Raw genomic sequence first — 72,089 nt, 5'->3', positions numbered from 1 at the left:
CCCTCCCTCTCCATTCCAGGTAGTCACATCCTTCAATAGGTTCCAGTATTTTGCCATTTCTGTTGAAAGGGGGGCTCTGTGACTGGTGAAAGATATTGGCCAACTGTATAGGCCAATGTCCAGTGAAGCATACCTCCTTTGAAGCCAGTTCCCACAGGAAGATCTATGACAATACTTCTTAGGAGGTGTTAAAAATGATGACTCCAAGGCTTATTCAGCCAGGTGGTCATACTGTCATAAACCTCTACAGGAAACCTTCTAAGAGGGGGTGTTGACTAACAGATGGTAAATAAGTTGTAGGAATTGAGACCCCTATCAGAAGTTCACAATAATGTTAAAAAATATTGTAGGCCCAAAATATCTATCACAAAAGTTACATTTACAATGTGTCAATTTCCAACCCATAGATTCTTACAATGAAGTCTTTCATGTGTGTCTAGCTGTAACATACAATGTCTGGGACCAATTTATAAAAACATTGAGATGTTTCCCATAGCAACTGCATTGCAATCAGGTTGGCTGTTTCTTCCCAAGGTAGGTTGTAGAATGAGGCAAAAAACCTGACTAGTTGGTATGGTCACGTCATTACACTGTTTCTTCTAAATCAGACTGTACTCTGTCATTTTTGTATACTGTTTGTTTCCACAGTCATCCTTCTAAATAAAGCTGTCATAGAAAACTGCCTGCCAGTGGCTTCAACTTGGTTCATAAAAGGTGACTAATAAAATGTTCTGAAGCAAAACGATGTGGTTACTATGATGTAAGAAGGCTATAAAGTAGAGCATTATGGGTTAGCTGGCAGCATTATTATAGCTGTTTCATAGTTTCTGTACTTTTTGTAGACTGCCTGGTAGTTCAAGCATTGCTAGATACCTGGTAAGACACTACTCATATTAGCCTGCTTTAACAACTTTGCCTTTCACACCTTTTCACCCCCTATGGACTAGACTAGAGCAGTTTTATATTTTCTGTTATGGACCTGTTTCTTCAATAAAGTTTGGTTCACATTACGGCAGTTTTGCGGGACACGGCACTGCAGCTTATTCATTTGAATGGGCTGCCATGCCTTACAAAACACAGGGAAAAAAGCTTTCCAGAAATCACAACCCGCACTGGGAACCGCAGTTCCCACTGTGGGTACAATTTCCAGTGAGGGCAGTGTGCCATTAAGATTAATGACACCTGCACGCAGGTTTTGTGTGCAGGTGGTTGCCAGTTTTTTTCTTTTCATAATACTAATTGATTTTTTTTTCCACAATCCTTAGACAATAAAATGCAACAAAACTAAACAAAACACACTTTTCATTTCTTCCTTTTTTGGAGCAGTGTTAGTTTAAAAATAATGTTACTGCACTTAAAAAGTGTGCATTTTATTCTGTAATTGTTTCTGTTTAAAATGACACTAAAATTAGGATTCTGGTGCAAAGCATTACAAACTTATTTCCAAGTGAAATAAAGTGTTTTTCTTTTTAATTCTGTGCTTTTTTAACCACTTGCTGACCCACCTCAGGCGGGTTCTGTGGGGCAGCAGCTACATCAACCTTGACGTACTGGCATGTTGCTGGCTGTTTTCTGATTTGGGGCACATGTGGGCCCCTGTCCGACTACTCTCCTGTGATTTGACACAGTGAGAGTTCACCAACAGATCCTGGCCAATGATTCATGCTGATTGGCTGTGTCAAATCACAGCCTAGAGCACTGTGTTGGTAAACAACACAGAGCTTTATACAGTGAGAGTGTTCACTTTGTTTGTTTTCCCTGCTAATCAGGGGAAATAAATAGATTGATCTGTAGTACAAAAGCAGCACACAGTAAACACATTACCACTTGCTTGACACACAGTTAACCCCCTTGATTTCCCTTAGATGTTAACCCCTTCCCAGCCAGTGTCATTAGTACAGTGTCAGTGTATAATTTTTGCACTAATCACTGTAGTAGTGTCAGTGGTGATGTTAGTGTCAGTTTATCAGTGCCCACAAAGTGTCAATTAGTGTCCGATTTCTCGCCACACTATCACAGTCCCACTATAAGTCGCTGACAGTGCAAAGTAGCGCAGTGCCATATAGCAAAAAATTGCCTGGTTATGAATTGGGTAGAATTTTAAGTGATTAAATGAAAAATGTGTAAATATATTTTAGCTGTATACAAATATTATCAAACAAAACACAAAAAGTGTATATATTGATACTTAATAAAAATAGAAACAAAAAAATATTTGGAAGGACAATAATAGTTGAAGAGAGGTTAATAAGGGGTTAAACAGAGGAACATTTTATTTAAAAAAAAAAAGAGTTTTTGTTTTTATTTTTTTACTAGTCAGGTTGCTTAAACTGCCATCATTTGCAGATTTACGTTCATCCCTTTAATCTGCAGATGAATGAACAGAATGATACAAAACAAACAGTGTTACTTTGTATCTTTGTAAATTCTCATGTGAGCAGTGTTATTTATAAACACTAGTGAGGGGCTGAACACCCCCATGTTCGGTTCACGGTTGAATGTTGGAACCTAATGAATGTTCGACCGTGAACTTCAAACTCAAAGCAATTCTATGGGACTTGAACTTGTAAATTCAAAAGTGCCCATTTTGAAGGCTTATATGCAAGTTATTGGCCATAAAAGGGGTATGGGGACTCGGGTACTGCTCTGAGGGAATAAATCAGAAGTCATTATTTAACTCTTAGTGAACTGACCCCATTGACTGGAGATAATGACAAGTGATTTAGACAAATTTCGTTTCAGTCAATCTTTTATCTACATTTTTATTTTCTATGTCACCTGGGGGAACAAAAGAGATGCTAATTGGTTGCTATGGGAAAAAGCACCAGTAGACAGAACGTGTTTTGGACACATTTTATAAAATCCACTTCACCATAATATTTATACAGTCATGGCCAAAAATATTGGCACCCCTGCATTTCTGTCAGATTATGCACAACTTCACCTAGAAAACTGTTACAATTACAAGTGTTTAGGTATTCTTGTGTTTATTTCTTTTGTTTGTATTGGCATGACACAAAAAAGTGGAGAAACAAAAAGCCAAATCTGACACATTCCACGCAAAACCCCAAAAATGGACTGGACAAAATTATTGGCACCCTCAATTTAATGTTTGGTAGCACACCCCTTGGGGAAAATAACTGAAATGAATTGTTTCCTGTAACCATTAATGAGTATTTACACCTCTCTACTCGAATTTTGGACTACTTTTCTTTCACCAACTGCTCCAGATCTCTCAGATTGGAAAGGTTCCTTTTCCCAACTGCTGTTTTGAGATCTCTCTACAGGTGCTCTATGAGATTGAGATCTGGACTCATTGCTGGCCAGTTTAGTACTCTCCATTTCTGGGTGCTTTTTGATGTGTGCTTTGGGTCATTTTCCTGCTGTAAGACCCGTGACCTCTGACGGAGATACAATCCTCCTGACACTGGGCTTAAATTGCACCCCAAAATTCTTTGGTGGTCTTCAGATTTCATAATGCCATGCACAGGATCAAGACATCCAGCAGCAAAGCAACCCCAAAACATCAGTGAACCTCCACCATCTTTGACTGTAGGGACTGTATTATTTTCTTTAACCACCTCCCACTTGCCATATAGGGAAATGACGGATGGGCAGGAGCTCTATTGTCCAATCACAGCTGATCACATGCAAACAGAAAATGCCAGTTATCGGCAGTCGTCTCCTCACGCAGACAGCACATGAGGAGAAGAGAGCTGGTAAGCGACATACCTCAGAGGGGGCACCTACACTGATAATCAGAGTTTTAAGTATAGACAAACTCATTTCTCATTAGAGGGGAGTAATATCAGATGTGAAAGATCCCATCTGGAAACAAGATGGATTTATAACATAAAGACTTACTAACACTACGGATTAAATGTGGACTGGGATGTCAATTGTTTTATCAACAATAGTTATATGCTAAATTCACCTTTTCAGGCAGAATTTCACTTGTCATAATAGATAGAAGCCCTTTCTAATGTCTTTTCTGCCCAAGCCTTAGCAATGTGCTTATCTATCATTTACTTAGTCTATGGCAACTTTGAATCTTAACCTCTTAGTTCAAAACTTAAAAAAAAAAAAAACCCTTAAACCCTGACTGCCTGGCATCATGTGGCAATCCAGGAAAACTAAGTATCCCATCATGCACTGCCTTACCATATCACAGAACAGGGCTTGTTTACTTCTGTGGACCACACCACCCTTATTGCTATACCGCCTCTTTTTTATTTCCACCCACTTTCATAATTCTTCCTTTATATTCAACTCTTTTTTATTGATTTCAATTTAACAAGGTAGACAAGAACACGGACATCCATAGGTTCACAGTAGTGCATGAACATACAAAAAACCGTATCAATGATACAATCACAATATCCGGTTAAGGCAGTATAAACCATAGGGGGAAGGAGGGAGGGGGAAGACAAGGTGGAGAAGGATGGAGGGAGGAAGAATTGGGGAAGAGAGGGGTGGGGGAGGAGGGAGAAAAACTATTATAACTTATGGATTTAGAATTTTTGAAAATACCAGTCAAAGTAGCTAGGATAGTTGTATAGATGTATATTTGTCAGTTGTACTCCAAAAAAAGGTAAATGCCATCAAATTTCAACTGTATACTTAGCGTGAAGTGCCCATATATGCCAGGCTTTGTAAATTTTGTTGTGTGATAAGTTAGACCAGGAGAATCTTCTCTCCATATTACTTTGGAGATTTAGGTTGGCGACCACTCTTGGTAGAGATGGGGATTCAGAGGTTTTCCATAAACTAGTTATATTATTCTTTGCTGTGTACAATAGGTGTATAATAATAATTTGAAGTTCTGGAGAGGACCTATGTGTAAGAACACCAAGTCTGGGGTAGGGGGTATTACCATACCAGCAATTTATGCTATTAATTTGAATATACTGTTCATACTTCTTCCTTTAAGCTTACCATAAAATATGCAATCTGATTGTACAATCAGGCAGACCCTTGGTCATCTTACTACCATCTGCGATACAGCTATGGGCTTATTCTCTGGTTGGTATTCCAATCCTGGAGTCCATAACGTTGTTTCCCTGCTACCTTTTGGATGCGTAAGATGCGTTGTGTAAGATTTTGTCTTGTTTACCTATTTTTCTGTATTGTTTTCAGTTTTTCTCTATTTCTGTTAATTTCCCCCTTTTTTGTGTGTGTGTGCATACTGTATGGTCAGTTAGCCCCTTTCTGTTGTGGAATAGGTGGACTGTTATTTCTTGATGTTGTAGAAAATATGCATTTGGAGTATTTTGTTTATATCACCCTATTTGTAGCTATGAGGGGCGTTCAAGTTAAACAAGGACTTTAGAGTTTATATAGTAAAAGAACAAATTTCAAGAATTGGAAAATGCATTTATTTTTCGATAAACTCCCCTGCTACCTTTATACGCTTATCTCAGTGTTTAACTAATGCCTGGAAAGCTTTGGCATAGAAAGATTTGTCAGTATGCCTGAACCATCCTAGGACAGCCTGCTTCACTTCATCATCATTGTGTTCACCATTCCCACAAAAAGATTCATCTCTTTTATGACAGGTTATGCATCGTTTATCCAGGACCAAGCAATCCATGTACTGGATGCTCACAAGAATGACTGCTGTGGGCTGGGGACCACCACAGCCTGGATTGTCACTAACGGATGTATGGCCACTTTGAAACGTTTACAATATTAAATGTCTTACTGCGGCTGAGCGTCTTATCACTGTACTGTGCTTGAAGTATTCTATAGATATCGATTTTATGCCTTCGTTCACAAGAAACTCATCAACATATGCTGTATCATATAGCAACAGTCCATAATAATGCTAACAACTTTCCAAATAACAAATAACATGTCAGCCAGTCACATTACTGTGTCTTGAAAACAGTGGAAGAGCAATGTGTTACTCACAACCAAACTCAAGTTCATGGCTAAGGTTCCCATAAATTAAGGACAAAGTTATCCATAGCCTTCCCCCTAAAGGAGAGCGTACATCAAGAACCCCTAAGCTGTACTCTTTTCCCAGTGGTGCCAAACAGTCTTTCCCTCTTCCCATACTCCTCCCACCTTTTAGAAAGGGGAACTTCATGTCATAACTCCTCTCATAAGAAGGAACTAACATTAAATGGTAACTGAACTTGCTTACATCCCTCCCCCCTTTTAGATGGCACGCCTACCACATTGATCACTCAAATATAAACACTATTACATTGCAAATTAGCAGCACTTCTCTCTAACCAATAGGGGGAGAATAAGAACATCTAAGCACACAGACAGGAACAGACCTAATCCAGTTTTCAAGGGATTTGAGATGCTGTTGCACATATTTACAGTAATTAAGCATGGATTCTAGGCAGGATTGAATTAGGAACATCATGGGTCTGGTTCTGATGATTTGCTGGACCTTTTTATGAAAATAAATAAAATGAAAATGCAAACAATTTTATGTACGCTTGCAACTACAGAAACTGTTAAGTAGATGTATTATGAGTCTCTGTAGGACTGCAAGATGCATTGCCTACTCAGCGAGATGACTTCTCCATTGACGTGGGATAGGTGAAAGCATGGTGGCATTCTGAAGGAGTCAGAATAGTGGTGTATCTGTCCAGGTGATTTTAAGCCTTGAAGCGCTTGTGCAGTTGAGAAGAATTTTGTCGGAACTCTACGTGAATTCAGTACAGCTTTACCCTGCACAAAGAGTAATCACCGGGAAAGAAACACATAGGCCAGCTCGCATAATATTGCTTTGCAGTGATGATGGGTAACTCCCAAGGTAAGGGGAAGTACCCAGACCCTCCTAAGCCACTGCATAAAATATTAAGAGAAAGAAAGTCGTTAAAAAAATTAACTAAGGAATATGGATCAGCTCTAGAAAAATCCCAACCACCAGCTAATGAGACATGTAAAGAATATGTTGCCCGAGTATCACCTTGGGATTATTATTATGATGTCCCATGGGTGGACAGCCTGGCGATGTGGAGTTTGACAATGATGATTTTCACATGGATATGATAAAGGGGCTATGTTTAGAGAACAAAGCTACCTTTCCCTATTTTGGTCCAGATCCTGAGTGGGATATGAAATACAGTTGTGACCAAAATTATTCAACCCCCAATGCTGTAAAGGGGTTTAGGGACTATAGTGTACATTTGGAATTGTATTCAGAATCAAATCCTACAAGGACGTTGTAACTACCCAAATGCAACTAAAATGACATCAATTGTTTATGTAATACAGTAGTAAATGGTTCTTATGTGGTTTCTTCATTGCCACAATTATTCAACCCCTTAAAGACTACCACTCTGAAGAACAGAGGTTCATACAGGTGCTTTCCATCAGGTATTGAAAACACCTGTGGATGTCACCGAGCAGCAATCAAGCATAATAAGCACCAATTAGGCAGCTTTAAAATGACTGTGATACTCAGCTCCTTCTAGACATTTACTGGTGTGGTTACAAACATGGTGAAGGCAAGAGAATGGTCCAGGAAGACAAGAGAAGAGGTGATTTCTCTTCACAGGAAGGGCAATGGCTATAAGAAGATTGCAAAGATGTTAAACATACCAAGAGACACCTTAGGAAGCATCATTCGCAAATTCAAGGCAAAGGGCACTGTTGAAACGCTACCTGGTCGTGGCAGAAAGAAGATGCTGACTTCGACTGCTGTGCGCTACCTGAAGCGTAGAGTGGAGAGAAGTCCCCGTGTGACTGCTGAGGAACTGAGAAAAGATTTGTCAGATGTGGGTACAGAAGTTTCAGCCCAGACAATAAGACGCACACTGCGTAATGAAGGCCTCCGTGCCAGAACTCCCAGGCGTACCCCCTTGCTGTCTCCAAAGAATAAGAAGAGTCGACTGCAGTATGCCAAAAGCCATGTGGACAAACCACAAAAGTTGTGGGATAGTGTTCTGTGGACTGATGAAACAAAATTAGAACTGTTTGGGCCCATGGATCAACGCTATGTTTGGAGGAGGAAGAACAAGGCCTATGATGAAAAGAACACCTTGCCTACTGTGAAGCATGGTGGAGGGTCAATCATGCTTTGGGGCTGTTTTGCTTCTGCAGGTACAGGGAAGCTTCAGCGTGTGCAAGGTACCATGAATTCTCTTCAGTACCAGGAGATATTGGATGGAAACGTGATGCAGTCCGTCACACACCTGAGGCTTGGGAGACGTTGGACCTTTCAACAGGACAATGATCCCAAGCATACCTCCAAGTCCACTAGAGCATGGTTGCAGAGGAAAGGCTGGAACATTTTGGAGTGGCCATCGCAGTCACCAGACTTAAATCCGATTGAGAACCTCTGGTGGGACTTAAAGAAAGCAGTTGCAGTGCGCAAGCCTAAGAATGTGACTGAACTGGAGGCCTTTGCCCATGAAGAATGGGCGAAGATACCCGTAGATCGCTGCAAGACACTTGTGTCAAGCTATGCTTCACGTTTAAAAGCTGTTATAACTGTAAAAGGATGCTGTACTAAGTACTAAGATTGAATGTCACTTGGGGGTTGAATAAAACTGATAATGCTGTGAGCACAGAAAAGACATTTGTGGTTATTTCATTATAACTGTTATGTTATATTTGTCTGACCTACAAGTGCCTCTTTAATGTAAATGTAAGCAAGATGACTGAATGATCAAAAGCAATGTCAAACTGGCCAAAACACTCAATTTCAGTGGGGGTTGAATAATTTTGGTCACAACTGTATATGAGAAGGGGAGCATTGAATTGGTTGAAGTATGCCCCAGGATATAAGTGTCCGATACCAATCCCTGCCCCAGTAGCTAAACAGAGTAATAACCCGTTTTGTGACACTTTTTTGACTCCTGCCACTGCACTTCCTGAGTATATTCAACTGCATCCTCAGCTCCCTAAGGATGAGGATTATTTGTTGTCATGTAATCGGAGGAAACATGCATTACACTCTACCCCAGCCCAAGAGCCTCCTCAGTCTCCCACCGATGAAGGAGGCTGTTTGGCAGTGATCGGTGGTGTTGGGGAGGATTCTTCGGAAAAAGCTTCAGGTTCAAGTTTATCAATGCGAGAGATAAATAAAGAGTGGAAAGAAACAAAAGTTACACTGGAAAAGACATTAGACCAGATGCAGCAAACGGTGGCTGCTCTGCTGCCCAGGACCAAGAAGGAAAAAGGTAAAAAAGGCAAGGTAGTAATCAAGGCAATGAAATCAGGCAGACAGGCATCAATGGTAAAAGAGCAGACAGTACAGGAGAGGAACGCAGCAAGTGAGGAGTCCGAAGATTTACCAGGAGATGGAAAGGGGAGCTGGCAGGAGCAGGATAATTCAGAAAAATTCGGTAGGTAACATTTGAGATCCAGAAAAGACACATGAGATGACGAGGGAGCCACCCAAGCTTACCCCTACATCATTGTGGGAAATGATGTGGTGATAAAACTGTTGGAAATGACTGATGTTAATGGCATTATAAAGGGTTATCCTGATATTGTGAATCCTATTTTCCCAATTATTCGCCAATGTGTGCACCACCAACGAGTGAATAAACGGAGGCTTACCAGAAATAGAGACCCCTTAATTATAAAGAGTCTCAACCAGCATTGCGGTATAGGGTGTCATCCAATTCTCCATGCTATGCCCGGATCAAGGATCTCCTAAGCCTCACAAACCAATATGTGAACTCCAATACGATGTTAAATAATATCATGAAAAATATGCCTCTCATAGTGCAATAAGTTTGACTATCCTTTTTTTGTGCAAATAAAAATCCTACTTACAAACTGTAGGGTACTGACAAGCATTAAACAAACACTTCTGTCAGGGATCGCGGCTCCAGGTTCAGCGACCGCGGCCCCTCTCCCGGCGCATGCGCACTGGCGGCAGATCACGTCGGGACACAGGCACTAGGTCCCGGCGAGCCGCGGCTGACAGGACACCGCGCATGCGCAGTAGGAGCCACGGGCGCGCCTCAGGCATCCAATGACAGCCGGGGGCGCGTCCTGGCCGGCCAATGACAGTGCAGGGCGCACTATTTAAAGATGCCCTGCACTGTCACAGATTGCCGCAAGGTCTATCTGTGATCCTGAGTTCCTGTACCTGTTTAAGTGACCCTGATTGACCCTGACTACGCTGCCTTCTCCTGTGATTTGACCTGGATTGCCCTGACTACGCTCCCTGCTCCTGTGATTTGACCCGGGTTTCCCTGACTACTCTACCTTCTCCTACTCTGACCCCCGGCTTGTCTGACCATTCTGCGGACTGACTTACCCTGCTGACCCTGCGTGTGACCTGACTACTCTTCGCCTGCCGATTCGGTACCCCGCTTACCCCCACGGGACCACGGCCCGTGACCACCCTGCTAGGGCCGCCATCCTCTTCACATCTGGCTCTCCCGGTACCTGCATACGTCCCCGGAGGCTTCCTCTGCCACTGGTGGGCCTGCTCGGAGGTCGTGACCTGGCCCGGGTCTGTTACAAGTCCATCCCCACCATCAGGGGCCCTGGTGAAAGCACAGACCGGGCTTAGACTCCACGCTCTGGGTAGGTCTGTCAGTTGGCAGCCTGAGGCACCACCTGGCGGATCCTAACAACTTCCAAGATGTCCAACAGCATGATGACATCAGAGGAAGGCTCCGCTTGATGCGTTTTATCATCAATAGACCTCTTCCAGGGCTTGGGAGATCCTTGATCTAGTTGAGACCCATTATAATTAAGGGGTCTCTGTTTCTGGTAAACCTCCTTTTTGTTCACTTGGTGGTGGTTCATACTGCACGAACTGTAAAAAAAAAACAATTACTGTGGGGTCCCTCCTAACCTTCCTACCAGACCTAAAGGGTCTGGTAAGGATTGGGGGGGCCCATGCTGTTTTTTTTTTTTAAATGTCAGTCCTGCTGCAGCAGGTTCTATGCATTGTACAGATGTGCAAGTTTGCAGGTAGTTTAAGGGGACCCCCCAGGCATGATATTTAAAGGTATTTTTCTTTTCTTTTTTTTTACTTTAAGCAATGAAAAATGACTCCCATTTTAAAAACGTCAATCTTTGACATTTTATTTTTCATTGGTTCATGTCCCTCAGGGCAGTACCCAAGTCCCCATACTCCTTTTATAGCCAATAACTTTCATTTAAGCCTTCAAAATGGGCACTTTTGAAATTACAAGTTCTCGTCCATTAAACTTGCATTGAGTTCAAAGTTTGCAGTCGAACATTCATTATTTTCGAATGTTTGACCGCGAACTGAACACGGGGGTGTTTGGCCCATCATTACTCATCTCGTCACCATTTTGCTGTCATTTAAGACTGGTGAGCATTCCCTATTTAACTGCTTCCCTTTCACCCTATAGCAGAAGTACTGCTACAGGGTGGCATGGCTGCGCAAAATCATGTATATATACGTGATTTGCATCTCCGGGTAGTGGATGTATGCGTGTGCCGCCCTACCCACGCTGCCAATGGCGGCTAGAGATGTCAATCACTGGGTCCTGGTCGGAGATTCACCGCCGCCACCAGGCGATTGCCGAGTAACACTGACAGGGTAGAGACCAGTGTCAGCAATAACATTTTGCTGTGTATTTCTCTACACAGCAGAGAAATACACAGCAGTATGTTTCTCTAATAAAACACACACAGCATATCATGTAAAACAGCTCGGGCAGACTTCTCTGGATGACTGTGCACAGCAATCCAGAGCAGTGTGATTACTGTGAAACACACACACACCACCCCCTAATAAAACACTCCCTGCACACAGTTAACCCTTTGATCACCCCAGATGTTAACCCCTTCCTGCCCAGTGTCATTAGTACAGTGTCAGTGCTTTTTATTAGCACTGATCACTGTATTAGTGTCATTGGGATGTCAGTGGCAGTTAGTTCCCACCCACTGTCAGAATGCCCGCCACAGTCCCTCTATAAGTCGCTGATTGCCGCCATTACTGGTATAAAAAAAATTTAAATTCCAGTGTATATACTGCCATTTGAAGACGCCATAACTTTGACGTAAACCAATTAATTTACATATATTGGGATTAATGTATTTATGTATTTATTTATTTATTTTATCATTTTTCTGAATGGATTGTGTCTTATTTCAAGCTGACTAACTACTTAATGGAACTCTTTGTGGTCATAAAAAATGTGCTGTTTTGATATGTGTAGGGGTACATAAAATGTATCTAAACCCCAAAATAAACATTTAATTTGGTGCAGCTTACTAAACATTGGCTGTGGTAGCTGCATTTGTTCTCATTTTCACCTAGCTATTCTGCCAGAAACTAATTTCTTATACTAGGTTGACAATGCTCAATCACATTACTGTGTCTATGGAGGAGAAACATTGCAATCCTAGAATGCTCCCTTCTGATTTAGACTATAGGCTGACATGTCAGTGCCGGCATAGACTAAAGGGTAAAGAGGAGTCACGCTTCTCTGTCTGGCAATCCAATGGATGTGTCTGGGTTTGGCAGTTGCCAGGAGAACAGTATGTGCTTAACTACATTGTGTCAAGTGTAAAGTTTGGTGGAGGGGGATTATGGTGTGGGGTTGTTTTTCAGTGGTTGGGCTTGGCCCCTTAGCTCCAGTGAAGGGAACTCTTAAGGCGTCAGCATACCAAGATATTTTGGACAATTTCATGCCCCCAATTTTGTGGGAACAGTTTGTACCAGTGCAAAAAGCAAGGTCCATAAAGACATGAATTAGTGAGTTTTGGGTGGAGGAACTTGGCTGGCCTGAACAGAAGTCTGACCTCAACCCGATAGAACACCTTTGGGATGAATTAGTGTTGACTGCGAGCCAGGCCTTCTCGCCCTACATCAGTGCATGACCTCACAAATGTGCTTCTGAGGGATCGGTCAAATATTCCCATAGACACACTTCTAAACCTTGTGGACAGCCTTCCAAGAAGCGGTGAAACTGTTATAGCTGCAAAGAATGGGCCAACTCAATATTGAACCCTACGGACTAAGACTGGGATATCACTAAAGTTCATGTGCGTGTAAAGACAGGCAGACCAATACTTTTGGCAATATAGTGTGTGTGTATGTGTATATATATTTATTATTATTATTTTTTTTTTGTTATATTTTTTTTTTGCTGTGTTTTTTGTTAGTGATAAGTTGGTAAAGGTAATGATTACCATTAGGTCTTATTTTGGCTATGCATCCAGGTAATAATTGATGCCAGAGACTGTCCACTTACATTTACTTGTGAGTGCACACATTGGGAAATCAAAATCTGCTGTCTCCACCATGTGATCACATTGGGACCCACGTGTAGGCCTTTGTGGAGAATCCTTGATATCAAAGTCACCACTATGACACCAACAATAACATGAAAGGGGGGCACAGGTTTGCCTACCAAATGGGAATTTAATGATTTGTTGTTTTTTTTTTAATTTCCATGCATGGTCATTTCCATGCAACAACCTGCCCTCTGTATGATTCTACCCATAAAACACATAGAAGCTTCCAAATCAGCCTCAATGTAGTTGGTTAAACCATGCAATCAATCTTACCTTGATCGGCCAAGGTCAGAACAAGAAGAGTTAGAAACGCAATAGAATAGAACATGATTGTCCCGTGGTTTAATTCCAGCATCAAAAAACAGCACATATAGCACGTCAGTGTGGAGCGGGGGGGGGGGGGGTGGGAGGGCACTGTATGTGCTAATAATTAGAGGATTATTTCCTTGCCTCTGAAATGTCACTCTTCAGGGCAATAATTATAATTTACGGGAGGATTTATGGTCTATACTACAATGAATGTTTGTCTCAAAAATATATATTTGAATGTCTGCTTTTTGACCTTTATTGTGAGCAGGTGACAGTAATATAATCGATCATAGTTATTTTACATTATAAACAACAATAGTAATATAATCGAACATAGTTATTTGACAGTATAAACAACAATAGAAACCTAATAGAAAAAAAATCTGACCAAGAGCTTGGGTTTAGCAGAAGGAGGCATTTTATATCTTAAACTTTTATTCTAATATTTCCTGTTAACAAAGTTGTTCATACGGCTCTGTTTATTTTGTGCATCGCGAGTTACAGTTGTGCTCAAACGTTTGCATACACCGGCAGAAATAATACAATTTTGGCATTGATATTGCAAATATGACTGATGTATAATTGCAAGTGTTTAGTTACTGTCATGATAGCATCAATTATCTAATCATAATCCATTAGTTCTTCCACATTGACAATGATTGTCTATTGATGTCACCTAGAGGAATACATTTTTCCAAGTTTACTATTGCCCATTTTATTCTGAAACAATACAAATATGTGGCAATAAGTTTTTTTCATGGCAAAAACAGTCTAAATTCTGAAAGTCTGAAATCTCCAGGAGACTGCCATGGTAGATTATTTGCAAATAGTATGGTTGAAAGTGTCTAGTCTCTGCTCCTGCAGACAGAGACTTTGCCAAGACCCATCCAATAGCTATTTAGTGTACTTTTATTCTTGTTTCTGCAGCCTATGACAAAGTGCCAATATAATGCATTATATTTACGGCTCATGTAGATGGGCAGTGATTTCCTGTGTTTGAAACATGGGTCCAATGCCAGTCAATCAATTCCCATTAACTTCATGAGCGTAGAGTAGATGAAATACAGAGGTTATGTAAGGCCTGCTTTGAGTAGCGTTTCTTTTGGATGCAGCAAGTTCTAATGAGGTGAACAGAGAAGACAGATTCAGCCTTTTCTTGTCAAAGCTGCATTTTCTTTGCAGTTATGCGTTAACCTCTTTCAATGCATCATTATTTAAAGTTAAGCTCCAGGCATTTATTTTATTATACAGATGTAAGAGTAATTTTACCTACCAAAAGATTAAAATTTCTGTCCATCTAATCCTGATTTACACAGCCCAGTCTGGCAGGCTAGGAGACCAAATATGTCTCTGCTTTAGTTCAGTAATACTTATAGTACATGTCTTCTCCCCACCCCAGACAGAGGAAACAGACTGATGCGCTAATTCCACTGTCACTCTGCTCACTCCTCCTATCAGCATGTTCCTTGCACTGCAGCACAGCTGCATGCCAGAGACTGTCCACTTACACTTACTTGTGAGTGCACACACTGGGAAATCAAAATGTTTGCTCTCTCCACCATGTGATCACATTGTGACCCACATGTAGGTCTTTGTGCAGCATCCTTGAGATCAAAGTCACCACTATGCCACCAACAATAAAATGAAAGGGTGGGAGGGGCACAGGTTTGCCTACCAAATGGGAATTTGATTATTTGTTGTTGTTTTTTTCATTTCCATGCATGGTCATTTCCATGCAACAACCTGCTCTCTGTATGGTTCTCTACCCATAAAACACATATTAACTTCCAAATCAGCCTCAAGGCAGTTGGCTAAACCATGCAAACAATCTTACCTTGATCAGTCAAGGTCATGACCAGAAGAGTAAGAAAAACAATAGAATAGAACCTGATTGTCCCGTGGTTTAATTCCAGCCTCGGAAAACAGCTATTTATTGGATTTCTTTTCCATATAGCACTTCAGTGTGAGAGGCACTGTAAGTGCTAACAATTAGAGGATTACTTCCTTGGCTCTGAAATGTCACTCTTCAGTGAAATAATTATAATTTACGGGAGGATTTTTGATGTATACTGCAATGAATGTTTGCCTCAAAAATATATATTTGAATGTCTGCTTTTTGACCTTTAATGTGAGCAGGTGACAGTGATACAATTGATCATAGTTCTTTGACATTATCAAAAACAATAGAAACCTAATAGAAAAAAAATCCGACCAAGAGCATGGGTTTAGCAGAAGAAGACATTTTATATCTTAAACTTTTATTCTCATATTTCTTGTTAACAAAGTTGTTCATACGGCTCTGTTTATTTTGTGCATCGCGAGTTACAGTTGTGCTCAAACGTTTGCATACACTGACAGTAATCATGAAATGTTGTCATTGAGATTGAAAATATGATTGATATATAACTTCAAGGGTTTAGTTACTGTCATAATTGCATAAACAATCTAACCTTAATCCGTTGTTTCTTACACATTGACCATTATTGTCCATTGATGTCACCTAGATGAATTGTATTAGAGATACTGTAAATAAAATTACATGATGGCAGCACAAACAAGTACATATTTTTTAAGTTTTGTATTGCCCATTTTATTCTAAAACAATACAAATATGTGATTATTTTTCCATGGCCAAAACAGACTAAATTCTGAAAGCCTGAAATCTCCAGGAGACTCTGCATGGTAGATTAATTGAAAATAGTATGGATGAAAGTTATTATTATTTCAGGTACTTCTATAGCGCCATCAATGTATGCAGCACTTTACATATACAGTATATTGTACATTCACATCAGTCCCTAACCCTTAAGGGGTGTACAATCTAAGGTCCCTAACATTCATACATACACATGCTAGGACCAATTTAGACAGGATCCAATTAACCTACTAACATGTCCTTGGAGTGTGGGAGGAAACCCATATACTGTAGGTACAGGGAGAACATGCAAACTCCAGGCAGGTGGTGCCATAGCTGGGATTTGAACCAACCACCCTAGTAATGTAAAGTGGAAGAGCTGACCATTTAGCCACTGTGCTGCTCCTGCAGACAGGGATTTTGATAAGATCCATCCACTAACCATGTAGTGTACTTTTATTCTCGTTTCTGCAGCCTATGACAAAGTGCTAATATGATGCATTACCTTTAGGACTCATTTAGATGGCCAGTGATTTCCTGTGTTCGAAACATGGGTCTAATGCCAGTCAGCTAATTCCTACTGACTTCAATAGAGTATAGAGTAATAGGGGAAAATACAGAGGCTTTGTATGGCCTGGTTTGAGTTGCGTTTCTTTTGGATGCAGCAAGTTCTATTGAGGTGCATTTGAACTGCATGCAGAGCAGGACAAATGCAGCCTCTTCTTGTCAAATGCTGCATTTTCCACGCAGTTATTTGTTAACTTCTTAAAATGCGTCATCATAAAAAAATACATTGGATGATTTTTAAAAGAACATATAACTGATTTAATGCTGTTTTTATATCTGCCTGCAGGTCAACTTTAATAGATTTGGGTATACGTTATATTTAAAAAAAAAGCCAAAAAAACCCCCAAATAATGTACTGCAAATGGTGAAAAACTAATCTTCATAAACAAAAAACTTACCAGAAGTCACAAAGACTTCATAAACATCTATAAAATGTCCTTATACATGTAGCACCCTCCTAGATAGGTAAATTTAGTTTGCACACTGTAGACAGTGTGGTAGTAATTGCTGTTAGGTAACAGCATAACTTGCACTTTCTAATCAGTTCTGCTTTGTTCTGCTAGTTAGGTTTGTTCAGTGTGATCACCTGCAACCAGTCTGATAGCTCCCTCTGCATCCAGAACATTTGGGAGGCTTCTGATAATAGATGTGAAGCTATGCAGGTGCCAGCATGAACAGTGATACAGCCCTGGGCTATCCCAGAAAGAGAGGCTCTGAAGTCATGCTGGGTAACTGTATATATTTTGTGAGCACACTGGGCTCTTGGTTTTTCCTGTATAGGTTTGTTCCAGCCTGGAGAGCACATGCTGCCTTCCCAGGCAATGCTGCTGGATCTACTGCCATAGGTCTCAGGTTGACAACTTGAGGACCTGAATGCAGAGACTGGGATTCTGCTAAAATTGCCTTAGGGGCCATCTACTGAAGATCTGATCTGGTATCACAGAGGAAGGAAACGTGCTGGCCTTGTGAGTACAGACAACCCTAATGGATCTTAGAGACTGTGTACTACTTAACCCCCTTCTGATACTAGGGAGTCAGCTGCAGGTCTAGCTAAAGGGGACACTGGCTGGTGTTCTGAAGAGCTTTTTCACTTAATCTAATACCTAAAAGGACTCTTCTCTAGTTGCTGCTACTACTGCTTCTACTGTTGCCTTAAAGCTGAAGTCTACTGTTTGTTTCAAGTATTCCGAAAGAATACCTAAAGCCCTGAACTGTATATAGTTTCTGTTTTTGGAGTATCCCACCTAATTCCCTCATCCCTATCCAAATTCTTCAAAACGGGATGACTAATTGAGCAAGCACAACACATAGCAAGGAGCACATGTGGAAAGAGGGAGATGGGTCGGTGACACATGGTGTACCATTTTGAATGCAGCCACCCTGTTACTTGGTTTAGAGAAGGCTGGAGAAAAAGCAGAGCCATATGTGTTGAACTGATTATGTGGAAATCAGCTGCTGTAAATCCACTAAAAAACACACCACTTCAATACCCAGTTCTTTTGTTGTTGATTGATCCCAGTTTTATATGGAGAATGGTAAGACCATACTTGTTATGCAACTATCATTTAGGAGGACACTCTATATTCAGAGTCATTGGATCCTTCTTCCTCAGTTCAAGAAACAGAGCTCAATGCCTTAGCAGAAGCTTTTGAGCTATCAAAACAGTATACATTTATATAGTTAGTAGAGATTCTTATGGGGCTGCGCATGATTTTGGTTTCATTTGGAGGGCTAGATGTTTTTTTTTACTTCAGCAAGTAAATCAATCAAGCATGATCATCTTTTCTGACTGTTTTACACTAGTTTGCATTTGGCTAGGGTCAGTGTCACTACTAGTAGCATGAGGCGATACCTGGACCCTACAGAGGTTGCACAGGCAGTCCAACTCCTCCAGGATGACACATCAATACGTGCCATTGCCAGAAAGTTTGCTGTGCTTCCCAGCACAGTCTCAAGAGCATGATGTAGATTCCAGAAGACAGGCAGTTACTATAGGAGAGCTGGACAGGGAAGTAGAAGGTCCATAACCCATCAGCAGGACCAGTGTCTGCTCCTTTGTGCAAGGAGGAACAAGATGATCACTGCCAGATCCCTACAAAGTGACCTCCAGCAGGCTACTGGTGTGAATGTCTCTGACAAAACAATCAGAAACAAACTTCATGAGGGTGGCCTGAGGGCCCAATGTCCTCTAGTGGGCCCTGTTCTCACTGCCCAGCACCATAGAGCCCGATTGGCATTTGCCATTTAACACCAGAATTGGCACGTCTGCCACTGGTGCCCTGTGCTTTTCACAGATGAGAGCAGGTTCACCCTGAGCACATGCGACAGACGTGAAAGGGTCTGGAGAAACCATGGAGAAAATTTCACTGCCTGTAACATCGTTCAGCATGACAGTTTTGGTGTTGGGTCAGTGAGCGTCTGGGAAGGCATATCCATGGAGGGATGCAAAGACCTCTACAGGCTAGACAATGACACCCTGACTGCCATTAGGTATCGGGATGAAATTCTTGGACCCACTGTCAGACCCTACACTGATGTAGTGGATCCTGGTTTCCTCCTGGTGCACGACAATGCCCGGCCTCATGTGGCGAGAGTATCCAAGCAGTTCCTGGAGGATGAAGGAATTGATCTGATTGAATGGTCCACAAGCTCGCCTGACCTAAATCCAATAGAACACCTCTGGGATATCATGTTTTGGTCCATCCGACACCGCCAGGTTGCACCTCAGACTGTCCAGGAGCTTAATGATGCCAAATTAAGGAAATTCCTTGGGGACCCCCAGGTCACCAGAACTAGTGTCCCCATTAGAAGATTTCCTCTCTATTACTTTTCTGGGGAAAACCCAAAATTTGGGGTTTTGTTTTACTCTCAGTGATAATGGTAAACAGGACAAACAGTTGAATCCACCTACCAGAGGCAGAGACTGCAATAAAAACCTAATAGGTGTTCTAATCAATCTCCACTCTGTCCAAAACTAAAAAAAAAAGTTTTGTCTTTAGTTATACTTTAACTGGTTTTCTAGTAATTATTTTTCTACACTCCTGTTTTTCACTCCATAGGGTTATACCCCTCCAGTCTGTCTAGTCCAGTGATAGAATGCTCACTTAGGGCAAGGTCTTCTTAATCCACTACAGATTTTTGATTCCATTCACATGGTACTTCCACATATTGCCCTCACTCTATTGCCAAGACATTCAAAGACTATTACAGTAAGCTATATAACTGTCTGTCCCTGAATGTCCCTCCTCCCTTCTTCTCGGGAGAGTTCAAATGGTTTATTTCTACTCTCAGATTACCTAAACTTTCCCCTTTGACCTCTCCACTCTAAATGCCTGCAATACTCTTGTAGGTCATCAAACAACTCGCACTCCCCAAAAATCCCCAAAATTTTTATATTTTGGTATCAAACCCCTGAGGTGCTGCATGCTTTTAAACAGGAGGTGTGGGAGTTGTACTGGAGATGTTGGCTGGTTCCATATTTTTGGGAGCTCTGCCCTGTTATGCTCCTTTTGGCATTCCGTAATTGAAAGTCTCAAACAGCTATTGGGAATTTTCCTCTCTGTAGACCCTCTCCATTCCCTGGCATTTCAAAACCTTCTAAAAGATTAGCTGCACATACACTATATTACCTAACGTTTTGGGACCCCTGCCTTTACACGCACATGAACTTTAATGGCATCCCAGTGTTAGTCCATAGAGTTCAATATTGAGTTGGCCCACCCTTTTCCAGCTCTAACAGTTTCAACTCTTCTGGGAAGGCTGTCTACAAAGTTTATGAGTGTGTCTATGGGAAGGTTTGACCATTCTTCCAGAACTGCATTTGTGAGGTCAGGCACTGATGTCGGACCAGAAGGCCTGGCTCGCAGTCTCCGCTCTAATTATTTCCAAAGTTGTTCTATTGGGTTGAAGTCAGGACTCTGTGCAGGCCAGTCAAGTTTCTTAACCGCAAATTCGCTCATCCATGTCTTTATGGACCTTGCTTTGTGCACTGGTGCGCAGTCATGTTGGAGCAGGAAGGGGCCATCCCCAAACTGTTCCCACAAAGTTAGGAGCAGGACATTGTCCTAGATGTCTTGGTAAGATGACTCCTTAAGAGTTCCCTTCACTGGAACTAAGGGGCCAAGCACAACCCCTGAAAACCAACCCCACACCATAATCCTCCCTCCACCAAACTTTACACTTGGCACAATGCAGTAGGGCAAGTACTGTTCTCCTGGCAACCGCCAAACCCAAACACATCCATCGGATTGCCAGACAGAGAAGCATGATTTGTCACTCCAGAAAGCATGTCTCCACTGCTCTAGAGTCCAGTGGCAGTGAGCTTTAGACCACTGCATCCGATGCTTTGCATTGCACTTGGTAATGTAAGGCTTGGATGCTGCTGCTCAGACATGGAAACCCATTCCATGTAACTCTCTATGCACTGTTGTTGTGCTAATCTGAATGCCACACAAAGTTTGGAGGTCTTTATCTATTGACTCTGTAGACAGTTGGCAACTTCTGCACACTAAGCGCTTCGGCGTGCACTGACTCCGCTCTGTCATTTTACATGGCCTACCACTTCGTGGCTGAGTTGCTGTTGTTCCCAGATGCTTCCACTTTGTTATAACACCACTAACAGTTGACCGTGGAACATTTAGTAGCAAGGAAATTTCACAGATGGACTTATTGCACGTGTGGCAACCTATCATAGTACCACACTTGAATCCACTGAGCTCCTGAAAGGGACCCATTCTTTCACAAATTTTTGTAGAAGCAGTCAGCATGCCTAGGAGCTTGATTTTATACACCTGTGGCCATGGAGGTTATTGGAACACTGAATCCAATGATTTGGAGGGGTGTCCCAATACTTTTGGCAATATAGTGTATATTGACTGCTGGTAGGAGGTTCATTTCCCTTAAATGGAGTTCCTCCACACCCCCATCCGGAACCCAACCTTTGAATGCCAATGAAGAAATTAGGAGCATGGAGCACTTCACGACCCTTCAAGGGCCTAATTTACACTCTTGTAATCATATATGGGACCCATAAAGCCTTAGTACATTACCTCTGTCTGACTTTCCTCATTATATCCATAGCCAGCACTCCTGGAAGGTATATATTCATTATCATCCTGGTATGGATATTTCTTAACTGATCAAATTCTATATACAGTGGGGATCGAAAGTTTGGGCACCCCAGATAAAAATTTGTATTAATGTGCATAAAGAAGCCAAGGAAAGATGGAAAAATCTCCAAAAGGCATCAAATTACAGATTAGACATTCTTATAATATGTCAACAAAAGTTAGATTTTATTTCCATCATTTACACTTTCAATATAACAGAAAACAAAAAAATGGCGTCTGCAAAAGTTTGGGCACCCTGCAGAGTTAATATCTTGTACTGCCCCCTTTGGCAAGTATCACAGCTTGTAAACGCTTTTTGTAGCCAGCCAAGAGTCTTTCAATTCTTGTTTGAGGTATCTTTGCCCATTCTTACTTACAAAAGTCTTCCAGTTCTTTGAGATTTCTGGGCTGTCTGTCACGCACTGCTCTTTTAAGGTCTATCCATAGATTTTCAATTATGTTGAGGTCAGGAGATTGTGAAGGCCATGGCAAAACCTTCAGTTTACGCCTCTTGATGTAATCCCCCGTGGATTTCGAGGTGTGTTTAGGATTGTTATCCATTTGTAGAAGCCATCCTCTCTTTAACTTCAGCTTTTTCACAGATGGCATCAAGTTACCATCCAAAATTTGCTGAAATTTTATTGAACCCATTTTTCCTTCTACTCGTGAGATGTTCCCTGTGCCACTGGCTGCAACAACCCAAAGCACGATTGATCCAACCCCATGCTTAACAGTTGGACAGAGGTTCTTTTCATTAAATTCTGTGCCCCTTCTTCTCCAAACGTACCTTTGCTCATTCCGGCCAAAAAGTTCAATTTTAATCTCATCGGTCCACAGAACTTGTTTCCAAAATGCATCAGGCTTGTCTATATGTTCATTTGCAAAGTTCAAATGATGATTGTTGTGGTGAGGACGTAGAAGAGGTTTTCTTCTGATGACTCTTCCATGAAGACCATATTTGTACAAGTATCTCTTTATAGTGGAATAGTGTACCACAACTCCAGTGTCTGCCAGATCTTTCTGGAGGGATCGTGCAGTCAAACGTGCATTTTGAATTGTTTTTCTCACAATCTTGTGAGCTGTTCTGTCTGATATTTTTCTTGGTCTTCCAGATCTTGCTTTAACTTCCACTGTTCCTGATGACTGCCATTTCTTAATTACATTCCGAACAGAGGCTATTGACATCTGAAAACGCTTTGCTATCTTCTTATAGCCTTCTCCAGCTTTGTGACCGTCAACTATTTTCAGTTTCAGTTTTCTAGACAACTGCTTAGAAGAACCCATGGTGCTGATTGTTGGGGCAAGGTCAGATGAGTCTGGGCATTTAAAACCTTTGAGATTGACATCACCTGGTCTTCCCAGACGATGATTGAGAACAATCCATGACACTGGCAGGTCTCAGCTTTGCAAAGGGGGCAGTGCATGCTATAAATTCTGCAGGGTGCCTGAACTTTTGCAGACGCCATTTTTTTGTTTTCTGTTATTTTGAAAGTGTAAATGATGGAAATAAAATCTAACTTTTGTTGACATGTTATAAGAATGTCTAATCTGTAATTTGATGCCTTTTGGAGATTTTTCCATCTTTCCTTGGCTTCTTTATGCACATTAATACAAATTTTTAGCTGGGGTGCCCAAACTTTCGATCCCCACTGTAGTTCTCTATTTATCTATGAGTGTGATAACCCAGGCTAGTTTCTGATTGGTTAGTCATATGCACTCTAATTTCCTATTGTTTTAATATCCTTTGTCTCGTGCGCTGTTGATTCCTAATACACTGTTTACTTCTGCGTTTCTGTATTTCCCCTGGGTACAAACTTATACTTCCCTACTTATCCTTCTACCATGGAGGAGCCTTTACAGAATTTTTATTCTAATTGTATGCTGTATTAGCTACAATGTCCTTGTTTTCTAGTCGCTCATACTTGTAGACAAATGTGCAAGCTGTTTTTTACTAACTGCATGCAATATATAAAGGCTTTTTGTCTGTAACAGTTGGACATTTGATTTTGCTCAGTATATGCATTGTCATTAATGTATTTTATTTTTAAAACGTTAATAAAAATACAATTAAGAAAAACAGTTCCCTGTCCATTGTCATGTACTGAATATTTTAAATCAGCTCAGCTACACTCTACACAAGTAACGCTGTCCATATGCTATTCAATCTGACTGCCCAATCTGTGCACAGAAATAAATACTATATAGTTGGGTATGAACAGAACTTGTCACAATCGTATGGACTAGTATATTGAGCAACCTAGGCCATACACTACACAATCTGGGAACACAGATATTGATACCACATAGTTGTGTCTAGTCAGAAAATTGCACAATTGTATTGACAAGGGTGTTGAACAACCATGGCCATACACTACCCAATCTGATTTTTCCGATTTAGGCACACAGACTTTGACACATTCAGCCTGCTTGCACCTCCTGCACTCTGCTCTCAGCTTTTGACTGACAACAGCGGGAGCCGCTGCTTTCAGCCAAGAGAAAGAGAGACCCAGGAAAGGGTTGAAGAGCTGCTGCACACGTGCACAGCGCTGACTGAAATTGAGCTCAAGTGAGTATTTAGGAGGGGGCAGGGATGGACCTGCTGTTAAAAGGTTTTTTACATTAATGCTGAGAATGTTTTAAGGTAAAATTCCTTTTACTTTTACAACCACTTTAGGCAATAAAGTTGTACCAGATTTTGCACTCTCAGTTTTAGTAAATGGCCCCCATAGTTGTGTCTGGTCTGAAATCTCAATGATTGCATTGAGCATTGTATTGAGAGGATGTTTTCATGCAAGTTGCACTTTCACTGTTGGAACTTATTATTAGTTATTATTATTTATTATTAGTATTAACTAAGGCATGCTTGGAGAGACTCGAAAACGTATGTGCAGGAGCTACCAAGCTGAGGCAAAAATAACAGCTTACTTCTAAGCCAAGGTGAGCATCACATTTGGCTTCCAATTGTAGCCCAAACCCCCAAACAGAACAACCCAAATTGTGTGGTGTCGCCATCTAAGAATAATGTGTGGTGGTAATGACATAAGCCCCACCTTTCCGGTAATTTTTAAACATGGCATCAGTGATGCTAAGTGCAGGGCAGCACAGTGGCTAAGTGGTTAGCACTTCCACCTGGCAGTACTAGGGTCATTGGTTTGAATCCCAGTCACAGCACCACCTGCCTGGAGTTTGCATGTTCTCTCTGTATCTGTATGGGTTTCCTCCAGGTACTCCGGCTTCCTCCCACACTCCAAAGACATGGTGGTAGGCAAATTGGATCCTGTCTAAATTGGCCCTAGTATGTGTATAAATGTAAGTTAGGGACCTTAGACAGTACACCCCTTGAGGGCTAGGGACTGATGTGAATGTACAATATATATGCAAAGCACAGCATAAATTGATGGTGCTATATAAGTACCTGTAATAAATAAATATTTGAAAATAAAAGTAAACCTATGAGGTATCCAGAAAAAGAACATGTTGAAGACAATGTTTGTGCTAAAAAAAACTTCAAGAGGGTTACTCTTGAAGAAGCTAATTAAAACAAAACTGCTGATAGAGTGAAAGTGTTACTAAACCCACAACAGTAAAATCAGTCTGTATATGCAGTATAGCATGCTTGTTATACTCACTGTGGAACCTAAAGGATAATTCTCTGCATTCTGTAAGAAGGCTCTTTGATCCTCCCCTTCTTCTGTCCCTATTCCTTCTCCTGATAGTACAGAGCTCTAGGAGTCAATCTGAATATGCTCAGTTTAGTGTGTATGGCTAGAGAGGATTTTTTTTTCTTTGGGAGCATGCATGTGATCAGCACTTTTCAGACAAAGGGCCAGGAGTCATGCAGCCTCAAAGAACAGTAAGAGAAGAATGAAAACTCCTCTTACAAGCTTTAACCAGCGCTCTGCTAGACACTGATAGAAGTCACAAGACTGCTCTAACTGCTAACAAGAAAAGGTATTTAGCAGTTTATAGTTACTAAAATAATTGAATTTCCATGTTGTGTGTACTGTGGGAGACCAGATATAGTGAATGCAGGGTCCTGGGTTTAGTAACACTTTAATTTTCTCAATCCTTTCAAACACCAATCCCATGAATCTGTAGTTCAGTCACATGACATTTCTGTGCATTAATGCACATTGGTTGGATATTTATTAAGATTTCTGAGCAGATTTGCACACCATTTGATATTTATTATGAAAGCTGAGCGTAACATCTGCAACTGTGCATACTGCTGGAGCAACTTTATTGATTTGCACTTGTGTTAAAATTAAACCAATTTCAGCAAGTGTACACTTTTTTAGTGACTCGACCTCTGCATGTTTAAAACTGCATCAAAAATATCAATTACATTCTAGTTCATAGTACATAGTAGAAAGTAAAGACAACTCATTGGCTGCTATTGGCAAGCAGTTATATTTTATTCTATATTTCGTAAATCAATGAAAATTAAGCAATACATTTCATTTGTTTAAGAAGAGGTTTGTATTATGTAACTTGGCATTTACTTTCTTTATCATTCAATCTTTTCAGCTTCAGCATTTGTTTTTGTTGTCAACTGTGAGAAGAAATCTTTGCAGTGTGTGATGGGTCTTTATTCAGGGATTCAATCATTTTATTCTCAGTAATCCCCTTGTACTTTTATGCGCATCCTTCAATACCACCAGAGCCTTTTTACTGATTTCCATGTAACGCTACTTGAACTTCAGTTTATCCATTGATGATAAAAAGTTGTTATTTTGAGGTGCACACACGGAGCGCATTTTTTTATCAAAAGAAGCAATCATCTCACTATTTTCATTAGATGGGGGCATAAAGGGGCTGGAACTGCCTGGAAGACATAAAAAAATTAGACAATCAGAAATTAGGTGAACAAAATAGTGTCCAAATTTGGTACAGTATTTTTGCTGCACAAGAAGGCAATTACCCTGAGACTCCTGTGCAATCCTACATCTCCCAGAGCATCTTGTGTCACCCAGTGACTCTGATGCACCCTGTGCATCCTATGACAGCAGTACTCCTCACAGCATCACCTCCTGTGTCCTTAAAGCCTTAGACACACTCCTGTATCTCTTTACTGGCTGGGGTAATAAATGCAACTTTTTCAATTCTTTACCTAGTATTTAATTAATGTATTTATTTATTTATTTATTTTATCATTGATTTTACTCAATGGATAGTTTCTTACTTCAAGCTAACTACTTAATGGAACTCTTTGTGATCAGACAAAATATGCTATTTCAATATGTCTAGAAGTACATAAAATGCATCTAAACCCCTAAACAAACATTTAATTTGATGCAGCTTACCAGACATTGGCTGTGGTAGCTACATTAGCTTTCATTTTTCACCTAGCTATTATGCCAGTAACTCATTTCCTATACTAGGTTGACAATGCTCAATCACTTTACTGTGTCTATGGAGGAGAAGCATTGCAATCCTAGAATGTTCCCTTCTGATTTAGACTATAGGCTGACATGTCAGTGCCTGCATGTTCAGCCTGTGTCCATAGACTACAGAGTAAAGAGGAGCCGATACCATATTATTAGTAAGGACATGGGTGCATTAACAGAAAGCTGCCAGGAACAGAAGTTTCCAGGAGAAGACTTAGGCTCCATTCACATTAGTGTGTCTCCAAAGTTGCACAATTTCACGTGTGACTTTGGAGAGCTTTGATGAAACTTGTGGTGGAACTTTGATCCGACTTTACATTCACTGGACAACAGTCACATTAAAAGTCGTACCAAAGTAGTGCAGTCATACAGATTTGAATGGTACTCATTGGGAAATATGGGGTGTTACTTGTCATGCGACTTTGGACCATACAGTTGCATGGCAAGTCGCACAAGTATGAATTGACACTTAGGGTTAAAATGTAGGGGGTTAGGTTTAAAGTGAACTTCAGACAAACAGTTAAATACACAATTTAAATCGATTAATATGAGAGTGGTTTTAGCTGCCAAAGGATTTTGTATTTCTTTCAATCGGTTCTCATGCACACTGCTGCTCCTATATGTGAGTTTAGGAGCTTCTGACATATTTTTGCCAAAGCCCCTGAACTCAACTCAATAAAAGCCTATGGGATTGATTTACTAAAGCTAGAGAGTGCAAAATCTGGTGCAGCTCTGCATAGAAACCAATCAGCTTCCAGGTTTTATTGTCAAAGCTTAACTAAACAAGAGGAAATTAGAAGGTAATTGGCTACTATGCACAAATTGTGCACTCTCCAGTTTTAGTAACTCAACCCCTATGCCTCTATGCACACATAGGCTTTTATCAGAGTTTAATAGCAGCAGAGTTTAGGGGCAGTGAAAGATTCCTCTCCTTAATGCAGAAGCTTGATGTGCAGGAGAGGAACGTTTAGCCAAAAAATGCCAAACGTGAAAAAATGTGTGTAAATGTGCCTATGCGCTAGTCACGTTTAGTGCTTGGCCGTTTATTAATTTCAATATCAAGTACTATGATCAATGAACTGATTAAACATCCAAGCACTAAAAGTGGCTAAATATGGTGCTGCGTTTAGCATTTTTCTGCTGCCAGTAGATTTCTAATGCAGTTCCATTGAACATGGAGCCTCACACAGCTCTGCCTGGAGACCAGCTTTACGGTTACATTTATCAATTAAGTTGAATGTAAAGGTTACTTTTAGAGGTTAGCTTAAGGATAAAGTTTAGGGATTAGATGGGTTGTTGTGTCACTCAATCTTTGTCACAGCACCTCAACACTCCCCACCAGCCCCAGAGTCACTTGTATCACTCCACCCTGGTGTCCCAATATTTAGCCCTGGGTGTACACATGAGTGTGTGTATATATTAGTTACATGTTTGGTTTATGTATGTATTTGTATGTGTGTATGTGTATTGTTAAACCTGAAGTTATCTTTCTTTATTCCATATTTAAAAATATAACAGAAAATAGGTCCATAAAACTGCGCACAGTGGGAGAAGTCACAAACGCTTGATGGTGTCCAAAATTTTTCTCAGTTTATTCAACAAACAACAAAGCTCTTTCACATAGATAAGAGATAAAGGTTTAGTCACGTTACTACTAGCTAAAACAATAGAACTCTATTCCGTGTTAGTTACATGCTCAAGGTTAGTTATTGCTATGTGCCCAGAAAGCTAAAAAACATTCTGTGTGTTCCCATGAGAAAACAGCTGCGTGAAGGGGACACTACAAATAACCAAGCAAGATGGAGTCCTTATCTCTTGCTGGCAGGTCTGTACGTTGTACTGTCCTGACAGTGGGGGGGTTTTACACAAGTATGTGTATATCTGACAAGCCAACTCCTGCCTGTCAGATGGAAGCCATATACCCCAACTGTCCCTGATTTCGAGGGACTGTCTCTGATTTGAAAAAAAAAGTCCCTCTGTCCCTCCTTTCTCCTCATTTGTCCCTCATTTTGGTCTGATCAATATAGTTGTATATAAAATACCCTAATTATCAATCAAAGAGTGTATTACAGGGCTACACCTTTCATCCAATTTCTAAATTGCTGCATTTGTACATTTCAAAAGCCAATATAAAAGAGTAGTAGTGGTAAAAAAGGCATTTGTCAGTTTAACCAATCATTTTTTTTAAATTATATAGTTAAGGGAGGCGTGGCAGGGGGTGTGCCCTATGCCTACATACTTTTGCTAATAGATGTCCTTCATTCCCATCTCAGAAAGTTGGGAGATATGTGGAAGCATCTGATGGCCCTCCCTGTACCCAGGTGTTGCTGGGTACAGGGAGGGAGTTGAGCTGACACACATCAGCTCTCCTTCTCTTCTTGTTGCTATCCCGGGAGTGATGTGTAAATGGTTACTTCTGGGTCCCCCTTTCATTTTCCCCAGCATGGCCAGGAAAGAATGTAATTCAGAACGATCAGCATTACATTACATTCAGTAGCGCACAGAGGAGACATTGAGGGTCTTTCAGACCCTGGATGTTTCAGTAAAAAGAACCTGTCACCGAAAAATCATCACATAGGGGACTTTTTGTCTCCTATGGGATGAAAAAAAAGTGAAAAAAAAGAAAATTTAACTGTAAAAAATTAAATTTACACCCAAGCACATAAAATATTGCCCCCCAAAAAATGTTGGAGGCCCCCACCCCCACATATATGCCCATAGGCACATAAGCACATGCATTGGGGTCGCTTACGCATTAAAACATCAGTTGCAATACCCATGTTACATATCACAGCACATGCCGGAGTGAGAGCAATATTTCTAACATCAGATCTCTGTAAAGCTAAACTGATGACCTATAGGAGGGTTTTAAAGCGCCGCCTATGGAAACTATAGGGTACTGAAGTTTGTCTCCATTTCACAGGTCTACCCAGGTTTGACATGATATATTTACTCGGTGCAACCTTGTCTTTTATATTTTACAAAAAACTTGTTCAATTTATGCGTTTGTGTGTCCTAAAAGTAACTTTTGTATTTTTATTGAAGTTTTGAATTTTTTTTTATCATGTGACAAAATACTACCACTATTTAATTCTTTAGGGTGTCTTCTTTCAGAAAATGTATAATGTTTTGGGGGTTTTATGTAATTTTCAGTCCTAAAATGATTTTTTTAAACATTGTGTGTAAAAAAAATGCAAAAACGTCTCTAGCACCGTGAGGATTAAAGTATAAATCTACACAAGCCCACTGATACAGTATGTATGCATGTACATGTGTGCTGCATTGTATATGTATGAAAATAGGTACCTATATATATTTAGTTGTATGTGTATGTGTTTTTGTGCATGCGCCTATGGATATGTTGACCAATCATTAATTTTATTTTTTTTTAATCGATTCACTCTGTTTATTAATATGAGCATGGATCCAATCACATTCAAATTCATTTGTATCAGTTTTTATGTTTTCATTTTTTCATATTTCTATGTTATAATTTGAGGAGTGTTCTCAAGATACACAAATCCCCCTGTACATTCAAACTCCACCCCCATGTCCTTCCATTAGATATTCCACACACCCCTCTATCCTTTTCAATTGTAGGCACCAATGTCATCCTCATACAGCTACCATTTTGTTACCTTTTTAAGCCTAAGTAACCTTTTAGAAATATATAAGGGGAAGATGTACTAAAACTGGTGTGCTCAGAATCTGGTGCAGCTGTGCATGGTAGCCAATCAGCTTCTAACTTAAGCTTTGACAACATGGAAGCTGATTCTATGGTTTCTGTGCAGAGCTGCACCAGATTTTGCTCACTTGAGGGTAAGTAAATCTCTCCCTACGTATTTGTAATATATACTGTATATATAAACATATATATTGAAGTGTTTTTGTTGATGGTACCATTAAGTCTTAGTTTGGCTATGCATCCAGGTAATAATTGATGTCAGAGACTGCCCACTTATATTCACTTGTTAGTGCACAGATTGGGAAATCAAAATCTTTGCTCTCGCCACCATGGGATCTCATTGCGACCCATAATGAATTGTCGTTCATGGTAGTGTGTAGCAGTCATTAAATTGTCATGTAGGTCTTTGTGCAAGAGCCTTGATATCAAAGTCACCACTATACTATCACCAATAAAATTAAGGGGGGGGGGGGGCACAGGTTTGCCTACCAAATGGGAATTTGATGAGTTGCTGATTTTGTTTTTCATTTCCATGCATGGTCATCCTGTATAGAATTGAACAATGCATTAACCTGCTCTCTGTATGGTTCTCTACCCATAAAACACATAGAGACTTTCAAATCAGCCTCAATGTAGTTGGTTAAACCATGCAATCAATCTTACCTTGATCAGCCAAGGTCAGGACCAGAAGAGTAAGAAAAACAATAGAGTAGAACATGGTTGTCCTGTGGTTTAATTCCAGTCTTGGAAAACAGCTATATATTGGATTTTTTTTCCATATAGCACGTCAGCGTGGAGGGGGGGGGGGTATTGTATGTGCTAACAATCAGAGGATTAATTCCTTGGCTCTGAAATGTCACTCTTCAGTGAAATAATTATCATTTGCAGGATGATTTATGGTCTACTGTATACTGCAATGAATGTTTGTCTCAAAAATATATATTTGAATGTCTGCTTTTTGACCTTTAGTGTGAGCAGGTGACAGAAATACAATCGATCATATTTATTTGACAATATCAACAGCTATAAAAACCTAATAGAAAAAAAGCCGACCGAGAGCTTGGATTTAGCAGGAGGCATTTTATATTAAACTTCTCATATTTCCCGTTAACAAAGTTGTTCATATGGCTCTGCTTATTTTGTGCATCGTGAGTTACAGTTGTGCTTAAAAGTTTGCATTCCCTGGCAGACATCGCAAAATTTTGGCATTGATATTGCACATATGACTGATGTATAATTGCAGGTGTTTAGTTACTGAAATAATAGCATCAATGATCTAATCATAATCCATTATTTCTTCCACACTGACAATTATTGTCTATTGATGTCACCTAGAGGAATTACATTTGAGATACTGTAAATAAAATTATATGATGGCAGCACAAATAAGTATATATTTTTTCAAGTTTACTATTGCCCATTTTATTCTGAAACAATACAAATATGTGACAATAAGTTTTTTTCATGGCAAAAACAGTCTAAATTCTGAAAGTCTGAAATCTCCAGGAGACTCTGCCATCGTAGATTAACTGAAAATAGTATGGTTGAAAGTGTCTAGTATCTGCTTCTGCAGACTGAGATGTTGACAAGATCCATTCACTAACCATGGAGTGTACTTTTATTCCTATTTTTGCATCCTATGAAAAAGTGCCTATATGATGCATTACCTTTAGGTCTCATGTAGATGGGCAGTAATTTCCTGTGTTTGAAACACGGGCCCAATGCCAGTCAGCAAATTCCCATTGAATTGAATTGAGTAGATGAAAATACAGATGTTGTGTATGGTCTTTTGGATGCAGTAGGTTCCAATGATGTGAACAGAGCAGGACAAATGCAGTCTTTTCTTGTTAAATGCTGCATTATCCATGCAGTTATCAGTTATGCATTATCCTCTTTCAATGCATCATTACTTAAAGTTAGGCTTCAGGTGTTCATCTTATTATACAGATGTAAGAATAATTTTCCCTTTAATTGATCAAAAACTTTTAACAAAATGGAGTTATGCTCAATAACTCTACCTAAAAAAATTGTTTATTATATACCAAACATCCACAGGTAAACTGTGTGTCTGGAAAAACTCAAAAGTTAATACCAACAGATATCATTACAAATATAATTTATTAATTAAAAAATAATTGAGAAAACAAAAACATATACATACACCCAATAAAAGATATATCAAATGTCATGTCTAGGGACTAATGGGATATCTCTAGTCTATATATATATACATGCAGTTTCCATATATTATATTATTGGATTATTCCATACCAAAATCACTCAATTGTAAATTAATGAGAGCTCTCAAGAGTATAGGGACAGCAATAAGAAGCAGGAAGAGTGGCCACAAAATAAGGTATCAGCATGCTGAATGTACATTTCCCAGGGTCCACCTTCAGTGTCAAAAGTCAAAGTAAAAAATCTGATGGTATATTGTGGATAAGAGATGAGCCAGGTAAACCCCAATGCTCCTTATACTTTAAAGTCCAGACACATATGATTGCATTGGGAGTCCCATATATTGATAAAGCTGGACTCGCTACCACTGTAAGCATGTTCAGAATCAGAAGTTATGTGGATAGCTTTCACAGTAGAGGCCAGTTGTGCGAGGGAGGTTGACAAATATATGAAGTAACTATTTGTCAGCATGTATCTTCATAATATCTCTGTTTCCTCCTCTGGACCACATCCAGTTGTCCCCTCCAGCAGAAACAAACGTGATTACGGTGGGCTTCTATTGGGTCACTCTCCTAACAGAGTGGCTTAAAACCAGTGTGCTAGTCTATTTAGGAGATCTGCCTTTGGTAAAGTTCAAAGCCTGGGATCCTAGTCCACTTTTTTGTTTGGATTTTACATGTACAGAAAAGTTCAATCTAGGTTTTTTGTTCCCTGAAACAAACTTAATAGAACAAGAACATGAGTACTCAAAACATAGCTTGTTGGGGATTATGGGTATGGCATTGAAAATATAAAGGGGACTAAGCAGAGTATCCATTTCTAACATGTTATTCTGTCAAAAAAGATAGGCTTTTAGTTTTCTGCTTTGAAAGGGCAATACGTTTTTTTTATTCACTGTTACTGTTTGTCCTGACTCTGGAGCAGCTACTACGGAAAATTAGACAAAATCCTGAGATAAAGTATTCCTATGGGGTCAAATGAATTTTAATTTTCATCTTATGCTGATGATATTCTGTTTTATTTTGCTGACCCAGTCTTATCAATACCCATATTAATACCAGATTAGAATTATTATGGAATATTATTACATTTTAAAATGAATTACAATATATCTGAAATACTACCAATCAACCTTCCTAATAATATTCAACAACAATTGCAAATATCTCTCCCATTTGTATGGGTAAAACATTCAATGTGATATTTGGGAATGTGTATTACTGCAGACCTGAAGAGATTGTATACGGAAAACTATGAACATCTGTCCTCGTGACGTCGTAACACTCTTACATGAGTAGGTAGGAGAAATGTACCTAAAATTAATGTTTTGCCAAGAATTTTAGAATATCTCTACACAGAACCCATAGCACTCCCAAAATCTTGTTTTACATTAATTCATTTAATGGTTTTGGATTATTTATGGCTGTCAAAAAAAACTAGAATACCATATTTGGCCTTGGGGAGTCTTAAAAGAGAAGGGGGATTGGGTCTGTCAGACATCCACCTATGTTACAGAGCTATGGCCCTGGTAAGGATCCTTAATTGGACACGTAGGGGTTTACCGTATTTTCCGGCGTATAAGACGACGGGGCGTATAAGACGACCCCCTACTTTTCCTGTTAAAATATAGGGTTTGAGCTATACTCGTCGTATAAGACTACCCCTCTTCCAACACACACCAAATAAAAATGAAAAAACATCAGATTTGATTTCAATATGGTATGCTATTTCAGTATGGTATTCCAATGATGGGGTGCTATTCCTCCCACTGACACCAATGATGGAGTGCTATTCCTCCCACTGACACCAATGATGGGGCACGATTCCTCCCACTGATACCAATGATGAGGCACTACTCCTCCCACTGACACCAATGATGGGACACTATTTCATCCACTGACACCAATGATGGGGCACTATTCCTCCCACTGATACCAATGATGGGACACTATTCCTCCCACTGACACCAATGATGGTGCCCCATCATTAGTGTCAGTGTGTGAGGAATAGTGTCCCATCATTAGTGTCAGTGGGAGGAATAGTGCCCCATCATTAGTCAGTGGGAGGAATAGTGCCCCATCATTGGTGTCAGTCGGAGGAATAGTGTCCCATCATTAGTGTCAGTGGGAGGAATAGTGCCCCATCATTGGTATCAGTGGGAGGAATAGTGCCCCATCATTAGTATCAGTGGGAGGAATAGTGCCCCATCATTGGTGTCAGTGGGAGGAATAGTGCCCCATCATTGGTATCAGTGGGAGGAATTGCGCCCCATCATTGGTGTCAGTGGGAGGAATTGCGCCCCATCATTGGTGTCAGTGGGAGGAATAGCGCCCCATCATTGGTATCAGTGGAAGGAATAGCGCCTCATCATTGGTATCAGTGGGTAGAATAGCGCCCCATCATTGGTGTCAGTGGGGAGGAGGAATAGTGCCCCATCGTTGGTGTCAGTGGGGAGGAGGAATAGTGCCCCATTGTTGGTATCAGTGGGAGGAATAGTGCCCCATCATTGGTATCAGTAGGAGGAATAGTGCCCCATCATTGGTATCAGTGGGAGGAATAGTGCCCCATCATTGGTATCAGTGGGAGGAATAGTGCCCCATCGTTGGTATCAGTGGGAGGAATAGTGCCCCATCATTGGTATCAGTGGGAGGAATAGTGCCCCATCGTTGGTGTCAGTGCGGAGGAGAAATAGTGCCCCATCGTTGGTGTCAGTGGGGGAGGAACAGTGCCTCATCGTTGGTGTCAGTGTGGAGGAGGAATAGTGCCCCATCGTTGGTGTCAGTGGGGGAGGAACAGTGCCTCATCGTTGGTGTCAGTGTGGAGGAGGAACAGTGCCTCATCGTTGGTGTCAGTGTGGAGGAGGAATAGTGCCTCATCGTTGGTGTCAGTGGGGGAGAGGAGCGGCTGCTCCTTCTTTCAGTTCGGCCGCTCGATTTTCGTGGGGCCGCTCGGCTCCGCCTCCTCGCCCGTGATTGGTCGCCTGTGTGCCTTTCCAGTGCTGGCGCCCAATCACCGGTGAGGAGGCGGAGCCGAGCGGCCGCGCGACCATCGAGCGGCCGAACTGAAAGAAGGAGCAGCCGCGCTACCTGGACCGGATCGTCGCTGGACCGGGATCGGAGCCAGGTAAGGTACAGCAGCCCCTCTGCCCACCCCTGTACTTAGTGTCCGTTGGAGGAGGAGGGGGGGCGGCACCGCGCTGCCCCTCGAAAAAGTGCCGCCCTGACACCGGCTCGCCGTATACCGGCGTATAAGACGACCCCCGACTTTTCAGAAGATTTTAATGGGTTGAAAAGTCGTCTTATACGCCGGAAAATACGGTATTTACTAAAGCTGGAGAGTCCAAAATCAGACTCATTTCTGCATAAAAACCAATCAGCTTCCAGGTTTCATTGCCAAAGCTTCATTGAACAAGCTGAGGTTAGAAGCTGATTGGTTTCTATGCAGAAGGGAGTCTGATTTTGGACTCTCCAGCTTTAGTAAATAAACCCCATAATGCCTACTATGCTCACTTTTAGGCAATCTCTGAAAACCTATCTCTTCAGGGAAGTCTATCCTGCCCTCAGCTAATAATGGAATCTTCTACTCTTCCAACCAGTCCATCCCCCACAGTTACTACCTTTTGTACCACTAGCCCCTCCCTCTTAGATTGTAAGCTCCAAGGAGCAGGGCCCTCCTTTCCCTCTTGTATTGAACTGTATTGTTGCTGTATTGTCCCCCGTTATATTGTAAAGCGCTGAGCAAACTGTTGGCGCTATATAAATCCTGTATTATAATAATAATAATAATAATGTGAATGAAAAAATCTGGGTCACAATAGAATAACACAAGGCATGCCACAACCTTGCACATGCCCCATGGGTTGCAGTTAGATATAGAGGTTTCTTAGGAAGGGTTTCGCCTTTACCAGCTTCTACATTATCAATTATTACATTGTCCTAAAACTCATGAAACCCCGGTCCAGTCACTAGACTGTCTGACTGATTGGAAAAAAAATGTGTGTGGAGAAATAAACTGATGCTCATTTTTTTCATTATACCAACTTTTAGTATTTGCTTATTTCCCTGAAGAATTACCCTGCTGGAGAGAATGAGAGAAAGAACTAAATCAGGAGATGCCATTTTGCAACAAAATAAACATTTTTACTCTCACCCATGTGGCCTCCATAAATATGAAAACACAAGAATCATATTATAAATGTATTTCTAGATGGTTTAGAACACTGTTAAGTTAGCACAAATGAGTCCACAATATACTCCAAATTGTTGAAGAGACCAGTGTCTAACCAGGAATATTTATGCATTTATGGTGGCAATGCCCAAGGATTCAGAAATACTGGGAGGTTATAAAAAAAGTGGGCAGAGAAGTTATCAAGTGTTACACTTAATCTCTTAAATGTGGCCAAGGCTCTTATACCTCTTTCTGAAAAAGTGAGATATATCCTACCATATTAGACTGGAGGTTAGAAGTGGATAGGATTAGGGAGGCAGAATCATGAGTTTATAAATGCAAAGGGGAAGAGGAAAAACACCATAAATAATGGGACATATTGCTTTTCTACTTCCCTCAGATTTAACTAAAAGGAGATTATATAGTAGATGAATGTTCTTTTACACATATGTCTGCTGTTCTGGTGTTGTGAAGGCCTAAACTCCCTGTTTCATACCTTCCTCTTTATGAAAATCTCAAGTCCCACAATTTGTATAATACAGTATGTTTACTCATAATTGTCATGACATAAATAGTGGTAATTACTTGTCGTTTTTTTTTTCTTTCTTTAATTTACTTATCTGTCTATTTGTTCATGTTATATTGTGAATGATGGAGCACCAATGTTGACATCACATCACATTTGTAGTTATAAAAGATGTACCGTACTATTTGATGATGGTTGTACTATGGCTGTTTTTTCATATATAAAATAATATTAAAATAAAATAAAAACACATTATAAGAAAAAAAATAAATCCTCCTGCTCCTGATGATCACAGAGATGCCAGATATGTGTATATTTATTTGGCTTTTGTACCCATAGTAGTTACCCAGCAACAATAGTGTGTATTTTGCTTTTTGTATCTTATCTGAAACACACTGACACTAACTGACAGATACTAATGTATTATTATTTTTCTTTTAATTCTACATAAAATACACTGGCCCAGCCCTTGAACCCAGATAATGACCTTTGACCCTAACTCTGACCTAGATCAAACCTTAATCTAGCTATTGAATCTGTATTTTTTATTTTTACACATACTTTTTTATGTTTACATTTTTCTACCCTAGCAAAAAAAAAAAAGAACCCTGTGGGGAAGATTTACTAAAACTAGAAAGAGCAAAATCGGGTGTGCCTGTGCATATTGGCCAATCAGTGTCTAATTTCAGCTTGTTCACTTAAGCTTTGACAATAAAACCTGGAAGCTGATTGGTTTCTATGCAGAGTTGCACCAGATTTTGCACTCTCCAGTTTTAGTAAATCAACCCCAGTGTATTTTTTTTCTCCGTTCAAGAGGAAAAAAACAAACTCTCAGGGATGGACTGAACATTGACTGATCAATAGTATAGCCAGTCAGAGGTTATCACAGCAATCAGGTGATCGGGAACCAGATGGCTGGTGAGAGCTTGGTCCCTATGCTGGGAGTATGCTGTGCAGTATGCTTTCAGCACAAACACAGTGGCGCATATATGTTGGCCAATGGAAGAAAACCCACTTCCTTGAGGAAGCATATCTGCAGCTTAAAGGGGCATTATTAAATAAAACAAAAGTGTTCTTGTGTCCATAAAGTATGCTTTGATTGCTGTGCCACAAGCCAGAGTCCCACACAGACTAAACCTCTTCACAATTTTTTTTTATATATAAATTAAACCCTTCCATTAAATATGATGTGGTGTGCACTGAAAATAGACATAACTAACACTTTGTCTGATACTACTACTACCTTAAAGAAGACCTTCAATGAAATAGTCAGGGATTGCTTAGCAATCAGCAACTGCTGCAACACTTTGCCAGATGTATGTAATGTACAATATAGTATAAATATTACCGTAGAATATAATGTACAATATAAAAAATTTCCATTGTTTCGCTTCTCCCTCTTCCCCAGCACAAATTCTCATCACCCCAAACCTCCCTTTCCTAAAAAATCCTTCCACCCAGCAAAAATCCTATTTCCCCCCCCCCCCCCCCCCCAGCATCTACTTCCCCTAAGTCTCACCTTCCAGCACAAATAATATTACCCCTTATTTCCAAATCTTAGCACAAATTCTTCCCCATACAGATTCCCTCACCCCTTAAATCTTCCTGCCAGCACTATTTTTCCCAGCTCCAAATCCTCCCTCCCAGCACAAATACTCCCCAATCCCCCCCTCTTAGCACAAATCCCCCTCTTCCCTAAACGTCACCCTCCTCTCAAATCATTCTTCTCCACTCCAAATTCCAAGTCTCCTGCTCAAATCCCTTTTCTTAACACTAATTCTATCACCCCCAATGCCAATCTTAGTAATCCCTCACAGGTCAGTGTCCCCCAGTACACCCCCCCGACAGGTCAGTCTGTCTCCCAGTTCAATCCCCCCAAGGTCAGTCTGTCCCCCAGTACAATCCCTCCAAGGTAAGTCTGTCCCCCAGTACAATGCAGCTTAGGACGGTATGTCCCACAATACAATTCCCCCCTGGTCAGTCTGCCCCCAGAACAGTCAACCCTCCCCCAGCTGAATGTGTCCTCCAGTACAATCCCCCCAGCTCAGTCTGTCCACCTGTACGATCTTCCCCCTGGTCAGTCTGTCCTACAGTACAATTTTCTCTCCACAGGTCAGGTAATCCCTCAGTACAATCCCCCAGGGTCAGTCTGTCCTCCAGTACAACCTTTCCCCCATCCAGTCTGTCCCTCAACACCATCCCCCTCAGATAAGTCTGGCCCCCCATACAGTTCCAACCTTCCCAAATTTACAGACCTCAGTCAGTGGGAAAGAGGTGACCTACTTCCTCCCAGGCTCCTCATTCTGTGTGTCATGGCTGCATCAATGTTGAGGATAGGATCATGGCACTGGGGCTCGGGGGCACTCTGCAGAATATGCAGGGCATGGGCCCTGGGTGCCTGACATTAGCAACACCACTTTATGATGTCAAAGCTTCCCCACTCACTGTAAGTGTGGGAACCAAAACCTTTTTTCTCTGCACCCTACATCATGTGACCATGTCTTTTTGGGGGTTATGCTCAATAGAGTACAGTGGTCACTATGCTGACAAGTGGTTCTGAACCGGGGAGCTTTGAAGTCAAAGAATAGCGACTATTCACAGATAATAATTAAACACTAAATCAACAGCAATAAAATGAAGGATGCCCCAGGCTTACCTCTCGAAGGAGGATTTGCTGATTTGCTGCTTTTTAAAGATCATGCATGCTTGTCCAGTATGGAAACTGTGGGATCGTGCACCAGTCTATCCTTGTGTATGGCTGACTACAGTAAAAAAATATAAAAATTTAAATTTGTATCCCTGTTTTTGGGAAAACCATGCAGTCAGTCTTACTTTGCTCAGTTGATGTTAAAAACTAAAAGAGTAGGGAATGCAACACAATAGAACATGGTTGAACAACTGGCCAAATGGTTCCATGCCAGTCATTGCAAACAGCTATTTATTGTCTTTCTCTTACATAAAACACATCAGAGTGGACACGGGATATGTGCTTACAATTAGAGGATTCATTTCTGGATGTCTCTAAAATGTCACTCGTCAAAGAAATAATTATGATTGGCAAAGGCACTATTTTCTCATTTATATTTGATTTTTAAACTACAAGGAATTATATAGCTAGATATCCAGCTCACTGACCTTTTGTGTGAGCATTTGGAGGTAGTATAACTTTTCACAGTTGTTTGGCATCATCTAAAACGTGATGAATCCATAGAAAAAAAATGATTGGACATTTTTCTACCCTGTCTTCCACCATGTTCCCTGTCAGCACATACAACATACATCTGATTGGCCCAGAGAACTGACTTCCTCTCCAGTCTCAAAACCGCAATGCAGGGTATAAGAATAGGTTGGTTCTGGTACTAACGCTAGCCACATGTAAGGAGGCAATAAATTATTTTTATATGAATAAATAACTGCAATAATTTTGGTTTAAATACATTTTTTCAAGTTTACAAAACAAAAAGTGACTGATTACAATGGTATCAAAGAATCCAACATTGACAGAGGATGCAGTTATGCCAGAGACTCTACTACATGAAATTAAACTGTAGGCAAGATAGATAACATAAACGTTAAAAAGAAATAATAATATGACAACACGTAGGCAGAGGACCACCCATATATCTGAAACATCAGTGAACCAACTCAGTTGGAGAAGTCAAATTGCCAGCCAATGCTATTGTGAAATGGAAACAAAAGAATACAAGGAACTATAAACCATAGGACTAGAAAATAGGAAATTATAGATAAGTAATAGGAAAAGGTTAGGGGCAAGCATAGAACCTCGGGGTGTCCAAACAATATAAAAATATATGTGAATGTTATAAAGTCAATAGAGAACGATCAAAATCTTCAGGGAGAGAATGAGTTATCAAGAGTGCCCATACTTTTTGGAATCTATCCATGATATCCTCCACTATAGCTGTCATTTTTCATTGGTCTAATGCCAGATTATTTTGCTCTTGATTTGGGCTATGGTTGGTTTTGAGGACAACTATGTTTTAGCTAGCATCTACTTACAGTGGGGATCGAAAGTTTGGGCACCCCAGCTAAAAATTTCCCTCCAGAAAGATCTGGCAGACACTGGAGTTGTGGTACACTATTCCACTATAAAGAGATACTTGTACAAATATGGTCTTCATGGAAGAGTCATCAGAAGAAAACCTCTTCTACGTCCTCACCACAAAAATCATCGTTTGAACTTTGCAAATGAACATATAGACAAGCCTGATTCATTTTGGAAACAAGTTCTGTGGACCGATGGGGTTAAAATTGAACTTTTTGGCCGGAATGAGCAAAGGTACGTTTGGAGGAGAAGGGGCACAGAATTGAATGAAAAGAACCTCTGTCCAACTGTTAAGCATGGGGTTGGATCAATCATGCTTTGGGGTTGTGTTGCAGCCAGTGGCACAGGGAACATCTCACGAGTAGAAGGAAAAATGGATTCAATAAAATTTCAGCAAATTTTGGATGGTAACTTGATGCCATCTCTGAAAAAGCTGAAGTTAAAGAGAGGATGGCTTCTACAAATGGATAATGATCCTAAACACACCTCGAAATCCAAGGGGGATTACATCAAGAGGCGTAAACTGAAGGTTTTGCCATGGCCTTCACAATCTCCTGACCTCAACATAATTGAAAATCTATGGATAGACCTTAACAGAGCAGTGCTGACAGACAGCCCAGAAATCTCAAAGAACTGGAAGACTTTTGTAAGGAAGAATGGGCAAAGATACCTTGAACAAGAATTGAAAGACTCTTGGCTGGCTACAAAAAGCGTTTACAAGCTGTGATACTTGCCAAAGGGGGCAGTACAAGATATTAACTCTGCAGGGTGCCCAAACTTTTGCAGATGCCATTTTTTTGTTTTCTGTTATTTTGAAAGTGTAAATGATGGAAATAAAATCTAACTTTTGTTGACATATTATAAGAATGTCTAATCTGTAATTTGATGCCTTTTGGAGATTTTTCTATCTTTCCTTGGCTTCTTTATGCACATTAATACAAATTTTTAGCTGGGGTGCCCAAACTTTCGATCCCCACTGTAGCTGTTGTAAAATTAGTAGTGAGCAGTTTAATTTGGTATTTCAGGCAAGCTTTAACTGGTAGATTAAGAAGGACTTCATATAGTTTCAGACATAACACTGCAAGTATTAATTGGTTAACTTTAATCCAAAAGCATTACATTTTCATTCAGCCCCCACGAATATGTAATTTGTGTTGTTTTTTCTGCCTGCACTTCATGATTTACGTAGTGCTTGGATTTAAAAACCATTTTAGGGGACATGACTAGCTGTAGAGTTTTTTTGTGATTCCCAGTCAGAAATCAGATTGTTTATTCAATGTAATAAAATCACGGTAGGGTAAATGTCACTGTTCATAATCTTAGCTGTTTAATTCTGTGGTAATCTACCTAGGTGACCTTCACTGTGAGCAGGTGACTACAATATATCATGATTCCCAGTTTCCACAGATCAACTAAGGTCGGTTTCACAATGCTGTACTGTGGTTTGGTTTTTGTGCAGTTAACCCATGGTTTCCCATAGACTTTCTAATTGATTGTACATTTTTGATGCATTTTCTGAAAGTGCAACACAAGTCCCACATGCTGCTTCTTTGTTGCACTTTCAGAAAACACATCAAAAACATGCACTCTAAAATAAAGTTTATGGGAAACTGAAGGTTAACTGCATGAAGACCACAGGTACACCCACACTGCAACCAGTGCAGCAGCAACATGAAACCAGCCTTTGATTAAGAATCTACCCAGTTCCATAGATGGAGTGAGAAGGAACTGCCCTGGGAGAGAGTAGACTGACCCAGATACCTGTGCATTGCTGAAAAACACACAGCCAAGCATTATGTGCAGCATTCTGAGCCTATCTCTATTCATAATCAATTTTTTTTCTTAAGGATCTCATAGTGAGATCCTTTGAGTGTGAGCGCTTTTTTTTTTTTTTTTTTACATGTAAGGCATTTTATTCAGGTAAACAAAAAACAATTATATGGTGAACACTATGTTGTTCCTTTTGTGTTTTCCTTGCATTTGCCTAAGTGATTTTATCCTAGAAGAGTATACCCATTTAGGTGGTAGTAGGACTCACAGGAACACAAATATTCAAGTTTGTTTCAGCACTTTTGGGAAACACCAAAGAATATTTATGATTGTTATTTTTTGGGCATTATTTCTTGTAAGTCTTTCATGAATTTATGGATATGTTTGGACTTTTTTTGCCGTTTATATGAATTTTTGGACAAAAGATTGTTGGACATGAACAAGTTTGAACACCAATTATCATTTGCAGACACAGGTGGTTCACATTTATTATCACTATATTTGATGATTGTTTATTAGTATTAAGATTTTTATATTATCCTTATTTATTGTTTTGTGAAGGCGCAAAAATGAAACCAATTTCAGCAATTGCACATTTTCTTAAGTGAATTGACCTCCACCTGTTTACAACTGCAGATTAGATTAGACTCTAGTTCATAGTACATCTTAGAAAACAAAGACATCTCATTCAATGTCAATATGGGTCTGTGCCAACTGGTTAAATGGATAATACCCAACAATGTATCAGCTGCAGCTGATAAAAGTGATTAAATAAACAGAAGTGTAACCGCGCTCTAAATGAACTAATTCATACTTAAAATATGTCGTCAATTGCATATAAACCTTAATAAATAAATAAAATGAATATGAAAAAAATTAATGAATAAATGAATATAAAAAAGTAACAAACGCCTTGTTCAAAATATGTGAACCTCTATGTGAAATAATGCATATCACAGTGCATATGAATTATTACATAAAAACATACATAAAAAATCATTATAATAAATAATCCAAGTTTCTGTACCGAAAATCAATCCATATCCAGTGAACAAAGTGCAAATAGTCTAATATAGTGCAAATAGTCCCAATAAAGGGCTGTTGGTGCATTCAGTATTTGCCTTCTTCGTCAACTGTGAGGAAATAAGATGATATTTTGATCAGTAGTCCTCCCAGTTTGAATATACATGGAGATACTTTCATGTCCATCCTTCAATGCCATCAGAACTTTTTTTCTCATCTCCATGTCACGCTACTTGGCCTTCAGTTTTTTTACAAGTAACTTAAGTGTGTATTAATGTTCAGGTGAGTGAAGAATGGAGATCACTGCTGCTTCTGCTTTATTCAAAGCAGGAAACAGCTCACGCTTCACGAGAGATAGGGGCTTACCATTACAGGGGCTGACATTAGAGACATTAGAAAGTTAGACAATTAGATATTAGGTCAACAATATTAGTGTCCAACTTTGGTACAGCATATTTGCTGCTCAAGAAAAGTAGTTTGCTATCATTATCAATTTCCTACATTTTTTATTCATTTTTGTAGACATTACACAATGTATATCTCTTCAGAGAATAAGTAAACCTGAACAACAGCAATGATTTCAATCTAATGTTCATATAAACAGAAAGCATTCTGATCAACTTAAAATGAAATAGTGAATTATATAAAAACATCTAGTAAGAATCAACATCTAAGCATTCTCTTTTTTTTATACTTTTTTTTTCCACAAAAGATTATTGAATAGAAAAAGATAGGGTCATAAGCATGGGTTACATCTGCTCAATATATTGCTAGGAACATCTAGCATATACAATGAGAGTGTGTCAAAACTAAATTTAGCACAAACACGTGTAAACTGGTGGGGTGAACCCAGTAGGAAAACTTGGAAAAATAAGAGGAAGATGTGAGTCCAGAAGGGAAAGGAAGAGGAAAGAGCCCATGTGAATGGGGATACAGAGAAGCATTGACAGGGTCATACATTTATATGTAGTGAACTGGGACAGGGATTCATAGATAGATGGGGTATTTTGGAAAATGCGTGAGGATTGAGTGTACTGAGGTACTTTAGTTCTTGTTATGACTCTAGGTCAATCATAGTCATATTGATCCCTTCCAACTAGGGATACTAGCCCTTGAGAAGGAGGTGAATTGTAAAAGATCAAGTGGAGATGAGTAATTGGTGGAGTGTAGTGTTAGAGAGGAAAGAAAAGTTGAGAAAGCGAGGGATAGGGACTATTGGATAAAGGGAAGGTGTCGGAAGGTAGTGACATCTGTCTCTTACTCCTCTCTCTGGGCTAGATGGGGACACACCATGAAGTGATGTCAGACGCTGGAATTGACGCAATCACATATGTTGGAAGTGCCACATCAGCCATTTTGGAAGTGTTTACAGGGGTTTTTTTACACTGAATTTTTGTAAGTGCACACAGGAGATTTTAATAAATATATAGTTTTATAAGGATTTACTGCACTATGGCCTCTTTATGATATCTCTTGCATGGGAACCCTGGAGAGAAGCTGGAGTTAAGGGGATTGTTGAAAGTGGAGGAGTTTGGTGGAAAGTGATTTGAAAGACACTGTAGTAAGGTGCATGGAATGACACTAATAAACATGTGCATGCGGTGGATTTGTATCATTTTGAGGGATATGCACTATTTGTGGTGGCATGGAAATGTGAGTGGTTTTAAGTTTTATTTTCATGCGTTGTTTATAAGCAATATCACACTATATTAGTCTTTTTTTGGGGGTGGGGCCATTTGCAGAAGTCACATTGGTAAAGAGCAGGAAGGAGGTGGAATGTTTTATTAAAAGCACAGTTTATTGGAAATGGTCAGCAATATATACATAAGCTAAGCAAGTTTTAGGGAAAAAAAATTCTATTTCCTCATTTCCCTAGTTCTCTTCTGGCCCTTTGTTGTTATTTTCAGGTAAGCAATCTCTGCCCCTCCCCCCCTGCAAAGGGGTTGAATACAAGTGCTGCTCTGAGTGACATGTCTGACTACTGGGATACTCAGCAGCATGCTGTATGTGTAAGCCTCAGCCCTGAGTCTGTGCTTCTAATGGTAGAAGGGGTTAATCTTTCCTGAAGAATCCAGTGGGTGGGATACCAAATATCCTTGTTTTCTGTGTCTATGGGACAGTCGAGACAGACAAAATCACTGGACCAAGAAGAGTTGGCAGCCGAGGGTGCTAACAGTCGGTGAAAAAAATGTCCTCCAAGAAACTTTGGTACTGTCAGGAATGGATTCAGCACTGGTGGTGGGACTCTCCTGCCGTGTGGGCTGCAGTACCAGAGCTGACCAGCGGGTGCTCTCGGCACTGGTGGTGGGACTCTCCTGCCGTGTGGGCTGCAGTACCAGAGCTGACCAGCGGGTGCTCTCAGCACTGGTGGTGGGACTCTCCTGCCGTGTGGGCTGCAGTACCAGAGCTGACCAGCGGGTGCTCTTAGCAGCCAGAAGCTCACAATCAGCCAAACCTGGGGCTGATTACAGAAAGGTGTATATAAGGCATGACCAGGCCTGTGCTCTGGGCCTTGGTGTATGTTTCCCCATGAGCCCCTGTATCCTGTGCCTAGTTCCTGTGAGAAGATACCTTGTTGCCGACCCTGCCTGATCCCTGTTGACCGTCTCCTGTTCTGACTACTGGCTCATCCCTGACCATCCTTCTGCCTGATCCTCTGTACTGCGCTGTCTGTGAGTTACTGAACCCGGCTTGTGACCTTGACCATTCTCTGCCTGCTCCTTTGATACCTTGCTGCCCGCACGTTGCTGACTTGGCCCGTCTGACCACGCTCACTACTCTGCCTTCCATCCATCCTGCACGGATCCAGCCGTACCTGCACATACCTTTGGCGGACCCCTCTATCACTAGCAGGTGTACTCAGGGGCCGCGACCTGGTTCCTGTCTGCTCCAAGTCCATCCCCACCATCAGGGGCCCTGGTGAATAGCAGACTGGGACTTAGACTCCGCGCCCTGGGGAATCCTGCCCTGAGGACCGCTAGAGGTACCACCAGGCAGTCGTTACAGAACCCTACGGCCGGCCTGACCATTCCACCTCTCCAGCCCTGACTACGCCTGTGTTCCTGCACCTCCTAAGATTAGTGGAAGGTTAGTTTGCTCACTGTGCGTTTATATATATATCTGGGTGGCTAATAACCTGTATTATACTATACCTGAAACCTGCGTTTCCCTGTGTCAGTCCACACCTTTCTGGTCATTCCTTGATTCCTGACATCACACCAAGGCCTTTCCTGACCAGAAGTGGCTGCACAGGGAAGCCATCTTGACTTGTCGTGAAGGATGCATCCTGATGAGGTTATATATTTGTCTATGCTAGTCTTTGATGACAGAGAATATGCCTATAAGACGCTGCGGGAGTATACCCGGGATCAGCTGCTAGAGTGCATACGGGTCGCTCATTCCCTAGTAGGTCAGGACCTAGAGCTCTCTGAGGTGCAACCATTGATTCAGGCTTGTATTGAGTTGGCTTCATCTAGTACCCCTGAAAGCAGGGATGAATTCCTTCCTCCATTCAGGGCGAGTCAAATAATATCACTGGTATGGTTGTTGGAGGATGATCCGGATTGCTTCTTGGAGCATTATTCAGCATATTCACCACAGGTGCTAAAGAAGTGTATAAACGCAGTGCAAACTTTGATCAGACAGGCCTTGTGTAAGCTGAGCGTTGTCCAACCCTTACTGCAGACATGGTCAGACTTGTTACACCCAGCCTCAATCAGCTTGCAACGAACCAGTCCTGTTTCTCATCATTCCTCTGCTCAAAGCTCTCTTCCTGCATTCCCGACAGCACCCCCAGTGACAGCCCCCCCAGTGACAGCCCAGTATACCCAGCAATCTGCCACATGTCGGTACCCTACTCCCACTCACTGTACCATCCTACCAGTTGACTCGGTGCCCGCTGTTGAGCCGGATGACTTGATGCCTGATGACTCGGTGCCCGCTGTCGTACCAGTTGACTCGGTGCCAGTTGACTCAGTGCCCGCTGTTGAGCCGGATGACTTGATGCCGGTTGACTCGGTGCCCGCTGTCGTGCCAGTTGACTCGGTGCCCGCTGTCGTGCCAGTCGACTCGGTGCCAGTTGACTCTGTGCCCGCTGTCGTGCCAGTTGACTCGGTGCCCGCTGTCGTGCCAGTCGACTCGTGCCAGTTGACTCGGTGCCCGCTGTCGTACCAGTTGACTCGGTGCCAGTTGACTCGGTGCCCGCTGTCGAGCCAGATGACTTGATGCCTGATGATTCGGTGCCAGTTGACTTGGTGCCCGCTGTCGTACCAGTTGACTCGGTGCCAGTTGACTCAGTGCCCGCTGTTGAGCCGGATGACTTGATGCTTGATGACTCTGTGCCCGCTGTCATGCCAGTTGACTCTGTGCCCGCTGTCGAGCCAGATGACCTGATGCCTGAGGACCCAGTGCCCGCTGTTGAGCCACATAACCTTATACCTGGTGACTGGGTGCCCGCTGTCGTGCCAGTTGATTCAGTGCCCACTGTTGTGCCAGTTAATTTGGTGCCTGTTGTCGAGCTTGGTGACCCGGTATCCGCGGTTCTGCTAGATGGCTCGGTGCCCGCTGACATGCCCGGTGACTCGGTGCCTGCTGACTTGCCAGGTGACTCTGTGCCCGCGGTTCTGCTAGATGGCTCGGTGCCCGCTGACATGCCCGGTGACTCGGTGCCCGCTGACTTGCCAGGTGACTCTGTGCCCGCGGTTCTGATTGATGGCTTGGTACCCGCTGTCGTGCCAGATGACTCGGTGCCCGCTGTCGTGCCAGATGACTTGGTGCCCGCTGACGTGCCTCTGCCCGCTACACAGCCCGACATGCCAGCCCCTGATGTCCAGTTAAACTGGCCGATAACTGATACCCAGCCTGCTCCTGGAAATCCTGTGCCCAGTGACCTGCCTTCCTTGATTCTCCTACACAAAGAGAAGTCTACCAGCAGGAAACCCAGCCAGCCGGTTTACTCCGGCAGTAGGATATTCAGCCAGTTACCGGACCCGGGCGGTGGAACATTTTGCCCACTAAGGACTGTTTGGAGCGTCCTGAGGCCGCTCCTTGAGGGGGGGGTTCTGTCAGGAATGGATTCAGCACTGGTGGTGGGACTCTCCTGCCGTGTGGGCTGCAGTACCAGAGCTGACCAGCGGGTGCTCTCGGCACTGGTGGTGGGACTCTCCTGCCGTGTGGGCTGCAGTACCAGAGCTGACCAGCGGGTGCTCTCAGCACTGGTGGTGGGACTCTCCTGCCGTGTGGGCTGCAGTACCAGAGCTGACCAGCGGGTGCTCTTAGCAGCCAGAAGCTCACAATCAGCCAAACCTGGGGCTGATTACAGAAAGGTGTATATAAGGCATGACCAGGCCTGTGCTCTGGGCCTTGGTGTATGTTTCCCCATGAGCCCCTGTATCCTGTGCCTAGTTCCTGTGAGAAGATACCTTGTTGCCGACCCTGCCTGATCCCTGTTGACCGTCTCCTGTTCTGACTACTGGCTCATCCCTGACCATCCTTCTGCCTGATCCTCTGTACTGCGCTGTCTGTGAGTTACTGAACCCGGCTTGTGACCTTGACCATTCTCTGCCTGCTCCTTTGATACCTTGCTGCCCGCACGTTGCTGACTTGGCCCGTCTGACCACGCTCACTACTCTGCCTTCCATCCATCCTGCACGGATCCAGCCGTACCTGCACATACCTTTGGCGGACCCCTCTATCACTAGCAGGTGTACTCAGGGGCCGCGACCTGGTTCCTGTCTGCTCCAAGTCCATCCCCACCATCAGGGGCCCTGGTGAATAGCAGACTGGGACTTAGACTCCGCGCCCTGGGGAATCCTGCCCTGAGGACCGCTAGAGGTACCACCAGGCAGTTGTTACAGAACCCTACGGCCGGCCTGACCATTCCACCTCTCCAGCCCTGACTACGCCTGTGTTCCTGCACCTCCTAAGATTAGTGGAAGGTTAGTTTGCTCACTGTGCGTTTATATATATATCTGGGTGGCTAATAACCTGTATTATACTATACCTGAAACCTGCGTTTCCCTGTGTCAGTCCACACCTTTCTGGTCATTCCTTGATTCCTGACAGGTACCTTCCCATAAAGTTCTTCTACCACCTCTCCACATAAAATTGGGATTGATGAAGCAATTCGTAAAATCACTTCCAAGTGATGGAGAATGCTTCAAATACTTGGTCACCAAGTTTACAGGTCTGCCTGAGGCAAAATTGAAGGAAGGTGTGTTCGTCGGACCAGACATTAGAAGGCTTATAGTTGATCAAGAGTTTGTCAATACCATGACGGATCCTCAAAAAGAAGGATGGATTGCATTTAAAAAAGTCGTACAGAAATTTTTAGGCAATAACAAAGATCCTCACTACAAAAAGATTGTCGGACGAATGCTGAAAGCATTTCAAGCTTTAGGTTGCCTGATGAGTTTGAAAGTGCATTTCCTCCAGTACCACCTTGACTACTTTCCTGAACATTTGGGAGCCGTGAGTGAGGAACAAGGTGAACGATTCCACCAAGACATTAAAGAGATGGAAAGGAGATACCAGGGAAAATGGAGCATTACAGTGATGGCAGACTACTGTTGGATGCTTCAGAGAGACATTCCAGATGCTACTCACAAGCGTAAATGCACCAAGAGGAGCCTCACAGGGAAGAAGAATCGAATTTAGTGTCTGTAGGTGAGCTCATTTCAGTTCAAAAAAACCTGTGTAATCTCTAGTAAAGCATTATCTTGTAAATGTATTCTTTTGAGAGTCTCTTATACTTGAGTTTGCAGTATTCCTATTCAACCAGGTGTGTTGGGGGGTTTCAAAATTGTTCTTGGAGCTGTGGTGCAGAATAGAGAACCCAAAATCATCAGCGGCTCCTTCAGGGGTGGCTCTACATTCTCATAGGCTTACAAAAGGTAATCAGGCAACCTTTGGCCAACCAAATGATGACGTTCAAGGGTTTAGCTACTGTAATAACATCATTAGTCTAATTATATTACATTGTTTCTTCCACATGGCCATTATTGTCTACTGATGTCACCTAGAGGAACTGCATTTTTCTCTCTTGAAAGAGATAAATAAAATTACATGATGGCAGAACAAATAGGTATATATTTTTTCAAACCTACTGTCACCGATTTCGATCTGAAACCATACAAATATGTGATGATAGGTTTTTCCCATGACAAAAACAGTCTAAATTCTGAAAAGTCTGAAACCTCAAGGAGACTCTGCCATGGTAGATCAACTCAAAAGAGTGTGGCAGAAAATGTCTATTGTCTCCTGCAGATTGAGAGTTTGCAATGAGATAAGATCCATCCATTACCCATGTAGTGTACTTTTATTTTTATTTCTGCAGCCTATGACAAAATGCTCATATGATGCATTACCTTTAGGACTAATGTAGATGGGCAGTGTTTTCCTGTGTTTGAAATACGATTCAAATGCCAGTTAGTCAATTTCCATTGACTTCAATGAAGTAGAGTAGATGAAAATACAGAGGCTGTGTATGGAATCACCTAAAGGCAGCCAGAGTAGGAGATAGCTGGACAAACTGATGTACAGAGTTCCAGAGGATGAGAGAAGCTCTGGAGAAGTCCTGGAGACAACAATGGGAGGAGGAGACAAGAGAGCTGGAGAGCAGGAGGACTTGAGAGGAGCAGAGAGGATAGTTTGGGTGATATTTGAAGATAAGATTGATTTAGCTTGGGGCAAATTTATGAATGGCTTTGTATGTTGTTGTTAGTATTTTGAATTTATTTAGCTGGGCAATTGAAAGCCAGTGAAGGGATTGACAGAGAGTGGTGGCAGACACTGAGCTTTTGGTAAGGTAGATGAGTCTGGCAGCAGAATTCATGATAGACTGAAGAAGGAATAATCTATGAAGAGGTGGGCCTATGAGAAGGGAGTTGCAATAGTCAAGGCAAGAGATAATAAGGGAGTGAATGAGTAGCTTGGTGGTTGGTTGGCACATTTTAGAGATGTTATGGAGGTGAAGTCTACAAAAATTATGGGGCGGCACAGTGGATTAGCGGTTAGCACTTCTGCCTGGCAGTACTAGGGTCGTTGGTTCAAATCCCAACCACGGCATAATTACGCAATCGTCAGTTAAAATAACATAGCTCCATATCGTAAACAATTGCCTGGCCAGGAAGGGGGGTAAATCCTCTGGAGGGCAAGTGGTTAACCACTAGTGATCACCGAGTGCCAACAGGGAATCACTGGCTGGAACCCGGTGATTGACAGCTGGTGGCGTGGGTAAGGCGTGCATGCAGCACACACATTTTCCCTACCCGGAACTGCATAATCATGTATATATACGTGATTTTGAGCAGCTGTGCCTCCCTGTAGCAGTATTTCTGCACAACTCCAGACTTAGAAATGAGTAACAAAGAACACAGTTAACCCACTAGTAACCTGTGGCTAACTTGTTGTACTGTTAACACTAAGAACGCTAAGCACTCTAAACACCACTAAGGTTAGAGAATACCAATTCCCTGGTGTGCAGCATTTAGGAACCAGTACCGCAGAGCCTGAACCAGGACCCACCAACCCAGCAATTCCTGTCTCCTCACTCCCGGTGACATGTTTAACTGTTGCTACTGGATACAGGGAATGCTCTTCACACACAACTACATACTTGTTCTCTCCCAGGGGTCCCTCTGCATCTCTACCTGTGTGACTCCTAGGCTAGGTCCCTAGGTACATTGTGCTACTGATATGGTCCCAGTATGTAGGGAACTAGCTGCTAAAGAAGAAGACAAGCATAACACCCATTCATTAGCAGAGTAACTGTCACCCTTGCCAGTCACCCATTCCCATTCTGGTTGACTGCATTTAGCAATGATACATACACAGTTGTCCCTAGCAATGACCACATAACCCACACTAGATGGCAAACTACATGCTGTACTAAAATCTACTGTATCTAATCTAACCTACAGTCCCCTGATATATGCCCTGTTTTTTAGATATGCCATACATTGCACCACATTGAGAGACTTCAGAGGAGGTGTTTAACCTCTTCCTTACTGCGCTATAGCCAAAAGACGACTACAGCATGGTTGTCTGTGTCCTACATACACAGCTGATCACATGATACGATAAACGGCCAATCACAGCGGCTTTATACCACGTGATCAGCTGTGTCCAATGACACAGCAGATCACTGGGTTAATACAGTTGCCGTTTATCGGCTGCACTTTCCTCACTCTGTCACAGCATGAGGAAAGTACTGCCAATAACCGGCAATTGTCACAGCAGCTGTACTGAGACACAATTTTGTGGAAGACAGCAAGCACAGCCGTGGCGTGGTTTTTCTCTCTCATTGCTCCCCAGGTATTGTGATGCTGAGCCTGCCGGCAAAGAGCATACCGATGATGATGCTGTACCCCTGCTTCCCCCTCCAGAGAAGAGGCGTGGGAAGGGACGGAGCAGAGAGACGAGCAGAGTCCGGACAGATCTACACTCTGAGTGGAGAGATGAAAGATAGATAGAATAAATAGAGAAAAATAGAATAGTTTAGAAAAGAATAGAATAGAAAAAATAATGGAATAGAATAAAATAGAATATAACCTTCTGAAATTCACATTTTGAATAGAATAAATTCAAATTCGAACAGAATAGATTAGAATAGAATAGAAAATAAAAATAGAATATAATCAAAAAAACAATAGAATAGAAGAGAATAAAATAAAATATAACCGTCTTCCGAAATTCAAATTTCAAATAGAATAAATTCAAATAGAATTAGATAGAATGTAACAGTCTTTCAAAATTTCAATATAAATTCGAAAATAGAATAGAAAGGAATAGAATATAAAATAAAAGAACAGAATAGAAAAGAATAGATATAGGAAAAAACAATAGAATTAATACAACCCTCTTCTGAAATTTTAATTTCGAATAGAATAAATTGGAATTCAATAGAATAGATTAGAATAGAAAAGTAAAGAATAGAAAAGCATAGAATAGAATATAAAGGAAATTAATAGAAAATAAAAGAATAGAATAGATAAAAACAATAGAATAGAATAAAAAAGAGAGTATAACCGCCTTCCAAAATTCTACTTTTGAATAGAATAAATTCAAATTTGAATAGAAGAGAATAGCAAATAAAATAAAAGAATAGAACAGAATAAAAACAATACAATACAATACAATAAAATAAAATAGAAAAAAATATAACAGTCTTCCAACATTCAAATTTCGTATAGAATAAATTTGAAGAAATTTGAATAAATTAGCATAGAAATGAAAAGAATAGAATAGAAAAAACAACAGAATAGAACAGAGTATAACAGTCTTCCAAAATTCAAATTTCGAATAGAATAAATTCAGATTCGAACAGAATAGATTAGAATAGAATAAAAAATGCAATAGAATAGAACAGAATATAACAGTCTTCCAAAATTCAAATTTCGATGAGAATAAATTCAAATTCAAACAGAATAGATTAAAATAGAATAGAAAAAACAGTAGAATAGAAGAGAATAAAATAGGATATAACCATCTTCCGAAATTCGAATTTCAAATAGAATACATTTGAATACAGTAGATAATAAAATAGAAAGTAAGTATTCCGAAATTCAACTATTAGAATAGAATAGATTAAAACATAAAAGAATAGAAAAAACTATAGAATTAAATAAAATAGAAAAAAAAATAACCGTCTTCTGGAATTTTAATTTCATATAAAATAAATTTGAATTAGAATAGAATAGATTAGAACATAATTTAAAAGAATAGCAAATAAAAGAATAGGATAGAAAGAATATAACCATTTTTTATATCCGTTTTTTGTTCTGCACATGTCTAGTCTCTGTAGATTAGACTGAGATAAAGACACTGCTCATTAAGCAAGACCTGTGGACACCAAAAACACAGCAAAATAGTTGACCACTTGTCCTCCAGAGGATTTACCCCCCTTCCGGACCAGGCCATTTTTTGCGCTGCACCCAAATTAATTTTATGTCCTTTTTTCCAACAAATGGAGCTTTAATTTGCTGGTCTTTGATCGCCTGTGCATTTTGTATTTACTGACTATAAACAAAAAAAGACCGACAATTTTGAAAAAAAAATATTTTTGACTTTTTGCTATAAAACATATCCAGTAAAAACATTGAAATAATCTGTCTTTGCTAAAAAAAAAATCCCAATATGTGTAAATTAATTGGTTTACGTGATAGTTATAGTATCTACAAATGGCGGTATATATACTGGAATCTTTTTTTTTTTTATACTAGTAATTGCTGCGATCAGCGACTTATAGCAGGACTGCAGGATTGCAGAGACATTCTGACACTAGGTGGGAACTGATTAACTGTCACTGACATGCCCTAATAAAAATCACTGATACGGTATTAATGACACTAGGCAGGAAGGGGTTGATGGCATCCCAGTCTTAGTCCCTGGGGTTCAATATTGAGTTGGCCTACCCTTAGCAGCCATACTATATTGCCAAAAGTATTGGGACGCCTGCCTTTACACGCTCATGAACTTTAATGGCATCCCAGTCTTAGTCCGCAGGGTTCAATATTGAGTTGCCCACCCTTTGCCGTTATAACAGCTTCAACTCTTCTGGGATGGCTGTCCACAAGGTATAGGAATGTGTCTATGGGAATATTTTACCATTCTTCCACAAGCGCAATTGTGAGGTCAGGCACTGATGTCGGATGAGAAGGCCTGGCTCGCAGTCTCTGCTCTAATTCATCCCAAAGGTGTTCTGTCGGGTTGAGGTCAGGACTCTGTGCAGGCCAGTCAAGTTCCTCCACCCCAAACTCGCTCATCCATGTCTTTATGGACCTTGCTTTGCGCACTGGTGCGCAGTCATGTTGAACAAGAAGGTACCATCCCCAAACTGTTCCAACAAAGTTGGGAGCATGAAATTGCCCAAAATGTCTTGGTATGCTGATGCCTTAAGAGTTCCCTTCACTGGAACTAAGGGGCGAAGCTCAACCCCTGAAAAACAGCCCCACACCATAATCCCTTTTCCACCAAACACTACACTTGGCACTATGCAGTTAGTCAAGTACCACCAAACCCAGACATGTCCATCGGATTGCCAGATAGAGAAGCATGATTCGTCACTCCAGAGAACACATCTCCTCTGCTCTAGAGTCCAGTGGCGTCGTGCTTTACACCACTGTATCTGACACTTTGCATTGCACTTGGTGGTGTAAGGCTTGGATGCAGCTGCTCGGCCATGGAAACCCATTCCATGAAGCTCTCTATGCACTGTTGTTGTGCTAATCTGAAAGCCACACAAAGTTTGGAGGTCTTTAGCTATTGACTGTAGACAGTTGGCGAATTCTGCTCAGTGTGCGCTTCAGCATGCGCTCACCCCGCTCTGTCATTTTACGTGGCCCAATACTTCATGGCTGAGTTGCTTTTGTTCCCAGTTGCTTCCACTTTGTTATAATACCACTAACAGTTGACCATGGAATATTTAGTAGCAAGGAAATTTCACGAATGGACTTATTGCACAGGTGGCAACCTACCACGGTACCACGCTTGAGTTCACTGAGCTCCTGAGAGCGACCTATTCTTTTACAAATGTTTGTAGAAATAGTCTGCATGCGTAGGTGCTTTATTATATACACCTGTGGCTATGAAGGCAATTGGAACATCTGAATCCAGTGATTTGAAGGGGTGTCCCAATATGTTTGGCATTATAGTGTATGTAACTAAACCATACACAGAAACAAACAACTGCAATATCAATACATGTTGATATTTAACATTTTGATGGACTAAAGGAGGGTCTTACCCCTTTCAGGTATTTGTTCCATCTGTGTCCCATTGGAAAGATTTCCCTTCACTTCCTGTCCCATAGCCAAAACAGGAAGTGGGAGGAAATCCCTCCACACTGACAGAATCCATGGTTGTAACCAGGGCCATCAAAACTAGTATTGCCATTGGAAGATTTGCTCTCTATTACTGTTCTGGGGACAACCAAAAATTGGGGATTTTCTTTCACTTTCAGTAAACAGGTGAAATCTTGGGGACACAAACAGCAATAAAAAAACTGACAGGTGTTCTAATCCCTCTCCACTAAAACTAAATTTTCCTTTCCTGACGAGCTCCATGGCAGCACAGCTGGGTGAGGCCCCGCCCACACCCTTCCTGATCACGATGTAACTCAATACATTTTTGACCCACCTCAGCCTAGGCATTCCGTAACTCATACTACTAAACTGGGTGGGATTTGTGCTGCCATGGAGCTCGTCAGGAAAGGAAAATTAGTATTAGTATTTGAATTCAATTTTCTGTTTTCCTGACGGCTCCATGTCAGCACAGCTGGGATTTAACTAGCCACACACAGGAGGGTAATGCGAAATCAATTTAATTTCACCTGGAACCAGATGCCAAGACACCCCTGCAGAAATCAGCAGTAGTCAAAGCCGCAAGTTCTATACAATAATGAGTCACGATGGTATGGACAGAAGACCATGTAGCTGCTTTGCAGATTGTTTCCAGGGAAACTCAGCCCATGAGGTTGAAACCCCTCTAGTGGATTGCACTGTGACTGCCTAAGGCACAGGCAAGCCTCTCGCTATGTAAGCTAAAGATATGGTGTCAGGAATGGACTGGCCAGCAATGGTGGGACTCACCTGCCTTTTGATCTGCAGTACCAGGGCTGGCCAGCGGGTGCTCCCAGCAATCAGAGACTCAACCTTTCAGCCAGCTAACACCTGGAACTGATGATACTGGTGTATTTAAGGGATGGCCAGACTTGCAGACTCTGCCTTGGTGTTGTGTTTGTCCTGGGCCCTGTATCTGTCCTGCATCCTGTTTCTGTTCCTTTGCTGACCCTGCCTGATCTGAACCGCTGCTGACTTCTGCTCTGATCCCGGCTCGCTCCTGACCATCCCCCTGCCTGACCCTCTGTACCACGCTGCTTGCTACATGTTCTGATCCCTGGCTTGTGACCCTGACCATCCCTTTGCCTGACCCTCTGTACTACGCTGCTAGCTACCTGCTGAACCTGGCCTGTGACCCCGACCCATCTCCGCTTGCTCCCCCTGTACCTACCTGCCCTATTGATATTGACCCGGCCTGCCTGACGACGCTTGCTTGTATGTACTGTTATCTGTGGTTGGTTTGGTTTGTTTGCACTGTGTTATGTTTTAGTATTGCACTGCGTTTATGTTTGTATGGTTAGTGTTAATAAATTATATTGTTTATCACATATCTGAAGTCTGCGTTTCCCTGCGTCAGTCACACACCTCTGGTCACACCTGGGAGCCCTGACATTACACCAAGGCCAATCCTGACCAGAAGTGGCTGCACAAGGAAGCCATCTTGGCTTGTTGCTGGGAAGGATGGATCTGTATGAGGTTGAGTATTTATCTCTGCTAGTGCTTGATGACAGAAAATATGCTTATCAGACTCTGAAGGAGTATACCCGGGATGAACTGCTAGAATGTATACGGCTCGCTCATGTTCTAGTAGATCAGGGCACAGATTTCTCTATGGTGCAGCCATTGATTAAGGTTTGTGTTGAGTTGGTTTCATCTGGTTCCCCCGAATGCAGGGATGAATTTTTGCCACCATTTAGTGCAGACCAGGTAGAGTCCCTGGTGTGGTTATTAGAGGATGATGTGGATTACTTTCTGGAGCGTTATTCCACATGTTCACCACAGATACTAAGAGATTGTATAAACGCAGTGCAGTCTTTGGTCAGACAGGCTTTGTGTAAGCTCAGCTTTGTTCAACCCATACTGCAGACATGGACAGACTTGTTGCACCCAGCCTCAGTCAGCTTACAAAAACCCAGTCCTGCTTCTAATCTATTTCCTCAAAGCTCTATTCCTGCATTCCCAACAGCTCCTCCTGCCCTGCTATCTACCGCATGTCAGTACCCTGTTCCCACTCGCTGCACCTATCCTGCCTTTAACCCTGTAAAAGAGCCCTCTGTAGCAACTGCTCCCTCTCCTGTTCCATCCTCCAGTTCTTCTCTGTCTCCAGCTGCTCCATTCGTTTGCAGACCTGCGTTTACTTGCAGTGCTCCAGTAGTTAAAACCAGAAAAGAGCGAAAATTCTTTCCAACCAATACCATCCTGCCAGTATCCAAACCGGTGAACCTGCCTTCCGTGGTTCAGCCTGAAGCCTCTACTCAGCCTGAATCCTCTACTCAGCCTGATGCCTGTACGCAGCCTGATGCCTCTCTTCTGCCTGATGCCTCTCTTCTGCCTGATGCCTCTCTTCTGCCTGAAGCCTCTACTCGGCCTGAAGCCTCTACTCGGCCTGAAGCCTCTACTCGGCCTGAAGCCTCTACTCGGCCTGAAGCCTCTACTCGGCCTGAAGCCTCTACTCGGCCTGAAGCCTCTACTCGGCCTGAAGCCTCTACTCGGCCTGAAGCCTCTACTCGGCCTGAAGCCTCTACTCGGCCTGAAGCCTCTACTCAGCCGGACGCCGGCATTCAGCCTGATGCCTCTACCCAGCATGATGAACTGATCCAGCCTGACGATCCTATTAGGCCAGTTGACTCGATGCCCGCTGTTGATCCAGATGATCCGGTACCTGATCCGGTGCCCGCTATCGTGCCAATTGACTCAGAGCCCGCTGTCGTACCTGGTGACTCGGTGCCCACTGCCTTGCCAGATGACGCGGTGCCCGCTGGCGAGCCAAGTGACCTGATGCCTGGTGACCCAGGGCCCGCTGTCATACCTGGTGACCCGATGCCCGCTGTCGAGCCAGACGATCCAATGCCTGGTGACCCAGTGCCCGCTGTCAAGCCAGACAATCCGGTACCTGATGACCCAGTGCCCGCGGTCATACCAGTTGACTCGGAGCCCACTGCCTTGCCAGATGACGCGGTGCCCGCTGTTGAGCCAAATGACCTGATGCCTGGTGACCCGATGCCCGCTGTCCGGCCAGACGATTCAATGTCTGCCCCAGTGCCCGCGGTCATGCCAGTTGACTCGGAGCCCACTGCCTTGCCAGATGACGCGGTGGTCGCTGTCGAGCCAAATGACTTGATGCCTGGTGACCCGATGCCCGCTGTCCAGTCAGACGATCCAATGTCTGACCCAGTTCCCGCGGTCATACCAGTTGACTCGGAGCCCACTGCCTTGCCAGATGACGCGGTGCCCGCTGTCGAGCCAAATGACCTGATGCCTGGTGACCCGATGCCCGCTGTCCAGCCAGACGATCCAATGTCTGACCCAGTGCCAGCGGTCATGCCAGTTGACTCGGAGCCCACTGTCGTGCCTGGTGACTCGGTGCCCGCCGCTTCGCCTGGGGGCCCGAGACCTGTCGCTCCGCCTGGGGGTCCGGCGCCCGCCGCCCCGCCTGGGGGTCCGGCGCCTGCCGCCCCGCCTGGGGGTCCGGCGCCCGCCGCCCCGCCTGAGGGCCCGAGACCTGTTGCTCCACCTGGGGGTCCGGCGCCCGCCGCTCCGCCTGAGGGCCCGAGACCTGTCGCTCCGCTGGGGGTCCGGCGCCCGCCGCTCCGCCTGGGGGCCCGAGACCTGTCGCTCCGCCTGAGGGCCAGAGACTTGTCGCTCCACCTGGGGGTCCGGCGCCCGCCGCTCCGCCTGAGGGCCCGAGACTTGTCGCTCCACCTGGGGGTCCGGCGCCCGCCGCTCCGCCTGAGGGCCCGAGACCTGTCGCTCCACCTGGGGGTCCGGCGCCCGCCGCTCCGCCTGAGGGCCCGAGACCTGTCGCTCCACCTGGGGGTCCGGCGTCCGCCGCTCCGCCTGGGGGCCCGATGCCTGTCGCCCCGCCTGGGGGTCTGGCGCCCGCCACCCCGCCCGGGGGCCCGGTGCCTGCTGCTCCGCCCGGGGGCCCGCTGCTCCGCCCGGGGGCCCGGTGCCTGCTGCTCCGCCCGGGGGCCCGATGCTCCGCCCGGGGGCCCGATGCCTGCTGCTCCGCCTTGTGGCCCGCTGCCTGCTGCTTCGCCTGGTAATCCGATGTGCCTCTGCCCGGAGTCCTGCCCGATGTGCCTCTGCCCGGAGTCCTGCCCGATGTGCCTCTGCTCGGAGTCCTGCCCGATGTGCCTCTGCCCGGAGTCCTGCCCGATGTGCCTCTGCCCGGAGTCCTGCCCGATGTGCCTCTGCCCGGAGTCCTGCCCGATGTGCCTCTGCCCGGAGTCCTGCCCGATGTGCCTCTGCCCGGAGTCCTGCCCGATGTGCCTCTGCCCGGAGTCCTGCCCGGTGTGCCTCTGCCCGGAGTCCAGCCCGGTGTGCCTCTGCCCGGAGTCCAGCCCGGTGTGCCAGTCTTTGATATCCCGCCAGTTACCAGACCCGGGCGGTGGAACATTTTGCCCAGCTAGGACTGTTTGGAGCGTCCTGAGGCCGCTCCTTGAGGGGGGGGTACTGTCAGGAATGGACTGGCCAGCAATGGTGGGACTCACCTGCCTTTTGATCTGCAGTACCAGGGCTGGCCAGCGGGTGCTCCCAGCAATCAGAGACTCAACCTTTCAGCCAGCTAACACCTGGAACTGATGATACTGGTGTATTTAAGGGATGGCCAGACTTGCAGACTCTGCCTTGGTGTTGTGTTTGTCCTGGGCCCTGTATCTGTTCCTTTGCTGACCCTGCCTGATCTGAACCGCTGCTGACTTCTGCTCTGATCCCGGCTCGCTCCTGACCATCCCCCTGCCTGACCCTCTGTACCATGCTGCTTGCTACCTGTTCTGATCCCTGGCTTGTGACCCTGACCATCCCTCTGCCTGACCCTCTGTACTACGCTGCTAGCTACCTGCTGAACCTGGCCTGTGACCCCGACCCATCTCCGCTTGCTCCCCCTGTACCTACCTGCCCTATTGATATTGACCCGGCCTGCCTGACGACGCTTGCTTGTATGTACTGTTATCTGTGGGTGGTTGGTTTGGTTTGTTTGCACTGTATTATGTTTTAGTATTGCACTGCGTTTATGTTTGTATGGTTAGTGTTAATAAATTATATTGTTTATCACATATCTGAAGTCTGCGTTTCCCTGCGTCAGTCACACACCTCTGGTCACACCTGGGAGCCCTGACATATGGTCTTGTCCAGCCAAGTAGTGATTACTCTACTAGAGGTCATCAAGTCTTTCCGTGCACTGTTAGGGATGCTGAAAAGATGCTCTGACTTCCTGAGCTCGGAAGTAGCGTCCACATAGTCCTCTCAATGAGCACCTGACATCCAATAGTCTTGGGTCCTGGGAATTTTCTGAAATGAGCATCAGGAGGGTAATGTCTTGCGTTATGTGAAACCTGGAAGCAACTTTGGGTACGAATCCTAGCATCAGTCTAAGCACAACCCTATCAGGAAAGAATGACAGAAAGGGTTCTTTAAACACTAAGGCTGCCAATTCTGAGACTCTTCTGGCTGTTATCACCACGAGAAACGCTGTTTTGAGTAAGATGCCATAGTGGAACAGCATGACTGAAGGGGGTTTATTTACTAAAGCTGGAGAGTGCAAAATCAGACTCACTTCTGCATAGAAACCAATCAGCTTCCAGGTTTCATTGCCAAAGCTTCATTGAACAAGCTGAGGTTAGAAGCTGATTGGTTTCTATGCAGAAGGGAGTCTGATTTTGGACTCTCCAGCTTTAGTAAATAAACCCCAAGGTGTCTGATGAGAGGAAATCCAACACCAGTGGCAAGTCCCATAATGGGAAAGGCTTGGGTGGTCTTTGGCAGATAGCTGCCTTAAAGAACTGAACCACTAAAGAGTCCGATGCCCATAGGGTACCTGTAAATGTCGAGAGGGCAGAAATGTGAGCCTTCAGAGTACTCACGGACAGACCCATATCCAGCCCCTCCTGGAGGAATTCCAATAAGTAGCAGATTCTCGGGGTATCTGGCGCAAAGCCATGCCTGTTTGCAAATTCCACGAACTTGCCCCATATCCTGCTATAGGCAGGTGCTGTAGGTGCTGTCCTTTCTGGCTATCATCAAAGTATCTGTGACCTTAGTTGAGCAGCCTAGCTTGATCGGCCTTTGCCTTCCAAGACCCAGGCCATCAGCCTGAGTTTCTCCAGAGCGGGGTGCCGAATGGGTCCCTGCATGAGCAGATCTGGTGTTACCGGCAGAGGGTATGGTTCTCTGATGTTCAATGAACGGAGTAACAGGTACCAGGGTCTCTTTGGCCAATCTGGTATTACTGATAGAACCGTCACCCTCTCCTGGTGTATTCTGCTCAGCAAGCTGAGAATCACCATAGCTTGTGGGTGGCTGATCCTGGAGAAAAAACTAGGGGAGGCAAACAGGCCGATCTCCGGCAGAAAGGCACATGCCACTAGACTCCGAAAAACTCGAGGTGAAAGGCTTCACTCGTTGTTGTCCAAACTAGTTCTGGATAGATAATCCGCCTGGGTATTCAAGCCACAGGGCACATATATTGCTGTTAGCAGTTGTAAGTTGGCCTGGGCCCATTTCATAATTGGAGTAACCTCCCTCAGGAGGAGAATGATGTGGGAGCCCCCCTGTCTGCGTATGTAGGCTACTGCCATTGTGTTGTCCAACTTCATCAGAATGGGTGCACCCTGAATGATTTTCTTGAAAGCCAGCAGTGCTTGCAATGCTGCCCTCAATTCTAGAATGTTGGAAACCATATTGACAGCCAGGAATGGCCACTGGCCCTGGGCTGAGTGGCCTTTGCACAGGGCTCCCCAGCCTGCTTTGCTGGCATCCGATTGGACCACCTGCCACTGTATCGCAAGCAACGAATGGCATTTTAGGAGATTCTGTCGTCTCGACTACCATTCCAGGCTCATTCTCACCTGGGGAGTGATTTGTATCTTCTGCCCAAGATCCTCCAATCTCCATTGTTATAAGAGCCCCACCTAAAGGGGATGTGAATTCCATTGCGCCCATTTGACCATCGGTATAGCCAAGGTCATAATTCCTAACAGCCGCATGCATTCTATTGCAGGAATGTGGAGCCTTTTCTGGGCTACTGACATTGTTTTCAGGATGCCGAAAACCGCCGCTGATGCGTTCACTTATGCGCCTAGATATACCAGGTTCTGGGTTGGCACAAGGTGACTCTCCTCCCAGTTGATTAACCATCCAAAGTTCTCAGTTTCTCCATGCTTAACCTCCAGTGTGGCAGAAGCGTCTCTTTGTCTTGATTCAAGAGCAGAATGTCGTCCAAGTAGCAATATATTCGCACTCCCTGCAACCTCAGTTGTGCCACTAAGGCCAGAAGGATCTTCGAGAATACTCTGGTTGATGTGGTCAGCCCAAAAGGTAGGCATGCAAAAGTGGAGCTGCCCTATCGCAAATCGTAGAAATTTCTGGCAGACAGGAGCTACTGGTATATGGAAATACGCATCCTTGAGGTCCACTGATAGAAGCCAATCCCCTGACTGAATGATTTTCAGAATTGTCTGGAGAGATTCCATTTTGCATCTGATTTTCTTGATATGCATGTTCAGCCTCCTGAGGTCTATCACTGGTCTCCATTCTTCTCTCTAGGAATAGAGGCGAGTAGATTCCAGAAAACAATTCTTGCCAGGGTACTGCAACTATCACTTCCTGGTTGAGGAGGGTTTCTATGTATATCCATAAAACATCCTGCTTTTCTCTTGCCAAAGGTAATTTTGTCGGGACAAAGATTCTGCGGGGGGGGCCTCAGTAACTTCCATGCATGGCCGAACCGGATGGTGGAAATTACCCAAGGCTCCTTTACCGCTTGTGCCCACATCTGATGGAACTTGAATAATCTGGCTCCTACGTGACAAGTGTGAGTTGGCAGATAATCAAAAAGAAGTCTAGGACTCCTGTCCAGGGGCGGACTGAGCATTTGGAAACTCGGGCACGGCCCGAGGGCCCGGGGTCAGAAGGGGCCCCATGAGATGCCCCGGGTACCTTTTTCATAGGCTTTTTTGAGTTTGGGCAAGGACACAGGGGCCCCATGATCCCCTATGGCCCGGGGGCCCCATGAGTTGTCAGTCCGCCCCTGCTCCTGTCCCAGAGACAAAGTTGGCCTCTTTAACTTGCAGTTCGTAGCCATGTTGGGCCATTGACGATAAAATTCTCTTCCTGGCCTGTAAGACATAGCGCTGGTCCTTAGTGAATTTTTGTAACCTGCACTTCCTCTGCGCAGGAGCCTTTGATCCTGGGGAATAAATCCCGACTGCCCCTCGAATGGTATCTTACACCATCCTTGTATGGAGGCTGGGTCAGTCACCCAGGGCCTCCGCCATAGGGCTCTCCTGGCTGCCACTGCATTAAGGATGATCCTGACCAACATCTTAATTAGGTCAATGAATGCCTCCACCATAAAAGAAGCTGTTAGCTTCAAATTGGCAAAGAGGCCAAGACCTTGGCTTTGCTCAGGTCACTTCCCACTGCCACTTCTGACTTCTGAACCCAGTACTCCATGGCCTTCGAAATAGCTGCCAAAGCCATAGAAGGTCTACATGCCCCACCAGCAAGTGTGTAAATCTTTTTAAGATCCACATCCACTCTTCTATCCAACACGTCCCTGAATGTCACCTGAGCCTCTGGAATCGATTGACTAGCTGGCGGAATCTGCGGAGACAAGGAGCGCGAGGTGCACGGCACTGGGGCGGCTGGCGGCTGTGATGCAACCGCTTTTAGCATCTCCTCAAATGCCTGCTTCATTAGTTATACCATTTCCGCCTTAGAAGATTCTTGCTTCTGACCATCCGGAATGACCAAGACCCAAGGAGCTGAGGCAGCAAAGAAAAAAAAACCCAAAAAATTAGTAATTGACTTAAAAAACACAAAAAAGAATATGCGCATCTGGCAACATCTCCCCTACCTTCTCTGAGAATGCTGGTCTTTAGAAGGGGTAGGCATGTTATCACTGTTGCAATAAGATAAAATCAAGAGCATGAGGTAGAGCAGCACAGCAGATAGAACCATAAGAGCACAGCTTTGTAGGTGCAATGCATACCTGGAGGACAGCGAGGGAATAGCAGGCTGCAGGAGCACACAGCAGATGCTTTCAGCCAAAAGCATCTTTTAAATTTTGGCTCCCTTAAGCCTGGCCCGCCTCCCCTCGCCTGATTGGCCGAGCAGTCCATGCATGCTCAGAGTGGGCCACAGCGTGCACTCCATGCTGGACCGCACACACTGACCAAGTGGCGCTGGTAAAAAACAGGAAAACTGGCACCACTCCTCTTTAGAGCAGCACAGTGGAAGAGCAGCCATCACCCCCAGAAGGAAGGAGGTTACCCCTACCAGCAGCCGCCGCTACCAGCAGCCGCCTGAGGAAAGAGATACCCCTACCAGCAGCTGCAAGGGAAGGAGATCACCCCTACCAGCAGCAGGAATCCTGACCACCGGTGCAACACCCCAAAAGCCGTCAATACTTTACTACAGCCTGATGCCGCCCCGAGGACCAGCAACGGGGCTCCCTGGTCAAACTGCTGTTAGCAGAGAAGTACAGGGACTGCATCCAACCTTGAGAGCGATTCTGGACAGACAGACAGCCATTAGACCAGCTAGGAGGGGAGATGCCACCTGTCCTGATTGCAGGAGGAAGAAAAAGGAACACATAGGCTGATTGTGGGTCAAAAATGTATTGAGTTACATCCTGATCAAGCAGGGGGTGGGTGGAGCCTCACACAGCTGTGCTGACATGGAGCCATCAGGAAATATGTTTTTAGTTATGTTTCAATTTTAAAGATTTTTCATTGTCATTGTTTAGTAGTGCTATAGGGTTAATTACCTGGAATACCCTACATTGTTCTGTATGATGCATTGAGCACAATATACCTAGACTAAGTTTAGGTTCAGACAGCTGAAAAATACTAGGGACAATGTTTGTAATTAAGTGTTCTTGCATGGCAAGACCACTTACTGTTATCTCACATATATATTCTTATTATAGCCAAATTTACCACCCTAACTCCCCCCACAGTTTTTACACTACATAGACAGTAATATACCGAAATGTGCGGATTGTTCCCGATTGGTGTGCTATTACTTAGTGGAACGTTTCGCTGAATGGTTCACGAAATATCAGCGTTTTTGTGGTGAAATTGGTCCCATAGGAATGAATGTTCAAAACTAGAGTGGGAGCTGACAAAAGCTAGAGTGTGAGCTGAAAAATCAGGACATGATTTCTAAACTGCCATCACTCCCTCATTTTCAAGCCCACCTACACAAATCTTATATCAAAACGTTCAGCTATCCCTGCTGCCACTAAAAATGTCCAAGGCTAAGCCATAGTCCTGATAGTTTTCACAATATGACTATTTGTTTGCAAGTCACGACACCCATTGACATTCATTGAAACTGCACTCTAGCCACCTCAAATTTGAAGGGCAATTTCTAAACTGCAACTGTGCCTTCATTTTTAATATTATAAATCAGAGACATACTATGCATCAAAATGTAGGTCTGGTTCTTGTGATATTCACAATATAAAGCTCTTCGCTGTAGGATTTATAATTTTTAAAACTACGACCATTTGAAGACGCCAGTGAAATGAGCAATTTGGAGCAGTTTGTTTTTAACCACTCTTCTCTGCCCTATTTGAATTCTAATTTTGAATTTGTGACAGTTTGGCCGGCTTCTGGTTAAAGGTTTGGAAATAAGTTTTCTACAGTAGAGAGTATTTGAGGTGATAATGCTGCTAATGTTTTTATAAATGTATGTTTTAATGTAACTGTGAAGCACTTTGGGCAACAACATTGCAATTAAATGTGCTATATAAATAATTAAAAGTTGGAATGCATTTCTCACTCTATCAAGCTTGCCATGTGCACTTTTTAAATTTGATCAATCAATTGGTTAGTGTAATTTTTTTATCTTTACTCACTCCAAACACTCCACAAAGTTACTCTACCCACTCCATAAAGTTACTCTGCCCAGTCCAACCTTTTCACAGTTACTCCAGCCACTCCAACCACACAACAGTTACTCAAGCCACTCCACCCAGTTACTCCACCCACTCCAGTTGTAGACTACTGGTGGAGGCAAGAACACTTCACACAATTTTCCCAGAAATTGTAGCTTTTCTAGTTGTTATTAGATTATTTTACGAGCAGATATGAATTTTAAAAATGACGCATTAACATGTATCATCTACTGGTAAGTTTTGGTGACTCTAACACTGCTGAAACAATTTTTGAACCCCATGAGAGGGTCACTTAAAGAGAAATGGACCATATGTTTAAAATCAGAAAGTAACATTCTGCTAAATCTTTGTTTCAGTACTGCTTAGACCTGAAAAAGGGGACATTCCCCGAAAGCTTGCCCTCAAAATTGTATGTTAGTGCAAATAAAAAAATATCACGGACAGTACTCAATTGTTCCTGTCGCAAATGCACTAATACGGCTACAATCACCTCAAGCAAAATCAGAAAGAAGAAATTTGCCCTTTAGTTACCAATTAAATTCTAGTTCTTAGTATTTCAGAAAATAAATACATTCCATTGGTTGCACTTAGCAAGCAATTGCATTTTATTCTGTAATTTGTAAATCATCTCCAGAGTGCGGTTCAGAAAATAAAGCAATACGTTTCATTCATTTAAAACAATGTTTATAATGCTGTAATTTGGATTTTGCTTTGTTAAAATTGTTTGGCTTCAGCATTTATTTTCTCCATCATGTGTATGAAAAATCTATTGAAGTGTGTTACTGGATCTTTATTCAGGAATGCTGTGATGATATTCTCAGTAATCTTCCCATTTTCAATTTCCTTTGAAATATATTCATACACGAAATTCAATATCATCAAAACGTTGCTATTCATTTCCATATCACAAAACTTGCACTTCATTTTTTCTTTAAGTATTTTAACCATGTTTTTATGTTCAGGTGAGTGAAGAATGGAGATCAAAGCTGCTTCTGCTTTATCCAAAGAAGCAAACATATCACGGTGCTCAGGACTTATGGGCTTACAATTACAGGAGCTGGAGATGCCTGAAAGACATTAGAAAATTAGATTATTAGAAATTAGGTCAGTGAAATAGTGTCCATATTTGTTACAGTATATTTGCTGCACAAAAAAGTAGTTTGTTATTATTATAAATAGAAAACATTCTGATTAACCTAAAAATAAATAGTAAATTAGAGCTAAATTCCTGGCAAGAATCTTCATCTAAGCACCCTAATTGTATGCTCTATTATTATGTCCTACCTTCAGTCACCACCATATATACACTGCCAAGTGTCTGCAAATAGAGTGTATTTTTGCCAGAATGTGCATGATTTTGTGTTTCCCACACAGCACTTGTAGGCAGGTTGACTACAGTAGTTAGCGAGTTCTAGCTGGTCCAAGTAGGGGGAAGGGATTAAAGCTTGTAGTCCTTTTTCCTGGGGTTTTTGGACCCAGCCTACCAACCTTATGCTGCTAATATAAGGGGGAAGTCCAGGTACCGAGGGCTTCCGAGTGTAATTCATCTGTGTACCTGCAGTCATGCCTGATTCCGGTATGATCCCAAGTTTGGGATGTTGTGACACCGCTTTGCGGTGGGGGGACTTCTAGACCCTGCAGTCTGCCCAAAGATGCCGACCCATTCAGAGCACTGCCAAGCATGGACTATCACCAGAAATGGACTTTCTCCTTTCAGAGATACTCCTGGCTAGCCACAAACTAGTCAGTTAGTTAGGGGTAGAATATAATGGACCTTGTTTGCAATGTTGCACTACGGAACTTTTAGTAAAGTTTGGAAAACTTATCTTAAGCCTAGCCTGAAGTTACTAAAAGGGTGTGTTGCAGGTATTTTACACAGATACCGGACATCCAAGTCACCTTGAGCACTTATATCCTTATATAGATTTGCTGGACTATCCTTTGTTCTTTGAACTTTTATGGATATATTTATTACTGATTCATTAAGGATTTATTTTCTTTTAATTGATTTTATTATCGAGCGCTGCACTTTATATATACATATTTTACACTTGTGTCTTTATTCATGTCTACAGTGATTTTTTCTTTTTTCAGGTTCTGGGACCTCTGCTGTATCTGACAATGTCACTTCTTGCTGAGCCACCTGGAATGCTGAACATCTCCCTGGGTAATTCCTTTGCTCCTCCCATGAAATTTCTAATTTAAACCATGTCTCTGCAGTTCCTGTTTGCCAGATTGCTGTGCCTTCTCCAGCTAATATCTTGCTCTTTTCTCTTCTGCTACCATCTGTACCATTGCTACCACTCGTTACTGACCTTTGGCTTGTTCCTTGACTACGCTTCTGCCTGATCCCAACCTGCAACCACTTGTTACCTACCTTAGGCTCCTTTACCGGCTACTCTATACTGGACGAAAGTATGTGTCCCTACGCACCAGTTAGAAAATTTAAAATATAACCTTTATTAGGTTATTATTATTATTTATTTGATATGAAAAATGTATATACTGAACTGTATTTATTCAAAACCTTATAAACTGGAATGCACTACGCTACAATCTCATAACTGAACTCATTACAATTATTAGGCAATAAACTTATCCCTTACATCCAAATAATTACCAGCACCAAAGCAAGTTTGATTTCATATCATATTTGGAAGAAGTTGTGGCAAAAACAATTGTGGTTTGATCCTGATGCTTTCATCCAATTATGTATCTGAATTGATCAGAAACTTACAGAAAGGAGGAAGGAGAGATTAGGAATGTTTGGAAGTAGGCATGTGTTTCTCTGCTAATCAGTTCATTCAGAAGGATCCAAAAGTTTGTCCAGATTCTAACACACCTGAATCTATGCAGGTAGATTCTATTAAGAGATCCATTTCTACTCAAGAGAAAGAGAGAAGACATTTGGGGAATGTATGTATAGATTGTGGGGACTCTGGGCATTATGCAGTTAATTGTCACAACAAAGTTAAAAGGACAATTGATCCCACTTCTGTTATAGTCTAACTCCTCATTGATCCATGAAAAAAATACATTTACTTCTTTTTTTTTTTTTTTTTTAATTTAAATATTTATTAAATTTTTCATGTTAATACAAATACCCAAAAAGGGGAATAATTCTCATACAAATAGACATTTATAACATTTCTACCTTTCCCCTACTAAAAACTCTTTTCTTTCCCATCCCACTACCCCCCCTTCCCGCCCCTCATCCCCCCTCCTCCCCCTCTGCAGACTCTAGCCCATTCTAATCTCTCGAGGCTTATTAATTTTTTGCTAACATCCTAGTTCATATTTTCCTATATTTCTCTTTCAATCCTGCTCTTTCCCACTTTTCCCATCTCCTATAATAAACTCTCATCCTATCTTCCTGCATATGGTATGATCTTTCCATTCTACCTATCTGGTTTACTCTATTAATCCAGTCTTCCTCCTTCGGTACCTCAGATTTCTGCCAAAACTTAGGTATCAACCCTTTCGCCGCATTCAAGAAGTACCATATACCTGAGTCTTTATATTTATTTACAGATGTCTCCACATTGTGTAGGAGGCACGTCGTTGGGTCTAACCCTATGTCAATTTCAGTTATTTCTTCAATCAATTTGACTATTATCTTCCAAAAAACCTGGATTTTCGGACATTCCCACCATATGTGAAACACCGTGCCTATCTCTCCACATCCTCTCCAACACATATTTGAATTTTCCCCATTCATCTTGTGCT

At 42.6% G+C, this 72,089-nt stretch overlaps 2 long non-coding RNA genes across 2 annotated transcripts in view; both read right to left on the bottom strand.

The window, feature by feature from the left end:
- Positions 1–26,213: 26,213 nt before the first annotated feature.
- On the bottom strand, positions 26,214–31,688 carry LOC149457763 (uncharacterized). The gene is made up of 2 exons (XR_016313557.1): positions 31,558–31,688; positions 26,214–26,647 (listed from the first exon to the last, which is right to left on the bottom strand). It is a non-coding gene; the product is annotated as an uncharacterized LOC149457763 (long non-coding RNA).
- Positions 31,689–68,944: 37,256 nt separating this feature from the next.
- The window catches only part of LOC149457762 (uncharacterized), a 10,293-nt gene continuing 7,148 nt past the window's right edge, over positions 68,945–72,089 (bottom strand). The window contains exon 2 of the long non-coding RNA XR_016313556.1: positions 68,945–69,430. This is a non-coding gene — a long non-coding RNA (uncharacterized LOC149457762). The remainder of the gene's footprint in view (positions 69,431–72,089) is intronic.

Source organism: Staurois parvus, unplaced genomic scaffold (genome assembly GCF_062004578.1).
Source record: "Staurois parvus isolate SC_StPar_1 unplaced genomic scaffold, SC_StPar_1.0 ptg000303l, whole genome shotgun sequence".
Classification (NCBI taxonomy): domain Eukaryota; kingdom Metazoa; phylum Chordata; class Amphibia; order Anura; family Ranidae; genus Staurois; species Staurois parvus.
This window is presented reverse-complemented; position numbering and strand designations above follow the sequence as displayed.